The sequence below is a fragment of the Capricornis sumatraensis genome, chromosome 14 (genome assembly GCF_032405125.1).
Source record: "Capricornis sumatraensis isolate serow.1 chromosome 14, serow.2, whole genome shotgun sequence".
Lineage (NCBI taxonomy): Eukaryota > Metazoa > Chordata > Mammalia > Artiodactyla > Bovidae > Capricornis > Capricornis sumatraensis.
This window is the reverse complement of record NC_091082.1, coordinates 34,058,267-34,130,355: the sequence shown is the minus strand read 5'-3', so window position 1 is coordinate 34,130,355 and position 72,089 is coordinate 34,058,267. Positions and strand designations below refer to the sequence as shown.

Genomic DNA, 72,089 nt, shown 5'->3' with positions numbered 1-72,089 from the left:
TGACAGGTTGTTTGTTTTCTGTAGTATTTGGAATAGAATGGTTATTGTCTGAAAGTTCTGTGTCTTGCTAGTCTGCCTTTTTCCTCATCCCTTGGCTCGAGAGACAGGTTTTTCTTGTTTTTGTTTCTTTTCCTTGTCTGCACCTGTTACTGGCTTCCTCTGCTCCTGGTCTGGGATTGGTGGGCCAAAAAGACCCCCAGGAAGCTTCTCACCATGTCATTCCTCAGACCCTACAGCCATTTACTCGTCTACTTCTTCTCTCCACTTTTCAGATTCTTCTCGTGTTCGTTTTACGTAAATTGTCTGGAGTTCCTAGTTGTCCTTAGCAGGAGGAAGTGCAAAACGGATGTATATGACATCTTCCCAGAAACGGAAGTGCGCGCGCACACACACTCACACACACACACACACACACACACATACACGCATACACACAGAGATGCAAACTGCAGTTATTTTAATATTGGCTGTGAGACCATAATTTTCACTTATCCCCTACTTTATCTTCATTTGTCTCATTTTTCCCTCCTTCCCCTGCCTCACTCTCTTCTTTCTTCTACACTCTCCCTTTTTTTCTTTCTTTTTTAAAGTTTAAGACTGCAGGAGAGTTGATCATATTTAGCAGAACTACTAGGCAATGATTTTAAACCCATCAGTCTTTCTATCCTACTTCATTCACCGTTACGTCTCAGATCTGTGGGGCCAGGCTGGGCTTGCTGAGCGCAGCAGGAATCCACCTACGGCTCAGGGTCCACAGAGATCCTGTGCTCCCTCTAGGCATCCGCCTCCTACAATTGCATCTTCCTGGTGCTCAATTTCTATGACTAATTTTCCTTCTTGTCTGCTGGTGTGCTGTACTTTATGCCTTCCACATTTCATTCTTTGATGTTCTGATTGATTTCTTACACTTCCTCCTCATCTGTGTGGATGCTCTGCCTGTTATCAGATCTTGATTGCAAAGTCTTGATGATAAAAGTTTTCCACCACAAGCTTAGCACCTTACAAACTACTTGATTGCCTGCCCCCTTTCTCTGAACTGGGCTTCCCTGATATCTCAGTTGGTAAAGAATCTGCTTGCAATGCAGGAGACCCTGGTTCCATTCCTGGGTCAGGAAGATCTGCTGGAGAAGGGATAGGCTACCCACTTCAGTATTCTTGGGCTTCCCTGGTGGCTCAGCTGGTAAAGAATCTGCCTGCAATGTGGTAGACCTGGGTTCTATCCCTAGGTTGGGAAGATCCCCTGGAGAAAGGAAAAGCTACCACCTCCAGTATTCTGGCCTGGAGAATTCCATGGACTGTATATAGTCCATGGGGTCGCAAAGAGTCAGACACGACTGAGCGACTTTCACTTTTCTCTGAACTGGCTTTAACCTACTCAGTCCTGCTCAAAGTGATGCCTTAAGTGACCTCATGCTTAAACACGCCACATCTAACCCTACTGTGCCTGCTGAGTTTATGAAGGGGAAACCAAGTGGCCAATGGTCTTTATTTTTCTAATAGTCTCAGGAAACAAATTTATGCAGGGTATAGATCTGCATAAAAGAAGTAGTAGCTACTTTGCCCTAGCTAAAGGGTAAAGCCACATTGGTATGCACTGTGTAAAAACAGAGGCAGGCTTTAAGCCATTATTTGCACTTTCTCCTTGCAGAGCTATTTATCTGGGAATGTTAAAGTTCTCTGTGTGTGGAGAACGCTCAGTTAGTATTGAGTAAATGGACTCTGGTTAATGTGGGTAGCTCAGGGAGATTTCTGGTAGTGGGTGGCATGTGTTCTGGAACGGCTTTGCATCAGTCTGTAACAACTATCCCCTAATATGAAGGAAAAGCCTAGCAACAGGAAGCCTCTGTCTGTAAGAGAACCCTAGAAGAGATGGTGAAAACCTCAATCTCAGGTCTTTGGAGGAAATTCCCATTTCTAGAAGGGACTGTGGAGGGCAATGTCATTCAAGGATTATCCTTAAGTTAGCAAGACTTTCACCCCAGTCCGAGTAGGCAAAAATATAAGACAAATATTTGAAAAAGTGGAAAAAAAAAAAAAAAAGCCATGAACAAGAAGACAAAATCATCCAGAGAAAGAGGCTGGGCTCAATCTAAATCAGATTTATAGAAAGGTCCCGGTCTGGACATGTCTTCTCCCACACAGCTATGGTGGCCGCTGGAACAGCAGCTGCTGGTTTTGTTTGTGAGCTTAACTCACAGGATGCCACTTGTCAAGGTCACACTGTGAGCTCTTGGAGAAACACACTCAGGCTGCAGACTTCTCTTGACTTCATTCCATGTGGTCATACAGCTTATCTACCAAGGATCTGAGGAAGCAAACTGTGTTTGTATGGGTGAGAGTGTGTATATTTGGTAATGGATGTCCTTGGGCCAAATGTGCTCAGAATACGCTGACCCACTCCTGCTCAGAGACCTGTTTACATATGAATGTCTGTCTGCCTCATGGTGAGTCTTGTATCACAAATCAGACCACAAATCCTTGCAAACTGGACAGCCTCTCAGACTTCAACTCTGTCTAGTACCCAGCTTCATGCCAGGCTCAACATGAGTGCGAAGTCCCTTCAGTTGTGTCCGACTCTTCGCAACCCCATGGACTGTAAGCCCGCCAGGCTCCTCTGTCCGCAGGATTCTCCAGGCAAGAATACTGGAGTGGGTTGCCCTGCCCTTCTCCAGGGGATCTTCCCAAACCAGAGATGGAACCTGCATCTCTTGCGTCTTCTGCATTGGCAGGCAAGTTCTTTACCACTAGTCCTAATGGGGAAGTCCTGGATAAATGCTATACAAACGTGAAAGCATCTGACAGCGATCTGGAGTGTGCAGTAGTCTGCTGCCTCTGCTGTAACAAAAGGCCGGAGACAGAGTGGCTTAAACATAAGATACGTATTTCTCATAGTTCTGGAGGTGGGAAGTCCAAGCCCAGGGTGCCCGCCAATGCAGCCCCTGGAGAGAGCCCTCTTCTTGGCTTTCCGATGGTTGCCTTCTCACTGTGTCCTCGTGTGGCAGAGAATCAGCAAGCTCTCTCTCCTCCTCTCCTCTAAAACCTCTAAACTTACCATGAGGCCCTCACCCTCATGACCTCATCTAATCTGCTATCTCCCCACTTACCACCAGACACCATCGCAGTAGCAGCTCAGGCGTCAGCATGTGAATTTGAGGACACAATGCAGTCTACGACATAATAATTCCTAAGGTCAACTTCAGACCAGAGAAGCCACCGGGGGAGAGGGATCATGAAGCTCTGAAATGCTTCAGCAGAGAAGTGGACTTTCAAGGAAGCGGAAACCTAAGAAACAGCTGCAGAGTAAAGCTGGGGTAGGAAATGCTTCATCTCATTGAGAGAATGGCCACCCATCCCTCAAATAGGTTCTGTACTCCAGGATTTGGGGGAGTGTGCTCCTTACCTTGGAGGCACAACTTAGGGTGCAATTTTGAGGCATTTCTTTGCGATTTCCTGATGCAGATCAGTGAGAGGTGACTGGGATCTGTGGAAGGGGGATGTCCCCTTTCTAGAAGACCTAGTTCAGTCATTTCTGGTACCCCTTCTTTGGGACCAGGTTGCCTAATCATCCATTCACTCCTGCGCAGGGCGGTACAGGCTGTTAAATTTTAAAGATACCTTCACTACAAAGTAGTCTTCCTTCGGGGAGAAGAGTAAGGTACAAAGCAGTTTATAGTGGCCTTCCACTATAAAGTGAGGGACAGGCTGGGAGGAACAATGTGGAGGCCCACACAGACCTCCATGTAGGGGAGGAAAACCAGCTTCATTAGGTTAAAAGGGAAGCAGGGCTGAAATACACATGGATTTCATGGGCTTCTCTCTCTCTCTCCCTCCCTCCCTCCTTCCCCTTGTGTGTATATCCCTTTCTCACATACAAGTATACACACACACACACACACATGCACTCAGACAAGTGCACACCCCAGGGCTTCTTGACTCCTCCCGGGGGCCACCTGTTTACTGCGTTATCATTAACCTGCCTCTCCAGCTTATCACCCTTCTGCACCCTCTCTCCTCTCTGGCACTTTAGCTTCTCCAGGGCCCTGCCTGCCCTTCATTTAATTTCACAGCCTGTCACGGTGCAGTGATTTCAAGGCAGAGGGAGGACGGAGTAATTTATAAAGCCTCTCCCTTCTCACCAGTCCCTCGCCCTCTGCTGCGATCCCCTCCCCTGGCTTGCAGGCTCCCAGGGACCCAGCCATGCAAGTGAGTCTGTCTTTCCTGGTCCACTAAACCATCAGAGCCCCTGAGTATAATTTTATTTCTCCTCTAGACAAGAAGCAAAGTCTTAATGAAAAATCCACCTGCCTGGGTGAGAGTCTGGTAGCCACGCTGGGGGCGGGGAGGGGGAGGAGTCGCCGTTCCTGAGGGGGCAGGGAGGGTTGGCCTTTCTGCTTTCTTGTCTGCAGGGGCCGGTTTTTTTACACGTGGCCATTCTGAGAACAATAGAACACTTTCTGAGAGTGATCTCGGAGGGAGAACAGCGAGCAGTCCTGAAGAGAGATGGTAGTTTCCTGCCCAGGAATTGAACCTGGGTAGCCTGGATGGAAACCAGGACTCCTAGCCACCAGACCACCAGAGGCTAGAGGCTAGAAGCAAAGTGGCCCTGGCTCTTTCCCCCATTTGAAAGCAGGAATGTTTCAAGGAGGCCAACCTGTAAAAAAATAGGAACCAAGTTTATTACTAGAGACACAGCATAACACGTGGGAGAGCACAGTTTGTGTTCTGAAGGCAGAAGTTGCAGAGAAATACACACGCAGACTAAGGGCATGGGTGTCCTCTCTGATGAGGAGGTGTAAAGGAGCAATAAACAGGTGATTCAAATCTCTTGTACAGGAAGTTCTTCCGGGTCTTTGTTTACCTTTGGCCAATTACCTTGTATCTTTTTTTTCACACCTGACTGGCCCTAGAACCCTCCCCAACATGCATGAACAATTTTTTGCTAAGATGGATCCCACCTGAGGCCTGTGGGTACATGTCTACACTTATTATGGGGTGGGTCTCCCTCTCTCTTCTTGACTCCCAAGGGACCTTCCTACACTTGTGCAAACAGAGAAGCTTTCCTTGACCCCAGGAGTGGGCACCTTATCTCCTTCCTCCAGCAAAGCTCAACTTCTGCCTCCAGCTTTGATCTTGGAGTATCTGGGTGGGGCGAGGGAAACCAAGCTTCAATTTTATTCCGCTTGACAAACATCAGCTGTCCAGCCCAGGGGCCTGTCTATCTCCTACCTCAGGAGAGGAACTGGAACTGGAATCTTGGTTGCTTTGTACATTTTGACTTGGTCGGTATCCAGCTCTGTTAGTCTATGTTTTTCTTCTTTTTTTCTTGGCTTTCCTTGAGAACAATCAGGATATCTTCAGAACTGACCATCAGCCTTCTCTTTTCCTTTCCAGTTTCTTCTTCCTTAAATCTCCAAAACACAGTGGTTGACATCATTGGCGGTTTGGAGGTCAAGTTGAGTTCAAGTCCCAGTTCTGCTACTTGTTAGCCATGTGATCTTGGGCAAGTGATGTCACCAGTCCCATCCTTTGTAAAGCAAGCGTCATGACAGTGCCTGCCATAGGGATCGAGGCACTGATCACGAAGAGCTGAACCTGGTGCCCTGAGTGTTAGCAGATTCCATTATAACTTTGGAAAATAAGATCTAAACAGCAGAGAGTTGTCTATATACGTGAGAGCTCTCTGGCCCACTTGAGGACAACTCAGACCCACAATGTACATTGCAGGAATGTCTGCAGCCAGCGCTGGTTCATAAACGCCTTGGACCTGGCCTTCAGACGCCAGGGGCTGCACAGTGGGTGGGCAGGGGGAGCAAAGCCAATGAGCAGACCATCTGAGCTTTGAAATCTGTCTCACCCTTGTGATCACAAGCAACTTCCTCATTTCTCTGAGCCTCTGTTTCCTCATCCTCAAGATGAGGATTCTAAATTCCAGCTAAGAATATTTTGGTGAGGTTTACTGGACATGGAACAATAGACTGGTTCCAAATAGGAAAAGGAGTATGTCAAGACTGTATATTATCATCCTGCTTATTTAACTTACATGCAGAGTACATCATGAGAAACACTGGGCTGGAGGAAGCACAAGCTGGAATCAAGATTGTGGGAGAAATATCAATAACCTCAGATATGCAGATGACACCACTCTTATGGCAGAAAGTGAAGAAGTACTAAAGAGCCTCTTTATGAAACTGAAAGAAGAGAGTGAAAAAGTTGGCTTAAAGCTCAACATTCAGAAAACGAAGATCATGGCATCTGGTCCCATCACTTCATGGGAAATAGATGGGGAAACAGTGGAAACAGTGGCTGACTTTATTTTTCTGGGCTCCAAAATCACTGCGGATGGTGATTGCAGCCATGAAATTAAAAAACGCTTACTCTTTGGAAGGAAAGTTATGACCAACCTAGATAGCATATTGAAAAGCAGAGACATTACTTTGCCAACAAAGGTCCATCTAGTCAAGGCTATAGTTTTTCCATTGGTCATGTATGAATGTGAGAGTTGGACTGTGAAGAAAGCTGAGTACCGAAGAATTAATGCTTTTGAACTGTGGTGTTGGAGAAGACTCTTGAGAGTCCCTTGGACTGCAAGGAGATCCAACCAGTCCATCCTAAAGGAGATCAGTGCTGGGTGTCCATTGGAAGGATTGATGTTGAAACTGAAACTCCAATACTTTGGCCACCAGATGCAAAGAGCTGACTCATTTAAAAAGACCCGGATGCTGGGAAAGATTGAGGGCAGGAGGAGAAGGGGATGACAAAGGATGAGATGGCTGGATGGCATCATTGACTCGATGGACATGGGTTTTGGTGGACTCTGGGATTTGGTGATGGACAGGGAGGCCTGGCGTGCTGCGGTCCATGGTGTCGCTGAGCGATCGAACTGAACTGAACAGACCATATATCTAAAATGTGTAGCTTCCACCTGGCTTGGGGTGAATGCTGAGACTTAAAATTACCTACACTGTGACACCCACATGGTTACTTTGTGATAAACATCACTTGCAGTGGTGGCCAAATGTCTGTGGGGAAGGATGGGAAAGTGTTGCAAAATCAAGTAGCTCATGGCAGCTCCAAGATGATTTCAAGTATGTGATCTCACTCCTGAAACTATGTAATCTCCTCTGAGGCAGGGCAGGAGTGGTCAGTCCCTCTGAGGAGTGGGGAATGGGGGCCAGGGCTGATGAGATGGGACTCAGGCCACATTACCCGAGAGGCAGAGACAGTCCTCACACCCACCCACCCCCCTCCACCACTGAGTGAACCACTCAGGTTCACTGCCAACCCACACTGCAGCCCATCCCCAGGGCTCCCAAGAAATGCCAATGTCCTCTGCCCACCTGGAAGAGTCGCTGCCTCTCAGGAGGTGGAAGGAGTCAAAAGGAATAGTATTCAGCCAGGGAACAAATTTAGTGTTTTTTAAAAAAGAAATCATAGAATAAAATGGAATATGAAATTTCAGAATGTATTGCACATTATAAGAGGATATATTGTTTGGTGAAACTTTGTTTCATTTGTGCCTGTGTACTGAATATCCATGTAAAATGTATTCTTCAGAGGGGTCTCTGTCTAGAAAAATTTAAAAAGCACTTTTTGGATATCGAAACGTATACTAGTTGCTGACTGCTGTATTCAGAGCAAATATACTCTCCAACCATTGCAATTATCCTCCAGTGGGGACTCATGGAATCAGTCCCCACCTTCCCGCCCCTCCCCTCCTCTGCCACTTTTTCAATCTGCTACAATAGCAAACAAATTCTTTCCACCTCACTTTCATCACATGGCAACCTCCTTCCAGCTCTGAAAGCACAGGGGTCAACCCACACTTTACCAGGTGATGGCCCCTAGCCTGCAGCCTCGCCTGCCACATCTTCTCCGAGTCCTCAGTGTCTGTGCTCCCACCAGTCTTGTTCTTGGAGGCAACTTTCATCTGTGTAGGGCGGAAGTGCCTTCTTGGCTTCCACAACTCTCTATCCTCCAGGCCCTGCCCATGTTTCACTTCCGCCTGAAGCTCTCCTTGCCCACGGGCTATGGCACTTCGCCTTCCTATAAACGCACAGCATTTCTTATGCAATAAGCCCAGGGGGCCCCGGTCATGGGTTGTCTGGGTCACTTACTGAATTACTGCATTAAAATCCATACTCCCTCAGCACAGTGCTTTTACGATTCACCTCTCTGTTCCATGCAACAGTAGCATGTTCCTTTCTTTAACCAGTGAGTACTCTTCCATGGTACACACTGCAGTTTATCCATGTGCAATGAATTTGCCAAACTGCAAAATCTGAAGAAAGCATCCCCATAAGATGCCCTCAGTTCAGGCACCAACCACAAGTCTGGGTTTCCCTGGTGCTACCCTCCCTTCAGTTAAGCTGACTACATATTTGGAGAGTCTCCACAACCACACTCAGGTTCAATAATTTGTTAGAACAATTCACAGAACTCAGGGAAAGTTCCATATTTAGAATTACAATTTCATTATAGCAAAATGATATAAATTAGAAGCAACCAGTGTTCTACCACATAGGGCCGAGTATGGGAAGGCTGCAAACGTGAAGTTTCCATGTCCTCAGGGATGTTACACCTGCTGGTATCAGTGTGTAGCAAAATGCAGAGTATTATTACTAATCCAGGAAGGTAACCCATGCTTTGGTACCCAGAGCTTTTTGTTGGTGCTTGATAACATACTGCCGCATAGCTGATCTTTAGTTTCCAGTCCATTAAAGGTCAGAACTGATACAGAGTGTCCCAAAGACTCATCCATCATAAAGCACTTTGTTAAGTTGATGGGTGGTCAAGCTCCTAAGCAAACAAAGTCAGTCCTATGAAGCGGGATATCCAGGGGTCTAAAGATCACCTCCCAGTTGCTGAAGGCAAAAGCCAGAACTTTCTTTGGATAACTCTTCACTGCACATCATTCACCTTGTTGATGTTTAGTCACTAAGTTCTGTCTGAGACTTTGGGACCCCATGGACTGTAGTCCACCAGGCTTCTCTGTACACGGGATGTCCCAGGCAAGAATACTGGAGTGAGTTGCCCTTTCCTCCTCCAGGAGATCTTCCCGCCCCAGGGATCAAACCTGCTTCACCCGCACTGGAGGCAGGTTCTTTACTGCTATAGACAGACATTTGGAGTGTCGTCAGTTTGGGGCCATTAACAATAATGATACACGAAACAACATAACTGAATCATAAAAATGTTAGGCTAAATGAAAGGAGCACATACTTATGATTTCATTTACAGGAAACTATACAAAGGGCAAACCTAATTTATGGTGGTGGTAGGATAGGCTACAGCTGTACAGTCTGCAGGGCTTAGTGCATTTTATTGTGTACAAATTATACCTCAATCAAGTTGATACTTGATACCACTCCCATTTACTTTGCCGTTGCTATCACTTTGCTAAGCATTTTATGACATTACAACTTTTATGGCCAGATAACACTGTAAGGTCAGAGAAGGCAATGGCAGCCCACTCCAGTACTCTTGCCTGGAAAATCCCATGGACGGAGGAGCCTGGTAGGCTGCAGTCCATGGGGTCGCTAAGAGTCAGACACAACTAAGCAACTTCACTTTCACTTTTCACTTTCATGCATTGGAGAAGGAAATGGCAGCCCACTCCAGTGTTCTTGCCTGGAGAATCCCAGGGACGGGGGAGCCTGGTGGGCTGCCATCTATGGGGTTGCACAGAGTCGGACACGAGTGAAGTGACATAGCAGCAGCAGTAGCAACACTGTAAGGTGGGATTATGAACCTTACTTTTAAGATGGAGAAACTGAGACTTAGAGCAGTAAAGTCACTCACCCAAGTTCTCATCTGATGAGTGACAGGATCTGAATTTCAACCCAGGCCTGTCAGTCACCAAAATCAATGAACCACTGTCTGCCAGCACCGCCGCTCTCTGCTCAGCGCATCCCTAGGCTGTGTTTGGGCTGTCATTTGCGTTTTCCTGGTCTTTCTGTTCCCTGTAAGTCCTCAAGAGTAGAGCTGGCACCAGCACTGAAGGGAAGGATCCACTGTGGGGCACACTTGTGCATCTCTTTTCAGACTTCTTCATATGCAGATATCTTCAGATCTAGGTATGTCCAATTTTGTGTTTTTTAAAATAAGATTGTGATCTTCTATACAACCGTATCATGATTTTTTTCACTTAATAATGTTTAATGAGTTATTATTTCCTCAGTGTTTAGCGAGTGTTCTTCAGTTGGTTCTTCCAGAGCGAAGAGAGAGGAAGTTTCTGTTTTCTCCAGTGTCAAAGGCACACTCTTTACTGCGGATGATAATGCTGCAGGAGCAGCCGCACGAGGTCTCATTGCAGTTTAGATGGTTGTATCCTATACACGCCTAGGGGCTCAGATGGTAAACAGTCTGCCTCTAAGGCAGGAGACCCAGGTTCGATCCCTGGCTTGGGAAGATCCCCTGGAGAAGGGAATGGCAACCCACTCTAGTATTCCATGGAGAAAGGAGCCTGGCGAACCATAGTCCACGGGATCCCAAAAAGTTGGACATGACTAACACTTTCTTTCACTTCACCCTAACATGCAGACACTAATGAAGATCAACAACTTAGAGAAAAAAATCTTTTTATCAAATTCAAGTGTTTTATTTTCTTAAGGACAATTTTAAAGGGTAAAATATGAAATGGTTCACATTAGTTTTATGCACAGTACATGCTAATTTCTATCTGTATATCTATCATCTATCTATCCATCTACCTACCTTTCTATCATCATCATCAACTTAATATCCCCAAGAAAGTCTTTAAGGCTGCACGTATCCTAGGATGTAGATGTGCAAAAACTAACCAAATTCATGTGAAACTTTTCAGAAAAAGACTAAGAATTTACAAGTTCCTGGGAAGGAGCTTGGGGGAGGTATTCTCAAGGAAAGTAGGTAGCATCTGAGTTCATTGAGAATGGAAACATCTTGAGCACATGCGCAGATATGGTCAAAGGCTCACAGAGAAAGGATTTGCACTCTAAGCACAGGTGCAAGTTGCTATTTTGCACCATACAGTCCCACAGGTAGATGGGGGTCTCACTGTGATGCTGTTGGCCTAAGAAAGACGGAAAATCTGCCACTGCAAACAGATCACAGAGTTGCATGAAATTTCACAGTTGTTTTCCTTTTCCTTCAGGCAACAGTTTATAATATAGTCTGTGTGACGAAAAACGGAATAAATGAGTGACTTCCCAATTCTCTTTGGACTCAGACATCAGTGAGTGGATTTGAGTTTAACCTCGACCACAAAGGTAAACTGTGCAACAGGATCCTGGCCACTCTCAGAGTTTGCGGGCAACAGGGTGACCCACGGGTAGGAGCACAGGGCTACCCACCTTTTCCTCCACCCCTTTTCCCCCGCCCTGCTCCCGGGTGTAGCAGGTGCTGCGAATGCTCAGCCGGAATTCCCTCTGGTTCCCACTGTGGGTGAGACTGTGCTTCCAACAGCTGGCTGGTTCCCCTGACTCTTCCCTCAGGCAGTTTCTGAGACCTCATTTACCCTCCAGGGCTCTTCTGCACCACTTGCCTGAGACTTTGCCTCAACCTGTTTGCCTTAGTCAGCACGGGCTGATGTAACAAAAACAGCAGAGACTGGGTGGTTCAAGCAACAGTTCTTTCTCCCTGTTCTGGAGGCGGGAAGCTCAAGGTCAAGGTGCTAGCGTGGTAGGTTCTGGTGAGAACTTGCTTTTGGGCTTGTAGGTGGCTACTTCCTTGCTGTGCCCTCTTATGATGGAGAGAGAGAGGGATAAACAAGCTCTTGAGTCTCTTCCTGTGTGCAGTTGCTCAGTCGTGTCCTACTCTTTGTAGCCCACTGGGCTCCTCTGTCCGTGGGACCCTTCAGGCAAGAATACTGGAGTGGGTTGCCATGCTCTCCTTCAGGGGATTTTCCTGGCCCAGGGTTCAAACCCACACCTCCTTTGTCTCCTGTGTTGCAGTTAGATTCTTTACCCACTGAGCCACCTGGGAAGCCCCTGGTCTTCCTAAAAGGGCACTAATACCATTACCAGGGTCCTGCCCTTATGATCTTTTCTAATCCTAGTTAACTGCTAAAGACCTCCCCCCACCCCACCACCAATAACCATCACAGTGGGGGTTAGGACCTTGACATAGGAATTTCGAGGGGGATTGGAGGATATAGTTAGGACACAGCAGTGCTTTTGTAGGACACAGCCGTTCTTGCCCCACCGCTTGCCCATTTCTCCAGGGAACATTTTTCCTAATAAACCACTTTCACCCAGGTGGTCAGAGCTGGCTTCTGGAGAACCTGGCCTAAGGCATTCTGCTTGTGGAAAGTGAACTGGAACAGGTACCTAAAGGCTTCACAGCGCTGAAGCCAGGGGCCGCAGGATGACGGACGTGAAGGCCCTGTTGCTCAGCCTTCTTAAGAACACTCGGCGTTGTTATTCTGCTTTTGTTCTTGCTTTGCTTTTGTTTCTCCAGCAGATAGAGAATCAAACAGCAATGAAGTTGGCTTAGGGACGTCCCTTGGTGGTCCACTGGCTAAGATTCCGTGTTCCCAATGCAGGGGCCCCAGGTTCCATTCCTGGTCAAGAAACTAGATCTCGCATGCCTCAACTAAAGATTCCATGTGCTGCAACTAAGACCCAGCACAGCCAAATAAACAAACACCTTTTTCAAAGCTGGGCTAGCGCAAGACCCAGAAAGAACTTGCTAGGCCTTGGAACAGCCCACCCTTGGGAGGATTGAATCTGCAGTGTAATCACGCTTACCAAGGCTGCTGGATCATTCTGGACCAGGTGAAGAGGGAGAGAGAAAGCAGCTAAACTCCTTGCCTTCAGGATCTTTTTTAGATAAGTTGCATCCAGGAGGAAAATGTGGGTCAAAGCCCCCCCACCCCCACCCCAACCAGGTAACTCATTCCCTTTCCATGGAGAGGGGAAATGTTAGGACTAGAGGGCTTCCCTGGTGGCTCAGAGGTTAAAGCCTCTGCCTCCAATGCGGGAGACCCGGGTTTGATCCCTGGAGAAGGAAATGGCAACCCATTCCAGTATTCTTGCCTGGAGAATCCCATGGACTGAGGAGCCTGGTGGGCTACAGTCCACGGGGTCACAAAGAGTCAGACACGACTGAGTGACTTTACTTACTTACTTACTTGGAGGCTATGAACATTTAAGGAGTGGATCTTCCTTCTTAAAGAAAACATTAGGATCGGAGAAGAAATATTTTTCTTTGAGCCAGTATGAAATGGCATCTCATTGTTTTTAGTTCCATTTCTCAATTATGACTGGGGTTGAACCAGCCAAATTTTTATGAATTTATTGGCCACTGAAGCTTTCTTTCCTTGGAATTGCATCTTCCTATTCTTGTGCATTTTCCCGTGGTGCTGTCTGTCTTTATCTTATAGGTTTGTAGGCATTTATTTATATGTTTTGAATTCTAAACTTTGTTGGCAATACACATTGCTGCTGTATTCTCCCAGTCTTCGAGTGGCATTTTCACTTATTTATGATGAAGTAGAAGTACCTAAAAGCTGAAGTTTTTGTTTCAATATGCTTTAACCCTTTATCAATTCCTCCTTTTAAAGTTTGTGGGGTTTTTTTGTATCTTGTTAAAGAAATCCCTTGCTTCCTTTTACTGTCTAGTAGTAACAAGAGTTTCAGACTGTGTATGTGCAAGCCTACTTTGGCCACATCCCAAGGATGGGAGGTGAAAGCCTGTAGCTCTCCGGACCAACCTGGTGAAGAGGAAAGGCATGGAGACGAAGAAGAAAGAAAGCTGGAGGATTATCAGCCTCCCCCCACTGAGCTAGTCCTGAACAGCACACTTTTCTAGAGTTCCACCAGGCTCAGGTCCCCAGGGTAATGGAGCTCCTCTGGCCATAGCAACTAATATGCCTAAAAAGACCTCTGTCCTTGGACAGTGGGAGGCCCCCAAGTCCGAAAACCCAAGGGTCGTGTGGAGGATGGTGCAGACCACTCACAGGTCTGGGCATGATGAAAGCATCTCTGAATCTTTGTTCAGGGTGGATCTTAACTTTTGAGGACAGAGCTGGTCCCACCCACACTGGGAATTGTCTGCCCATGGTCCACCTCAGAGAGAACTGGGGAAGGGGACCGCTGAGTCTTGACAGGCCCTGTGTCCATCCAGGTAAGAAGGGGTCCCAGGGTCCCTGAGTGGGCTAGTGAATCCAGAGCTGATGAGCCAGGACGGCTGCAAGGCTGAGCCAGCTCTTGGAACGAGATGGACAGGGAGCACGGTGCTCAGTTTACCTCCAGAGGGCCATTTCCTCCAGATCGTCACCTCTGCTCACACACCTCCTCAGGTGCCTCGAGTGAACTCTTTCCTCTCTCCTCTGCAGTTTCTGTGTCCTGAAGTCACCATCTCCCCCTCGCCACCACCAGGTGAGCTTAACCAGTACTTGAGCTGACTCGAAACTTCAGGCTCCAAGAGGTGTCCCATATTATCCTCTCCACCCAGCACGACCAGCAGCCCCTCTAAGGACATTTCTCCAGTGCTTTATAGCCCTTCCTAACAGCCTTGTCCTCTGTACTTCCACTGTCGCAGCTAAACAGGTTTTCTGTTTCCAGCCTCTCTTCTTCACCAGACTCTAATGTATATCACAGTCCGCATGGCTTTTTGTTGCAGTTAGCAGATTGTTGTTGTCATTCCTCCCCAGGGAGTCAACAAGTTTACCCCTCACTTGCTCCCAGCCCCCACCTGGCTGAGACCCCGCTTCCCTGGAGTCCTTAGCCCAACTAATCTGAGACCCACAGAGGATATTAATGTTCTGTGAATTCTGATGCATTTCCCAAAAGCTATAGGAGTTGAATGGAAATTTTCCTAATGTGATAAAAAGGAATTTTGAAAACATTTTACTATAATTAAAGCATGTTTGTGTAACGTGTACTTGTGTCGGTTACTTACCTGGCTGTGCTCTGCCTTGCTCATCTTCTTTCTCCCATCTTCATCCTGTAGTATGTCACGGCAACAAGTAGGTGGTTGCAGTTTTACACACATGCACACACATGTGTGTGCGCACACATATACATGCACACACACTCTCTCCGAGCTATTGCATTTGCCAAAAATAAATGAATGTTTGGATGAGTGGATGACCAAACAAATGAATAAGTGAGTAAATAAATGAATTAGGGCAGAGGAGAGGGGTATTGACAGCAGATACGTATATACCCCAACTGTTCAGAAAGTCAAGGAAACAGGCCATGGGAGCCAGAAAAATGTATCATTTCAGTGCAGAAGTAGAGTGGCTGAAAAAAACAAACAAAAAAGAAGAAAGCAAAAGAATGGGGGCAGCAAAAGGTGAAAAAGAAAGGACAAGATAAAGAAAGAGGGAAAGAAAAGAGTAGATTATATAGTGAATTCCAAGACAGGCTGTACATGAATAGGTATTAAGGTATTAATGTTGACTTAGATTCAAGTATTTCCTATTCCCCCTACATTCCAGGCACTGAGCAAAACACACATCCACACACGTGGACTCACTGAATACTCACACCAGCCCTGGGAGGAAGCACTATTCTATTCACTCTACAGATAATTAAATCAGATCTGTGAGAAATGGAGACTTGCCTGATCTCATAGTCTTGTGCCTGAAGAGGGTGTTTCAGAGCTTCAAGGGATGTTAAGGGGGCACAAAGACACGCTCTTCATCTCTTCCCTCTGGGAGTTTCAGGCTAATTCAGGCAACAAAGATGACAGCCGTGAATTGAAAAGACAGACTAGACAGAAAATAGAATCAGGGTTGAAAGGGGGTGACTCAGACACTACATGCCACATGAATTCAGAGAAAGATGGACCCATGAGGGATTGACCACTCAAGACAACATTCATGGCAAAGGTAAGGGATACCTTAAGGAGTAGATGGTGGAAGAAAGGGGTCCCAGGTGAGAAGAACTAACTAGATGAAGGCAAGGATGAGCCTGGTGGTCAGGATACAACAGAGATGTTATCCCAACTGGGATGGAAAGGGCCTGGGTGAGTGGAAATAAACTGGGTTAAAAAATAGGGGTGGACTCCAAAGGATCATGACAGCCAGACAGAGGGTTTCCAGGGAAACCTGGATGTCAGTCACCCACATAACTTTCCCAACTTCCCATTAAAATATTGAAGATGCAACATTAGTACTCACTAAAAATTAGGTGCAACAGTCCATCTGTCCCCAGTTACTAACTACAACATTTATAAAACTGGATTGAGAAGCCCAATCAAAGGCAGATGTGAGGATGTCGGAATCAGTACAGAGAGAGGGCCCCTCATCTTTTCCCCTGCTGCCTGACCTTGAGTCCAAGATACAAAATCTATATGAACCAGAAAACCGGGCAATCAGACCACAGAGCAGCTACTTTCAGAAGTAGGCAAAGAATTCTGTTCCTTCTTCCCCTGTCCACCATTAGCCCTTTTCTCTTTACTATTTTTAATTTTTTAATAAAATATTTATATTTTGGCTATATGTCTTAGTTGCAGCATACAAGATCTTTAGCTGCACATGAAAATGCTTAGTTGAGGCATGTGGAATCTAGTTCCCTGACCAGGGATCAAACCTGAACTCCCTGCATTGGAAGCTCAGAGTCTTAGCCACTGGACCACCAGGGAAGTCCCAGCCCTTTGCTCTTTATGTATCTGTTTATAGATTTCCACTTCCTAATCTAATGGAGCAGGCAGTGAAAAAGGTAAGGAAAAAGGGGAATGCCTGTCAAGAAGAGCCCCCGTGGCAGTCACCCCTGAAGACTACTCCATTGCGCACAGTCTGAGGTCAGGTAAGAGGAGCTGAGAGGAGGCATTTTGGTCCAGTGGGATGGAGGAGAACACAGCACCACTGACATACGCATTGGCCTGAGAGCTCTGCCCCTTGACTTATTGCCCAGAGGTGAATCTGGAAAGGAAATCTGACAAAAAGGTAAGTAACAAATAGATGCTACGATGAGTCACACACTCTTCTGTGGACATACACAATGTCTGGGTAGGTCCTTGCTACTTTGAGGAGGAAATAAAGCAGAAGCCAAGACAGGACCCATGGAAATGGACCAAGGACCATGGGAAAGCATCCATCACCCTGAAGACTTAGAGAATGCCGAGACCTGTGGACATGGTTTCCCGCACACTCCACAAGCAAAATTGAGAAATAGTACTTGGCGTTCTCTAAGGGATAAGAAAAGATATGGCCTTCATAAAGCAGTGCAAAGAGAAAAAGATTTGAGAGGAAAAGATGGTAGATATTATTATATGAAGAGGAAGATAAGGAAATATTACAGAGAAATTAAATAACATGTGGTGGAGGAATTAAAATTCATGTTTCTTCCAAACATCACCCCACGTATCACTTGCTAATCTCAAAAGGGAAATATATTAGATTGTTCTTACCTTAACAACATGATCAAACTTAGCATCATGAATGATAGGTTATTGGGCCATATAAAGAGTATAATGTTGCTATGAATTTCCTCGACAAAAATGTGTAGGCAGACTCAATCACACCTGCAAAGCAAGTTTCCACTTTGCAGCAAATACCAAAATTGAGGAACAATCTAAATTCACCAAGAGAAAATAATCAGACAGTCCAGAATGTAGGAGAAGGTACAAGTTAATATCGAGGAAAAGTATGCTCCGAGAAGGGGAAACTCTTCTGAATTAAGAGGCTAAAGAGGCAAAACAACAAAAAGCAATGTATTAACTCTGGTTACATACTGATCTGGGAGAAAGGGGGCTAGTGGGGGACATTTGAAGAAGTTTGAATACGCACCAGATATTAGATATTAGAGAATTATTGCAAGTTTTAAAAATATGATAAAGTATTCAGATTATAGAGGAGAATGTCCTTACTTTTTTAAAAATTTATTTAATTGATGAGATGGTTAGACAGCATCACCAACTCAATGGACAGGAGCAAACTCCGGGGTATAGTGAAGGATGGGGAAGCCTCGTGTGCTGCAGTCCCAGGGTGCCCAAAGAGTCGGACACCACTTAACAACTGAACAACAACAAAGAGTTGATTTACAATGTTGTTTTAGTTTCTGCTGTACAGCGCAATGATTTGGTTATACACGCAGATATTCTTTTCATATTCTTTTCCACTGTGGCTTATCACAGGATATTGAATATAGCCCCTGTGTCATACAGTAGGACCTTGCTGTTTATCCATCCTATGCATAATGGTTTGCATCTTCTAAACTCCCAGTCCCTCCCTCCCCCATCTTCCCTCCCCCATATTCCCTCCCCCTTGCCAGCCACGTCTGTTCTCTATGTCTGTGAGCCTGTTTCTGTTTCATAGATAACTTCACACTTAGATTCCACACACAGGCGATATCATATGTTACTTGTCTTTCTCACTTCACGTAGTATGATGATCTCCATGTCCATTCACGTTGTAGAATGTCCTCACTTTTAAAAGATGCATGCCAAAGTACTCAAAGAGGATATGTTATATTATTTGCTATTTATATTCAAATGGATCAGCATTTTAAATATACATAGATTACAAATAAACAAAATATAAACGATGATTGAAGCTATGTGATGATCTTTAAATTATTCTTCAATTTTTTCATTTGGTAATTTTTCATTAAAAGTTAGAAGTTGTAAAAAGTTGCAGGGAAGTCACAACATGTTAATAAAGAGCAGAACTCACTCTGATCTGCTCAATCAGTCATGTGACCACAATCTTGAGAAGCACTCCCAGAAAGCAGAAGAAAAGACACAGGCATGAAGACTATGAGAAAGACGATGACAAGTATATAGACGAGGCTGGTGGTGGTGGTGGAGGGGGCCTCTCCAAGTGGCTCAGTGGTAAAAAGAACCTGCCTGCCAAGCAGGAGGCACAGGTTCAATCCCTGGGTCCGGAAGATCCCCTGGAGAAGGAAATGGCAACCCACGCCAGTATTCTTGCCTGGAAAATCCCATGGACAGAAGAGCCTGGCAGGCTACAGTCCGTGGGGTGGCAGTCAGACATGGCTGAGTGGCTGAACAGAAACAGCAGACAGAGAACGCGAGAGCACCTGACGGGGTGTGAGTGAGAAAATAAGAAAGATAATCTTATTTTCCGAGGAGCAGAAATGAAAGAGAATGGGGATTCAACATAAGAATAATAAATGTTCCCGAAGAAGACATTAGAACAACCAGAAGAAATAATCAAAGACATAATTTATAAACAAGTTACAGAATTAATAAGTTGCCTGAAAGTACAAAAGCATAGTCTGGATTCCAGGTACAATTAATTATCTGACCCATTTCTAGAAATCTTTTGGAAATAGTTTTTACTTATACGGCATGCAAGACACTAATATAACTATCCAGAAAATGGAAAGTTTTTATTTGCATTATAAGCAAAGGAATGGATTTTATGTTGTAGACTTCTTCAGTTCAGTTCAGTAGCTCAGTCGTGTCCGACTCTTTGAGACCCCATGAATCACAGCATGCCAGGCCTCCCTGTCCATCACCAACTCCCGGACTTCACTCAGACTCACGCCCATCGAGTCCGTGATGCCATCCAGCCATCTTGTCCTCGGTCGTCCCCTTCTCCTCCTGCCCCCAATCCCTCCCAGCATCAGAGTCTTTTCCAGTGAGTCAACTCTTCTCATGAGGTGGCCAAAGTACTGGAGTTTCAGCTTTAGCATCATTCCTTCCAAAGAAATCCCCAGGACTTATCTCCTTCAGAATGGACTGGTTGGATCTCCTTGCAGTCCAAGGGACTCTCAAGAGTCTTCTCCAACACCACAGTTCAAAAGCATCAATTCTTCGGGGCTCAAGCTTCTTTACAGTCCAACTCTCACATCCATACACGACTACTGTAAAAACCATAGCCTTGACTAGACGGACTTTTGTTGGCAAAGTAATGTCTCTGCTTTTGAATATACTATCTAGGTTGGTCATAACTTTTCTTTCAAGGAGTAAGCATCTTTTAATCTCATGGCTGCAGTCACCATCTGCAGTGATTTTGGAGCCCCAAAAAATAAAGTCTGACACTGTTTCCACTGTTTCCCCATCTATTTCCCATGAAGTGTTGGGAACAGATGCCATGATCTTCATTTTCTGAATGTTGAGCTTTAAGCCAACTTTTTCACTCTCCTCTTTTACTTTCATCAAGAGGCTTTTTAGTTCCTCTTCACTTTCTGCCATAAGGGTGGTGTCATCTGCATATCTGAGGTTATTGATATTTCTCCTGGCAATCTTGATTCCAGCTTGTGTTTCTCCCGGTCCAGCGTTTCTCATGATGTACTCTGCGTATAAGTTAAATAAGCAGGGTGACAATATACAGCCTAGACTTCTTAGCAAAGCTAAATATTTTTTAAGTTATATTCAGAGCATTTTGAGTGAAGAAAGTAAGATATTACAGAAAACCCCAAAAGAACCTATTGGCCAACTCAATAAAGATTTGAAAATTTTACTCTCATCCAAACTGTTTGCGATACATGGAAGTAGCAGAAAAATAGTCATATGCTCATGGAAAACACAACTTCTGTGAAAAAAATTACACAAACTTATGTTCCACTTGACTGAAAGCTAAATTTCAGAACACGGCTGGTAAAATCACATATAAACGTATTTATGTGTTCCTTCTCACTGAATTTGAATCCCAATCTTAGTCTGATTCTGCGTCTCCCTAGGGCAAGGCTTGACCATGCAGAATCCCCTCATCTCCTTCCCGCCTTCTGCTTCCACAGCTTTTCTAGCACCAGAAGGTGTGGTTTGAGCCATATGTATCACTCCATTCTTGGGACTGTATCTCCTGCCAGGCTTGATAGGAACAAAACAATAACTGCTGGTGTTCTGTTCCAGAAGTTATGAACTGCTATAAATGATTAACATGGTAGAAGACTGTGCCAGGAGAAACGCTAAACAAAGAATCTCTTTTTGCCTTCCATTAAAAAATTTTAAATATGGCCACATAATAATAAGGAGCTGCAATAGTGATTTTTCCGCATTGTGAGTGGTACAAGATTTTTGGTTGTATTTTTGATGTTTAAAAAGTAACACAACACTGAGAAGCAAATATAAGGTCATCAGTCTCTATTCACATCATCTGTTGTCATCTAAGAATGTTCTTGTGTTAATTACTCTTTAAAGAAATATATGTAGCGGGATCTTGGCTGTGTCACTTATACACACACAAAAGGCATATATATAAAGAGAGATTGGAAGAACATGAACGAGAAAGTAAGACAAAAGTGAATCCTATTTCCCAAGCTGCAGAAACACTCCCTATGGAAATATTTGCTGATGTTAGAAGTTTCGCTTAGTGAGCCTTAGGGCGGATGGAGTTGTGTACACGCATATGCACCCATGTACACAGGTGGGCACATTACATCTGCTTACATTTTCCAACCATGAGACTTCTGCTTTGCTGAGTATGGGATACAAAATGATGTGGTAATTGAATTGTTCCAAAACACAGAAAGAACTGGAGGAGACTAGGAGAATACATCTCATTATGTGCAAAAAAAAAAAAAAAAAGGCATTTCTTTTTCAAGTACTAACAACTCTGTGAGGTAGGTGCTATTCCCCACTATACAGATGAGGAAACTGAGGTTCAGGAAAATTAAGTGACTCATCCAAGGTCCGAGAGCTAGTAAGCAGCAGAACTTGGAGCTCAAACCAAACAATTTTAAAGACTTCCCTGGTGGTCCAGTGGCTAAGATTCCATGCTCCAAAGCAGGAGGCCTGGGTTCGATGCCTGGTCGGGGAATTAGATCCCACATGCTGCAACTAAGAGGAAGATCAGCCTAATAAATAAATAAATAAAACCAAGCAAGTCTGGCAGCAGGACCCGTGTTCATTGCTTTGCATTCTTCCTTACCGCCTGGGAAAGAGACCGGTAGGAGAAAAAGGAACTTAAACAAGCTTCTGCTGGACAAAACGTGATGTGAATTCTCTTCCTTGTGTTTCAACATAGTGTTTTACAAAGTAGTCCTCCATAATGTGTGATAAAGTTGACCTTGGGTTTTGAGATACAATGAAATACCAAGTATGGTGTGGGTGTGGGTGCGGGTGTGTGTGGGTGTGTATGAAAAGACTAAGAATGTAGAAGAGGGACTTCCCTGACAGTCCAGTGGTTAAGTCATCATGCTTCCAATGCAGGGGGATTCCCTAGTCAGGGAACGAAGATCTCACATGCCGAGCAGCCCAGCTAAAAAAATAAAAAGAAAGTAGAAGAATCTGGGTAATTCTTTTCTTTATATTTTCATTTCTGTAACATTTCACTGTAAATGAGTACACTTTTATAGTCAGGAAAGAGAGATTATTTCTTAAAAATCAATTTATGTAATTTTATATTTGCCATATGAGGTTGCATTTAAAATATTCATAGCAAATATGCTTGGAAAGAAACTCACTTAAATGTTAGCAATGGTTACAACTCGGTGGAAGAACTATGAGTAATCTCTTTTCCTTCCTTCCTTTCTACAATAACCATCCTTCCATTCTTTCTACAATAACCAGGTGTCAATTTTGACATGGAAAAAATTGTTCTAAGTAAAATCGAGAATGATACTTTAGATGCAATAAGCAGTGGAGGAGGACATGAAGACAGAAGGTTTAAGGACAGTTTGCCTGACTGTATCTGGAGTTGACTGGCTCAAGGCCATGGAGATACAGAGGGTCCTGCTAGTCCAGTCTTGCCAACCTTCCAGCCACGATGAAATCGATCCTCTCAGCTGACTGATGCACCTACAGATGCTTACTGAATGCCAGCCACGATCCAATCATGGGCCTAGGAATGATCAGGAAAAGCCTCAGATGGGTGACACGATGGACGAGGAGTTCAGATGATAAATTAAGTGTATGGGGAGCTCCTACAGTAAACAAGCAAACCGAAGAATACACAGCTAGTTGCAGATAGCCAAGGAGCGGTGTGGAGGAAATAAACAAGATACTGATCAAAAACTAAGGGGGAGACAGTGAGGAAGGATCTCTGCTTTAGACTAGGGGAGCAGGGAAGGACTCAAAGGTGTCATGGTTGGGCTTTGACCTGAAGGGTGGGAAGGAGCTGCCCTGGGAAGGTGTTCCAGGCAGAGGTACTGCAGGGACAAAGGCTGGAAGGACAGCAGGAAGGACAGCCGTGGGCAAGGCAGAGGGGCAGCAGCTGAGCTAGAAGGAAGCAGGCCGGTCACTCTGGGCCTCCCCGGCCATACAGATGAGTTTCACTGGACTCCAAGTACAAGCAGAAGCTACTGGAAGGTTTTAATGACCCATGAATTATGTCTCAAAAGGTCACTCTCACTACTCATGGAGAGTGAACAGGAGCAGATGGACTGCCAAGAGGGGTCACCAGGTCAGGGCCACCCCTGGTGGAAGATGCTGGGCTTGACATGGTACTGTGGCAAACATGACTCCGCTGGCGGTCTTCCAAGAGTCCGCTCACCTGTGCTTCCCATCTGAGGCTTTTCCTGATCCTTCCCGGGTAGGCTCATGATCCCCTCGCCTCCCCTACAGATGTCTTTGGCTGCAACTGTAGCCCATGACTGACTTGCCGTGTGCATGTCCATCTCATTCTTATAGAAGGTCAGCCTCATTCACCCCTAACTGGTGCCACACACAGCAACTGGCAGGTAGCAATTGAACACCTACAAACCACCAGCCTTCTGCTCGACAATGTACAGGACATGTCTAATTTTAGTCTTGACAATAGCCTAATAAGGGAGGTATTATTGTTCTTACTTTACAGATTAGAAACTGAGGTTCAGAGAGACTGAGAAATGCATTCAAGGTCGCATAACTGGGAAATAGGACAGCAGGGCTTTGAACGCTGGGCTAGGAGGCTCCCTAGCCCACACCGCTATTGAGTAGAGGTTCACTAAATATGTGTTGAATGAATGGACGAAGAGATGAGATCCTGGACGAGGGCAGGTGTTGATGAGACTAAAGAACTGGTTGCAAGAGAAATCTCAAAAGAGAGTGAAAAATCTGAGTGAACATCGGTGCCTATTAACTGAGGGAGGAAGCAATCATTCGAGACAGCCTCAGCATGGTGCGGCCAGGTGACTGGAAGCACAGAGGGACAGTCAGTTCATGGAAGTGGCCAGGAGTAGAGAGCTGTCCTAAGAGAGAAGATGGTATTTCTGGTCTAACTCGAGGACCTGTTCAAACAGATCAGAGGTGACTCGGATGCGTCACAGAAACCAAAGGGGAAGACAGCTTGGAGCAGATGGCTCTCAATGAGATCAAACTGCTTCTTCGAGTTCAAATGAATTAAAAACAAAACTTGCCACCTTTTGAGGAACCAAAATTGCAATACCACCTAAGAAAATTTTGCAGCTTGATATGGAGAAGAGAATCAAACTGGGTCAAATAAGGTCATGAAGTTCATGTCCACCCACACACATCCTCCACCCCAGATGCTCAGCAGCCACAAGGGAGGAAGGCAGAACACAGCCATGAAGCTTCTGGTCACGGTGGGCAGAGTTCTCCCCAGACCCAGATAACAGAAGACTCCTGAGTCTCCTGGCAGCTCACCCAAAAGGAGAGGCTCCCTCCAACCCACAGCAGGAACACAGAGCTCCAGCTGTGCCTGCCATTGTCCTGTAGGGAGCCACATTTTAACCTTATGACTGCTCTTTGGGGATTAGGAGAAATGTGTGATATAGGGTCTCCCCAGGCCCTCCTCGAGATTTTCAGAGATGTGTTCTTTAAAAAAAAAAAAAATTTGTATTGGAATATAGTTGCTTTACAATGTTGTGTTAGTTTCTGCTGTACAGCAAAGTGAATCAGCTACACGTATACATATATCCCCTCCCTTTTGGATTTCCTTCCCTTTTAGGCACCACAGAGCACCGAGTAGTTTCCTGGGCTATACAGTAGGTTCTCATTAGTTATCTGCTTTATACATAGTATCAAGTGTATACATCAGAGACCTGTTCTTTGATAGAAATGCAGCAAGGAGTTTACAGACAATAAAGTTGGAGAAAAAGAAAATAATTCATGCTCTTGGCATAAACAGAAGAGGATGGAAACTCACTTTCTTGTATCTCACTTTCTTATAATTGGTGTTGCCAGGCAGCAGAAAGGAACATTGCTAGAAGTGCCTGCTCCCTTGCCAATACATGCCTCCCTCTGGCCCACGCCCCTCTCTCTCACTCCCCTTTGCCAACCAACCAGGAAATCTGCAACAGGCACAATGCAGCAAAGAGGTCTTAGCAGCCCTGCAGCTATGCCTGAATCTGAGATCTCAGATATGCAAGCGTGCATCCCAGGAGATGAACTGCTCACTGTAACTGCTTGGCATTCGCTAACTAACAAGGTAAAAGGATTCCACCTTGGCTGGGACTCGGGAGGAAGAAGAGGTAGGGAGAGGAGAAACAAGAGGATCCAGGAAGAGACAGTCAGACTCTACCTAGGATCAAGGGAGGAGGAGTTTGACTGCTTAAGGGCAGTGCTCAGCTGCTCAGTCGTGTCTGACTCTTTGTGGTCCCATGGACTGTAGCCCACCAGGCTACTCTGTCCATAGAATTCTCCAGGCAAGAATACTGGAGTGGGTTGCCATGACCTCCTCCAGAGGATCTTCCCAACTCAGGGATCGAACCCACATTTCTTTCGTCTGCTGCTTTTGCAGTTGGGTTCCTCCATTTCTAGCACCACCTGGGAAGCCCTGCTTAAGGACCAGGGTCCCCAACCTCCAGGATCTAATGCCTGATGATCTGAGGTGGAGCTGATGTAATAATAATAGAAATAAAGTGTGCAATAAACGTAATGTGCTTGAATCATCCTGAATCATCCTCCTTTCCCCCAGTCCATAGAAGAATTGTCTTCCACAAAACTGGTCCCTAGTGTCAAAAACGTTGGGGACCGCTGATCTAAAGGAGAGAGGTGAGTCCTCACAAGTGTCTTGGAAATGAAAAAGCTTTGCATGGTGAAAGGAGAAAAGAAGTGAAGTGGAGAAAGGAGGAGGAGAAGGAAGCAATTAAGATCCAGTGAGGGACATTTCCAAAAGAACAGAAAGCTCAAATCCAGCACTAGACCAGAGGGATAATGTCAACTCACCTTAGCAGAATGTGACAAACTGCTATTTCTTTTCCTAAGCTAGAGTACTGGCCAAAGGACTCTTCTGAAGTTCAGTTGCAGAGCTGCGGTTACACAGCCTCTGTTGTATTCCTGAGCCCTCCAACTGTTTCAGGCCCTCAAATAATTGGCCATCCTGAAGAGCTATAAAATAACCCCACCCAGGGGCTTTCAGAAGCTTTTTACAGCTCAGATCTCCGAAACCATCAGTAGACAGGGCCATCGCAGCAGCCCCTCCGTAGGTTCCTTTTCAGTGGTACATGGACAACTGGCTCTAGAGAGGGGACAACCATGTCACCCATAAGGGTCTCTCCAGGGCTTGCAAATTATCTGCCATGGCAATGGCCCCATAGAACTCCACAGCCGGAAACTGCCACAGAGAAAGCCAGCTTCCTGCATTCCCAAAGCCTGGTTCCCTTCAGGCATAACAAGATGACATGGGTTTTCGCCATTCATTACTTCACCCCTTTGGCCAACATTTACTGAGCATCCACCATGTGTCATGGCTGGAGAAAGGGGCCAGGGACATAAAGGTGAAGATAAAGAAACTACAAAGAGAGCTGCCTTCTTGATGCTCACAGCCTAGCTGAGTGATGAACGAGGAAATTGGATTCAAGGGGAAAACTGTGACACTGATGACAAGATGGCAAATGATGGCAGCATAGGGTGGAAGAAAGCTTCTATTTGAGCCGAATTTGTCAGGTAGCAGAGTGAGGGAGAGTTTGTTGAATCTAAGCAAGGGACCGCAGGGGCATGGAACTTATTTTAAAGGCTTCCCTCAGAGACCAGCTTGATGCTGAAGTCCTCAGTGATCGGCTGTGTTTGCTTTCTATCATTGCATAACTAATTAACACCAACTCAGTGGCTTAAAATAACACCCATGTACTACCTTACAGTTTCTGTGGGTCAGAAGTTCAAGCATGGTAGAGTCCAGTCTTATGGATTCATGATCCAGGGACATGGCTGGGTTCTCCACGTGGAGTCTAACAAGCCTGAAATCAAGGCATCAGCTGGGCTATGTTCCTTTCTGGAGCTTGGGGTTGTGGCTATAGGATGGGAACCCTGGTTTTCTTTCTTGCTGAACGTCCAGGGACCACTCTCAGCTCCTAGAGGCTGCCCTTAGGCCCTAGCCATGTGGTCCCCTCCATAAGGCTATTCACAACAGACTGTTTGCTACTTCAAGGGCATTAGGTGAATCACTCAACAGGCTGCTAAGATGGAGACATCTATAACAAAACCTAATCAGGAAGGAGTCACAGGTCTCAGCCATACTCGAGAAGAGAGGAGTACAGAGGTGGGTGCCCCAGGGTCTGAGAGTCTTGGAGACCACCGCAGAGCTCTTCCTGTGCTAAGTCGCTCAGTCGTGTCCAACTCTCTTTTGACCCCATGGACTGTAGCCCGCCAGGCTCCTCGGTCCATGGGATTTCTCAGGCAACAGTACTAGAGTGGGTTGCCATTCCTTCTCCAGGGGATCTTCCCAACCCGGGGATGGAACCTGTGTCTCCTGCATTGTCAGGCAGATTCTTCACCACTGCACCACAAGGGAAGTCCAGAATTCTGCCTAAACATTCACAAGTTGTCAGTCCAATGGGAAGATGTTGCTCCTTTTGGTATGTGATTTCTAGAACAGTTGACCATTTCCATGCTTGACATTCATACAACTTTCTTGGTTCCTTGCTTTCTCGATTTTCCTCCTATTTTTTCTTTTCACTTTCTTTGTTTCTTGCTGTCTCTCTTTTACAGTTATTTAATGTGAAAGACAACATACATACATAAAAGTCTATGAAGCATAGCAGCCCTTTGCAGGGAAGTATCTGCTTGTATCTTTTGTCCATTTTTCTTTTGTCTCCTTACTGATTTTCATGACGTCTTTATATGATCTGAATATTTGCCCTTTGGCAGTTATATGTGTTGCAAACATCTCCAGTTTTGCTTCCTATTTTTTCAGTCTTTTCATAATGTCTTTGATGAACAGAGGTCTTATTTTAATGCAGTTAAATTTGTCAATCTTTTATGAACTTATTCTCTTTCTTGGACCTTGACTTTGCCTGTCCTCTAGACAGTTTTTCACCTATGATTTCAACTATCACCTCTATCCTGATGCCTCTCACTTCTGTCTCCAGAAAGAAGTTTCTTCTATTCTTCGTATATAAGTCTTGAACTGCCTGCTGGATGACCCCACCTACACATCCCATAGACAGCTCAACACCAAGTTACCCCAAGCTGAACTTGCCCCTCCAAGTTCACCTATGAACACACTACCACCCTAACCCCATATTTCCTAGCTCTGTGACTGGCACAGCCCTGGTGGTGGTGGTGGTTTAGTCGCTAAGTCGTGTCTGACTTTTGCAACCTCATGAATTGTAGCCTGCCAGGCTCCTCTGTCCATGGGATTCTCCAGGAAAGAATACCTAACCAATCACAAAGCTAGGATCTTGTGAAATTACCCTGACATCTCTTTCTTTCACAGGAAACATGTTTTGCTGACTGTATAATCTAAATTTTTCTCTAATCTGTCTTCTTTACATCTCCAGGGCCAGAACGTTGGTCTGCAAGACCAGGAACCTTGTCTAGCTTTTGCATTACCATCTTATCAGTATAGGATAATGGTTAAGAGCATGGATTCTAAAGCCCAGTTACCTGAGTTCAGATCCTAGCTTTGTCATTTACTAGCTGTGTAAGCAAGTGTAAGTTATATGACCTCTTCTCTCTCAGTTTCAAAATGGGAATGATAATTGTCCTGATTCATAGGATTGTGGTGAGGATAAAATCAGTTAGTGCCTGTGCAGTGCTCTGAATAGAGCAAGGCGTTAGCACCCAATAAACACTGGTTATTATTAATAATATCATATCCTACCACCAACATAGTGCTTGGTTCATAAATGCAAAAACATTACTGGCTGAAGCGGATGAATGTCACTGCTTTAATTTACACGCTTATTATCTTTGCTTGGACAATAGCAATAGCCACCTGGCTGGGGTTATTTCTGAGAGACACTCCCCCATCCCTTACTCCATCCATTCTACACACTGATGTTAGGGTTATAAGTCTAACAGACAAATATGAAAGTATGGTGTCACTCCATTGCTTAACACCATCCAGTGATCCCCAGTCTCCACAGGTAGCCAGGCAAAATCCAAACTCTTTAGCAGAGCCTACGTGATGGACTCCTGTGATCTGGCCCCTACCCCCTCACTCCAGTTACACCATCCAGTGACACTTCCACAAAGAAGCCACCTTCCTTCTCCCCTCTGTTCTTCTGCAGGCTGTTCCCCCAGCCTGGAATGACCTCTCCCTGCTCTATCTGGCTGACAAAATTGTCATTATCTTCAGTTGCAGCAATGACATCAGGTCCTGGATGCAGGCATTTTAGGCAGAGGAGGAGAAGGGGACGACAGAGGATGAGATGGCTGGATGGCATCACTGACTCGATGGACACGAGTCTGAGTAAACTCCGGGAGCTGGTGATGGACAGGGAGGCCTGGTGTGCTGCAATTCATGGGGTCACAAAGAGTCAGACACAACTGAGCGACTGAACTGAACTGAACTGAACTGAACTGAACTGAACTGAACTGAAGGTACACATGTTACTGTAGCATTTATCAAATTATACTATAACCATTTGTTTACTCATCCACCCTACCCACTGGGCTGTGAGTTCCTTGATGCTGAAAGCCAGATCTTATTCAGATTTGTATTCCTGGCCAGAAGAACAGGGTCTGTAGTAGAAGCTTAATATATGGTTGCTGAATGGATGGTTAGTTTAAGAAGTACCTATTAAACCTTGGAATTTGTATTTCCCTAAATCTTGTTTTGGTTGTTACCTTTTTAATAGAAATAGTCACTAATGCTTAGGTTTACAAGTTTATTGAGTTCAAATTTTGTCCTTTAAAATGAATAATGCCAATATCATTCATTCATCCGTTAACCACCAATAAATGTTTATCTGGAGACATTTGTCAAATACTGGATTTGAAGTGTATGTATCAGACAAGCCTCTTCTCCTTATAAGGTTTACAAATTATTGACTATTAAGTATTAAAGGGATAGCATGGAAAACTATATTCACTATCTTGTGACAAATCATAATAGAAAAGAATATATATAAAAAGGATGTATGTGTGTGTGTGTGTGTCTGTGTCTGTGTGTGTGCTGTGCTGTGCTTAGTCACTCAGTTGTCCCCAGCTCTTTGCAACCCCATGGACTGTAGCCCGCCAGGCTCCTCTGTCCATGAGGATTCTCTAAGCAAGAATGCTGAGTGGGTTGCCATGCCCTCCTCCAGAGGATCTTCCTGACCCAGGGATTCAACCCAGGTCTCCCACATTGCAAGCAGATTCTTTACCCTCTGAACCAGCAGGGAAGCCCAAGAATACTGGGTGGGTAGCCTACCCCTTCTCCAGGGGATCTTCCCAGACCCAGGAATCGAACTGGGGTCTCCTGCATTGTAGGTGGATTCTTTAACACCTGAGCTACCAGGGAAGCCCATATATTTGTGTACATATATGTACACATATATATATGTATGAAACTGGATCACTTTGCTGTACAGCAGTAATTAACACAACATTGTAAATCAGTAAAATGTCAATAAATTTTTTAAAAAATTATTAAGGGGAGAATGTACCAGTAAACACAATAAACACAATGGGTATATAAAATTACAAATTGGGGGGGAGAGTTGTGAAGAAAAAGAACAGGAGACGAGGAAAGAGAATTACAGGCGGAGCATCCTTTAGGTAGAGGGGATGGGAACTTCTCCTTGAAGAGGGGCCATTTGAGGGGAGACCGAAGGATGGACAGGAGTGAGTTGTGCAAAGTCGTGGGGAAGGGACCTCACAGGCAGAAAGAGCAGTGTATGTAAGGAGCCTAAGCAAGAGAAAGGCAATTGGTGAGGCTGGAGTCTGGGAGGTGATGGTTAGGGAAGTGAGCCTGCAGAAGCTGCCAGGGCCTTGGTCTGCAAACTGGATACTAATCTCAGTGAATAGGGAACTAACTGAAAGGTAATCGGGGGAGTGACAAGAACCTCTAAGAGGGCTGTGCCTGTGAGCACCCTGTGTACCATTCTGGATTTTAATGGACAAAAAAGCAAGTAAGAGCCCTCAGTCCTGATTAAATCAGCAAAGACTTTGATCACCTTCCCAATCCCCTGGCATACTGAAGAGAGATGGCCTTCAAAGGGCACATGTGAGAAGGTCCTAAGCTGTCCTGGCCATTCAGGTGAAAGTTGTCATCTCCCTCAAATGACTGCATCTGTCGAAAGACACAGTCAGGCAGTCAGGAGGTAAGGGTCCTTTCAGGCCTGACATGAGTCCCCTGAAGCCAGGTGGATGGAAACAGTATCCAAGCTGGGTGCCAGCCTGGGGAGAGGGCTTCATTGTCCCTGGGGAGACCTCACAGCCTGGAACATTCTCCCTCCTCCCCTATCTATCCCCAGCACCCTTGCTCCTGCGATTTGCAAGGCCCCCCGCTGGCCTTGCAGGTCCACCAGGACAAAGCAGGGTAAATGTGCTGTGAACCAAGCTCTTCCACGTGCTCTCGGTTCCACGAACAAAAAAAAAAAAAAAGAAAGACTGATCTGTTTCCGATCAGGTTTGGCGGCTGGGGCTCCCAGCTCTCAGCCCTCACTGGATGCTCTTGCAGACCGCACCTCCCACCCATTCCTGGCAGCCCTAGTGTCAGCGCGCCTCCTTCTCCGCAGCCCCACTGGGGGTTAGGGTTGAGCAGGAAGGCGGCTCCATCGCTCTGCACAGCGGCCCTTCAGACCTACTTGAGACAACCTGTCACTCACACTTAAGGCTGCCAGTCAAGGACGGGAGCCGGGAAGACTCTACATAGAGATCCTTGCGCTGAAATTAAGTGCCAGGGTTTTACACGGATCTTTCACACCTTGCCGATCCTATCACCCAGTTCCCCGGTGAGTGGGAGTCAGCTGTTCTGATTACACCCGAGCTCCCCTCGTTAGTGGGGATTTGGGACTCAACAACCCGCGCAGTTTGTGCACCCACCCTCACGCTCCCCCCACCCCAGTCCTGCTCAAGACAGGGACACGTCTGTCCCCCAAGCTGGGTTTCCTCCCAGAGAGCCACTCCACCACTTTCTGATCAGCACCTCTCCTTAACCGTTTGGTTGCACGGGCCTCTGGCGAGCCGGTTCTAGCCCCAGAGGAGGTGGGGGTAAAGAAGAGAGAAGGATCACTGCTCTCAGGACAGAAACGGTCTGTCTTCTGGGTTCTTCAGACAACCCCAGGCTTCCTTCCTCAAATCACGCCAGCCCCTAGCTGGCACTCGCTGGCTGAACTATATCAAAATGTTCCGCTTTTAGCCGGAGGTTTGGCTCCATGGAAGGAGCACTGCAGCCGGAGTCAGAGGGCATGGTCTTGCCAGCTTCTGACTGTGTCTCCGAACCGCTTCTCCAGTTCCTCGGGCATGAGCTCCTCCCCTGTGCGATGGGAAGAGAAAGGGAAGCGAAAGCTGCCCTGGAGGATCTCGAGGGACATTCTGGGAGTCTACAGAGGTGGCAGCTCTGCGGGTCTCCCAGCCCTGGACGCCCGCAGCCCTTATAGACGGCCCCTCTCCCTGGATCCAGGGCGCCGCACGCACCCAGCATCCGCGTCCCTCCCTCCCGACCCCCCAAGTCCTTGGCTCCGCTATATTCTTTCTCGTCGAACGGACACTTTCGCCTGTCCCCGCAGCCGCACGGTCTGCGGCGCACATCCGAGGAGCCTCAAGATTCGAGCAGGAGGGCCGCTCGCCAGAGAGAAAGAACAAAGAGGTTACCTGGGCTGAGGGGGCGGGGCCGGACCGGGGGCGGGGCCTGAGCCGGCCTGGCGGGCGGGGCCTGTCCGGGGGCGGGGCCGGCGAGGTCTTCCGGGGCCCCCGCGTGGGGCTCAGCTTCTGCGACTGCGAGGAGCGAGCCGAAGTGCGCGAGGCGCGGGCAGACTTCCCCGGAGGTGAGAGCTCTGCAGCAGACGAGGGCAGGTCAGGGCTGCTGGCCCCCGGCAGGGACGGGGCGGGGAGCCAGCCACCTGTGACCCCCGGGCACCTCTTCCACTGACAGAGGTGTCCTGGGTTGTTCACAGCTCTCCTCCTGCGCCCCAGGTGCCCATTCCCTGGACCCATTCCCTGGACCTCGCTCTTGGCTTCTCGAGGGGCATCCCTGGGGGAAGGGAGAAAGGGGGAGCACATGGATACCTTGCCAGCGGGACTCTGGAAACTTTGGCTGTGAGGAAGTCACTTGCACCTCCACCTTGGAACAGTGCTATCAGACTTTCTCCTTTTCACTTTCGTCCCCACCCTGAGAAGGGCAGGTGGCTTCACTATCTTCCTTAGAAAAGGGAAATAGCCACCTTCAGAAGGACCACCGGAAATCCCAGAAAGTTACTGAGCTGCTCAACAAAAGGCCTTGAACCCCCACATCTCTACCCCCATAACACCAGGTAGAGCAGCCTGGCAAAGACTCTGAGGTAAATAGTTTAAAATGAAAAATCTGCTTGTGAAGATAAGAGCATAGTGGCAACACTCCTGGGAAACCACAGATGGAATGATATTTTTTTAAGGGATGAGGACGGAGTTAGTGGATTGTCATGGGGTGAGGGGTGTTGTCCCAGGAAGTCCACTGAGGCCGTGTTGGGTGGGGATTGATGGCGGGGCCTTTCCCTTGCAGTGGGCTAGCTGTGTAGTCACCTGGTGTTTCGAACACCTGGCCAGCACCTGGACCCAGAAGCAAGCAGGTAATCCCAGTGTCCTTCAGACAGGTGCCCTTGCTGGGCAATGACCCAGCGCATATGATGTCGTCAGGCGCGTCTGGGATGCTGCCCTCTTGCTCAGTGCCTGGAAGAGGCTGACAGTGACCACACACTGACGTTGGAGAGCTGCCCCGGGGAGCAGCCAGGCCCTGGCCAAGTGTGTGTCATTCGATCACTTCTCCCTGCATTTACTCGGCCAGGCTGGGTATTGACCAATCTGTCCTAGGACTCCTGGACTCTCAGACTCACTTCATCCTTGTGCTTGTGGACAGAAGGCAGTGGCCAGCAGCTTCCCGTTGTGCCCAGCATCCCACATCCCTCCCTCCTGACCTGGGGAGGGCACAGCCCATCAGAAAGGAAACCTTGGAAGAGGAACCTGGGAGAAGGTCTGTGGTGCTCAATGCTGATCCCGGAGTTGTGGGATTGTGAGGACATTCCAGAGGGTTCCCAGAGGAGGGAACCAGGCCAACACTAGTTACTGAGTGTATTTTAACAATCCCTTTGACCACACCCCTGCATATCAGCCTTCTGGTGCTCCTGTTCTAAATGACTGCGCAGAATCATCCATTCCCTCGGGTATTAGAGCTCTGAGTAGATCGAGAGTCTGTGGTTTGAATGCAGAGCCATCCCTGCCAGCTTTGGGGGTTTGTTTCTAAGGAGGCAAGGCTTCCGAGGAAGTTGTATCCCAGAGCTTTCTTTGTTTATTTCCCTGTCTCCGGAAGTTTGGGTTGCTGAGTGCTGAAATCAAAATAGGCCTGTTTGTCTATTCCTGCTCACAGACTCAGAGAGCAAGAAAACACTGAAATGTGAAATGACTGAATCTACTATGTTTGTTTCCCTTTTTGTTTTGTGGGAAAGAATGCAGAAAGCAGATGGAAATCTTCAGCCAGGTCTCAAGCTTTGGGAATTCCCAGTTCTGTTTTTGCAGTGCCTTCCCTGATATGGGGGCTATGACTTACAGTGTGCTCAGCTCTATGGGACCAGCTCAGGTTGGTTGAGGGAATGTTCCTGCCCTTTAGAAGCTTCAAGGTTCAGAGGAGGAGAGAAACCAGCACCTGTGTAACAGAGCAGTCAAGTGAAATTGTGTGGCATGGTCTGCTGGTTCAAAGAAGATAGCCCGTGTGGTCTGGAAAAGGCAGAGAGGCTCCGGGAGCTGCTTAGTCTTCAGCTGCATTTAGAAACAATGGTCAGGCACCAGGCAAGGCAAAGGGGGAAAAGCCCCTGAAGCTCAGAATAGGCAAAGGCATTCTCTCTCCCCTCCGCCATGCAGTCCACTTTCTCTGCCTTTCTTCCCAGCTCCACCTCCTGCCAGTGTCAAGCGCCCTCTGCCACACTGACCTCTCATGCCATTCTGGCCAGGCCTCTTATGTATGCCTCTCTCTCCTTGCACTTGCTGTCCTGTGCCCAGGATTCTCTCTTTTGGGAAATCCTGTTTTTTGTTTGGGAGGGGGGAACATATTTTTGGCTCTTTTCTTTGGCCATAGCATGGCACGTGGGATCTTATTTCCCCAAACAGGGATCAAACTCTCATCCTTTGCATTGGATGCTCAGAGTCTTAACCACTGAACCACTAGGCTAGTCCCTCTTCTCCATTCGTATGTTCTTTTCATGTATACAAACACACACACATACACACACACAAACATTTCCCAGTAGGGAAGTCCCCAGAATCCTCCGGTTTTTAGGAAGCATAAATAGCATCTCAAATAGCACCTTTCCCAAGGAAGACTTCCTTGGCTGGCTGCTCCCCTAGACTTCAGGCAGAGTTGGAGGGCTCCTCCTTCCCCTCCACTGCCCCATGACCAAACATCTACTGAATCCTATGCACTCTGTGTTGCCCAGTTGGCTTGAGGGGTTTTGCCCCACCAGCTGAGGCCGGGCTGTGTCTTACTCATCTAGCAGTCCACTTAGTGTCTGGCACATAGCAGACAGCACTCAGTAAATGATTCCTGATTGAAATTCAGCCATATGTGGGCACCAGGAAGCACCTCACTTACTTGTGGGTTAAGTGCTATACTGGGAATTTAAAGACTGGATTAGCTTGGTGGAGGAATTTGGGTTTAATTCGGTGGCAGTACTTAAAGCCCTTAGCAGCCCTGGGAAGATCCCCTGGAGAAGGGAATGACAGCTCACTCCAGTATTCTTGCCTGGAGAATCCTCATGGACAGAGGAGCCTGGTGGGCTACAGTACATCCAATCACAAGAGTCGGACATGACTTAGTGACTAAACCACCACCACCACTGCCTCAGAATGGACTGCAACATCCTTCTTGATCTGGCCCCAGGGTGTCCTCTCCAGCCACCACCCCCCCCCCACCAGTTCACGCCTTGAACTTACACTTCCATCTTATGAACCAGTTGGATCACAGCAGACTCAGGCCCCGGCTCCCTTGACTCTGTTGTTTGACAGCCTCTGCCAGGAAGGCCCACTGCTGTTGAGAGCTTACCCTTCCCCATCCATAGCACTCAGCGTCTGGATCCCCTGAGTGTAGAGGTCCCTCAGGCTGGGTTTGCATGTCCTCCTCTGGGCCTCGCTGCCTGCCAGCACATTCTCTCACACCATCATGCCCTCTTGTGGCTGCCTCCTGCTCCTGACCCAGGTCACTTGGGCTGGGTTTGTCCTTGATGAAGCCCTCTCAGCTAACAACTTTCTTGGGAGAAAGTGCCCAATAAACAGGCATTGGATAGAAAGATGAACCATCCATCCAATGCCTGTTTATGCCATTTCCATTGGTTGGAATTGTAAAAGAAAGGACAACACGAGAGATGTTTGAAAGGAAAAAAGTAAGACCTGGTGATGAGCAATCTGAAGAAGGAAAAGAGAAGATTGGCATATAATCCTGCAAGGCAGCGGGGAATTGGACTCAGGAAAGGTCCACTTCATGACTCTGAGTGCCATGCAAAAATGTTTCCATTTTCTGGAGGATTTTCCGAAATATTGTTAAGTCACCTTGGGGTATTCTTGCATCTAAAGTTACTGCAGGATGCCCAAGTAGGGATGTCCTTTAATCAGCAGAAATGTGCACTATTGAGTGCAGATGTGATCAGGGTTAGAGGGAGGTGAAGGGAGCTCAGAGAGGACGGTCCAGCTTGTGAAAGCAAATGCAATCACTGCAAGAAGAAACTAAGCTGAGGTCTTGGGGAGAACCTATATTCTGGGGGCGGGGGGGGGGGGAGGGGGTGTGGGAGAGAGGAACTGGTGGAAAACAGAAAGAGAGAAGAAAATCAAAGAAGCCAAGGCGGGGAGATAGTTCAAGAAGAGATGCGTGGCCAAAGCTGTCTGTGCCAAAAAGAACTGCGATTCAAACAAAACAGATGAGAAGGAGATGAGCTTTGAGAGTGGCACTCCCATAGGAAAGCCAGATCTCATGGGGTCTAAAGAGGCTGATTAATGGGCAGTGGAAACATTGGGCGGAGTCTTCAGACCTCACATCTGTGGAATTTGGCCACCGCAAAAGGATAGATTTTTTTCTCAGCAGGAAGTGGGGAGGGATCATGTCAAGAAAGGATAGTTTTGTTTGTTTTGTAAGAGATCTAACCACAGTTCCATGCAGGAGGGAAGAGCCCATGTATGCTAAGGAATATGGATGAATTGCCCTGCTCACATTGGTTGTGTTCCATTTAACCTTGCTCCCCAACAGTTGCCCTAGGGAACTCTCATTTGGGGTAAGCTCCCAAGCCATGGTACTACCAAATCCAAGGAGATGATGTTGCAACCTGGAAGCAGTTCGTCCTCACCTCCCTGACCCGTGGTAAACTCATCTCAAGTGCCCCAAACTTGACTTTGCTTCATAATGTTGTGGGCCAGATGTTTTCTCCTTGACTGTGCACAAATTCATGATACCAGTAATAATAGCAAACACACAAACAGCATTTACTCTGAGCCAGACACTGCTGAGGCCCTGTAAGATAGGTCTTGTTCTCATTTTTCTGATGACAAAAATGAGGCCCAGGGAGCTCACCCAATGACACAGCGGTGAGGGGGGAGCAGGGTTCCAACTGGCTGGGTGTGTCTGGCTTCAGGGTCTGTATACTTAAAGTGAAAAGAAAGTGAAGTTGCTCAGTTGTGTCTGACTCTGCGACCCCATGGACTGTAGCCCACCAGGCTCCTCCATCCATGGGATTCTCTAGGCAAGAGTACTCAAACCGCTATATTAATTAGGGTGAGCAGCTCATGCTTTACTGTAGATGGATGTTTGTGATTCCAGCTTTATTGCAGAATTCTTAGTCATGGTGCTGCTGACAGCATGACTTATCCAAGGTCATCAAATCCGGTTATCTATCTGTCTATTCATTGTGGGTTAGACTAGCTTTACTAGTCATAAATAATTTAATCATCAATAAATATCTACCACGTGCAGGACACTGCCAGGGACCCAGAAATATGACCTATATGTGTCATCTCATTGAATCCTCATAACCACTCTATTCTGTAGACAGGCCAACTGAGCCAGCATTTGAAGGCGGCCATAATGAAGGCCATAATAAATCCACCTGCAATATGGGAGACCTGGGTTCGATCCCTGGGTTGGGAAGATCCCCTAAAGAAGGGAAAGGCTAGCTACTCCAGTATTTTGGCCTGGAGAATTCCATGGACTATATAGTCCATGGGGTTGCAAAGAGTCGGACATGACTGAGTGACTTTCACTTTCAAGCACTTTACAATATCATGTTGGTTTCTGCCATCCTTCAACAGGAACCTGGGTGTGGACCCTTTCGGGCTTCCCTAGTGGCTCAGATGATAAAGCATCTGCCTGCAGTGGAGGACACCTGGGTTCGATCCTTGGGTCAGGAAGATCCCCTGGAGAAGGAAATGGCATTTCCTTCTCCAGCATCCCTGCCTGGAAAACCCCATGGTCGGAGGAGCCTGATAGGTTACAGTCCATGGGGTCACAAAGAGTCGAACATGCCTAAGCGACATCACTTTCACTTTTCATAATGAAGGCAAGATGGAAAACCACTTTCAGCCCTAAGTTTCCGTGTTCTGAGGTTCATGGTCAGAGACTTAACTGGTTCTAGAGTATTCCAAGGCTAACTTTATTTTCTTTCTCAACACACACAAGGTTTGCGAGTATGAATCAGTAAAGTGCTCAGTTGTGCAAGAAATACTGCCCCGCCTTTTATTTTGTAGAGATCAACTTAATATTAGTTTGCAGCCTTTGTCTCACCAGGCTGACAAGAATAGAAAACACCCTGGGTGGTGTCACAATATCCGGATCTTAAGCAGTGCTGAGAGCTCAGGGTGGGGTTGCAGGGGATCCTGCTCACCAGTCTGATTCACTCAGGTTACCGCTGAGAAGGCTGCTGACCCCGCCTCCCTGGTGGTCTCTGCTACTTTGGGACTGGCCAGCCAGACTCTAGGGGCTTGCCAAAGTCCTGTCTTCCTGGGACCCCCAGACCTCTCTTCCTTTCCTGTTTCTTCCAGACCTCCCTGCTTTGCCCCTCCAACTTCACTCCACTCAAGACCTCCTGGAAAAGCCTCTGTGTCCTGGACCTAAGTCCCCGTTTCGGAAATGAAAGCCAGAAGATTCCGCAAGTTACTCCTGAGGACAGTCCTGTTACATCCCTACCCTGGGGCAGTGATGTCAGGAGACTGTAGAAGATGGAAGTGGGCAGGGGATGGAAATACATGGAGGGGAGAAAGTTTTCTACTTTTAAAAAATGATCTAGCCACAGGAGCAGTCCCCTCTGAGAGTAAATTTCTAGGTGGGAAAAGTTGCTGTTTGAGGCCGGGATATTCGTGTGTGCCTGCTAAGTGTCCAACACGACTGTGCCTTCAGTCGTGTCCAACTCTTTGAGACCCCATAGAGTGTAGCCCAACAGGCTCCTCTGTCCATGGGGTTCTCCAGGCAAGAATACTGGAGTGGGTTGCCATGCCTCCTCCAGGAGATCTTCCCAACCCAGGGATCGAACCCACAGCTCATATGTCTTATCTTCTGCTTTGATAGGTGGGCTCTTTACTGCTATATCCTGGGAAGCCCCCAGATATATGTAAATCCATTTTCTTTATCCATTTTATTGGTAGATCCCTTGTGGCCCAGCTGGTAAAGATTCCACCTGCAATGTGGGAGACCTGGGTTAGATCCCTGGGTTGGGAAGATCCCCTGGAGGCAGGAAAGGCCAGCCACTCCTGTATTCTGGCCTGAAGAATTCCATGGACTGTATAGTCTATGGGGTTGCAAAGAGTTGGACACGACTGAGTGACTTTCACAAGACCATTATTTTCCATAGATATTTTCAAGATTGTCTATAATAGATTCAAAAATTTGCCAAAAAGTAGGGGCGGTGATGTGTCCTGGTCTGTGATTATTGTCATGGCACTCAGCAAATCTCATTAGATAATTTGAAGGTTTCCAGGCTATGAAAATGCTTCTAGTTCAAACTGCCCATCAAACACATACCAAAACAGGACAAGGAAAGTTAAACTTGTCAAGGATACCCAGGTGATGGCCAAAGCAGAGCTAGAAACCAGCTTTCCCCTCTCCTAGCCCAGAGCTCTTGCCCAGTGATCCCAGCCCAGTGATCTCATGCATCTTTTAAAAAATCACTGGGCAGAGGAGCCCAGTTTCTTGCTGACTCCACCCTCATTCAGCGGGGAACACAGCCCACCTTGGGCAGCTGGTCCAGGCTGCTTCCACACTCCACGGACCTCCCTGAGGTCCCTGGATGCCGGGCTCATGGCAAGAATGTGTCCTTATAACAGGGGTGTGTTTCCCAGCCCTGCCTGTCCTGCTCCCCGTCTTGGGGCACCACCAGTGAAATCACCCTTCCTCCTCTGCACCCGGCAGGCCCAGAGATGGGGGACCCCTCTGCCTGGCCCAGCTCCCTCCCTCTCCCTTCCCTTATCTCTGCCCAGGCTTGATTCAGCTGCAGAGCAGGCTTGATTCTACCAGCCCGGGAGGTTTCTCATGTTGCTTTTGTTAACCCAGCACAATTTGCAGATCCCTCCCCGGACAGTTCTGAAGTGTTTTTTACTCTCTCCTCACATTTCCATCCTCTGTGTCTAAGGGATCATAGTTTAATAAGGTTTCTCTTCACCATGCCTCTCCCCAACTGCTTCCAATTTACATCACAATCCAAATGATTTTTGCTGCGCTTAGAGGATTGTCTGTGTCTTTACTTTCAGGGGATCCAGTATCAGACTTCCCAGCTCGCTCTCTGCTCAGGCTCCTGACCTTGCAGCTGCCTATCTTTCTTGGCAGTTTATTTTGTCCATGAACACTCAGAGTTTAGCTAAGTTGCTTTCAGGGAGACTGTCAGTCTTATATGTTAATTTTCTAATTGAGAATGTTGTGCTGCCTGAGAAAGGCAACTAAGTCAATAACTGTTAAGTGTCAGACTCTTTGCAACCCTGTCGACTGTAGCCCACCAGGCTCCTCTGTCCGTGGAATTCTCCAGGCAACAATGAGTGGGTTGCCATTCGCTTCTACAGGGGATCTTCCTGACCCAAGGGTTGAAGCCAAGTCTCCTGTATTGAAGGCAGACTCTACCGTCTGAGCCACCAGGGAAGTCAATGCCTTGGTGAGCTGTCTTTCCCCAAGGATTTTTAGGTGTATCATGCTAGTTGTTAGGTTTTAATAACTGCTCAGATGGAATCATTTCTTGCAGTCAGGTGCTTTAAAACTGGGTGCTAAAGAGTTTATAATGAGCAGACAGAAGAGAAGCCGTTTCGTACCTGAACCATTTTGGTTTTCATCCTGTCTCAGTGCCTCTGGATGGTTTGTGGGGACCACCACCTGGAGATAGTGAAGACTATAAGGAAAGCTTTTGCATTAATTTCCCATGAGTGCAGAAAAGAGAAACACCAAATCACGCCAGTGTACTAAGAAATTCTGTTTCCTTCTCTTCCTGTTTCCCTTGAGTGGCTTCCAAAAGGAATACATTTTTGGTGAGGTGCAGTTGGATAAATGATGTCTGTCTACTAAAGAAGCAAGAGATATTAGAGGATTATGCATCAATAACTGGTTCTCTGTGCGGGCACTAGAGTCTCCTCAGAAGCCGCTGAATATGCTTCCCCGGGGAAGGAGAAACTGTTATTGTTGCCATTGTATAGATGATTAAGTTGGTGCTCAGAGAGGTTAAGCACTTCCTCGAGGTCACACATCCATTAAATTGTGGAGCTAGGATTTGAATCCAGCTACACAATGGCACCCCACTCCAGTACTCTTGCCTGGAAAATCCCATGGATGGGGGAGCTTGGTAGGCTGCAGTCCATGGGGTCGCTAAGGGTCGGACACGACTGAGCGACTTCACTTTCACTTTTTACTTTCATGCATTGGAGAAGGAAATGGCAACCCACTCTAGTGTTCTTGCCTGGAGAATCCCAGGGACAGGGGAGCCTGGTGGGCTGCCGTCTATGGGGTCGCACAGAGTCGGACACGACTGAAGTGACTTAGCAGCTTAGCAGCAACACACTTAGTTGTCATTTTGACCTTTCCCCGCAAATCAAAACTGTGTACACTGCCCAACAGATTCAGAATCTCAAAGGATGTGGGGGTGGGAGTGAGGGTGGATAATTCCTTCTAACATCCGTGCTAAGAAAGAAAATACATCACACTCCTATTTTGAAATTCAGTCGCAGCCTCCTCTCCCTATGCTCCAGGAATGGCCAGCCTGCCAGGAGCGTATGCAGGCTCTCTAAGCTTCGGCAAGCATTAGGAACTTCTCCGCAGGGCTCAGTTCCGAGCCATTGTGGCCTCCACATTCCTCAGCCCAGACTTTCCGGAGGCCCTCGGAGAGCTCCTGCCTCGGTCTCCGCCCTTTGTGCGCCCCCTGCTGGTCTCCAGGAGAGGCGCCTGTGCTGGAGCCTGAGAAACGCTACCCAAGCTCTCCTGTTTCCTCGTTGTTGTTGCTTAGTTGCTAAGTCGTTTCCTCAGCTCCAAGTAAAATGATGTGACCTGCCCAGCTCCCTTCCCTCTGAAACGTCAAATAACCCTCCTCGAGCAACCATCCGATGCTTCAGTCTTCAGGACTGAGAAGGATTGGGAGTGAATGTATGGTCCCCATTTCTCCAAAGTGATCACGCAGCATCCGGTTCATACATTGTTCCTGGGGGGTTTGAGGCGGCCTCAGTAGTGAGCAGGGAGGCCCATAATAGAGCTGTCAAGTCCTTAGGGCTCATGGTCACTGAACTAGCATTATCAGTATTACCTGGAGGCTTGTTAGAAATGCAGAATCTCAGGTCCTCCCCCAGGCCAGCTTGAGTCAGAATCTGCATTTCCGCAAGATCTCTGGGTGATTCATATGCAAATCATCTTTGGAGGCTCTGTATCTCTTTTGCAGTGTCCACAATTTTTATTTTTTGAAGATCAAAATGACAAGTTTACAGCTGGATTCAAATCCTAGCTCTGCAATGCGATGGTTATGTGACTTTAAGCACATACTTAACCTCTGAGCCACAGTTTACTTATCTATAAAACAGTGAAAAGAACTATATGGCATCCTTAACTTTCAGGACCCATCTCATCCTAAATCTGAGACTCAATAATTGCCCAACGTCTCCTAGATCAGCCATAATTTACCTAGTTGTACTGCTTAGAAACGTCAAACTCTGATGGCAAACTGAGCTCTTTCCCTAAAAACCTGCAAGCTCTCTGCTCTCTGTGGAGTAGATGATGGACTATCCTCATCCTTTGTGTGAGCCCCTAGCAAATGACCTCAGAACTGTCTTGAAGGGGACATCTGGGTCCAGGGGAGGCATTTCCTCCCCACCGCCATGTCAGTAGAGAGGGAGTGGATTGTGAAAGCGTGGAGTTCCCTCCACAGAGTGACAAGGGAGAGAGCCTCCCCACCCGACTCCTTGACCCAGACTGGACCTGAGATTTCTCCAGGTCCCTTCAGCTCTAATGTTCCACATGCCTTAGTTTACAAAAGGCTTTTCCAATTCCACTTAATCAGGGACACACTGAATGTTTTAAATTCCCCCACAGATAAAAATCGCTGTGTGGCATAGAAAACCATCTCCGTAATATTCGCTGCTTTTCCCTCCTAACTAGCTTTCCTGTTCTCCCTTAGGAAAGCAAAAACTCTTTCTCCTAATTCACCAGAAAAACACTGACCACCATCTTCACTGCGAGGAGGTTGGCAGAGTCTTAGGAACTAAAGCCTTTAAACAATCAGGGACCTCATGTCTCTAGAATAAGAACACACCAGAAGCCCCTTATGCTGGGACTGGAGGTAAGTACTCCTGATGAAAATCAGCCTCCTTCAGAATATGAATGGGAAACAGCTCACCAGGTGCTTCAGTTGTGCTGTGTGCCTCGGGGTACTGCTTGAGCAAAACTGGGTCCTTGCCCTCAGGAGATGGGCAGGCTGGAGGAGGAATGAGGTGATGAAAATGCCATCGTGGACACGTCCACAGAACCAGGGCAGGAGATAAAGCACTTGTGGGAATATGAGAACTGTTTCATGGAAGAGTTGGCCTCTAGGGTAGCCTGTGAGGGGTGAGTTGGGGTTGGGTAAACAGGTGAGATGGGGAGAAGCACTCCAAGCTCAGGATCAGCAGAAGCAGAGAAGTTGGATGGAGGCCACACTGGGAGAAGGCGAGTTATCCCCGGAGCCCAGGCAAGACTAGAAAAGCCAGAAGGTAGATGGTCTGGAGTTTCCCCCTCTGGCCAGTGAAAGGGTTCAGGCACTGAGGGACCCCTCTAATCAGCCATTCCAGGCATAGATTAGAGTCCATGTGGAGTCTTGCCCCCTGAAGAGTTGGATCATTGTGGTCAGGAGGAACCAGAAGGTTTCTGGTCAGAGCCGTGCCTCCTACAAGCTCCCTCGTGTAGCTGAGTGAGAGATGCAGGTTTGAGGGTAAGACTTGCTGTGGGTGTGGGTAGGAGGTCAGTCGCTGCAGCAACCTGGACAGGAGGGAGCAGCAACCCAAGCAGCTGGAGATGAGGGGAATTGATGCTGGTGGTGGTGTCCTGAGATAGTGTCACAGGACTGGCCACCATCGGCACTGATGTACTTGAGGCTTCTTTCAGTGGGGGATTAAGGAAGCTGATCTGACTTTACCCACCTCTTTAGAGTTTCGTATGTACTGAAGATGGAAATAAGGGTCCACAACCAAAGACGAATAGAGCACAGTGTTTGATGAGTCAGAAAGGCTACAGCCCCAAGTGCTCTGAATGTGAAGGAAATGCTACAGATGCCTAAGAGGATATTTCAAGCTATGTCCAGATGTGGAAGAAGAAGGAGGGGCATGCTCCCTCTCAGAGGCTATTGTAAGCACAGATAACCACTCCCAGGTAGGATGGGAGAGAGCAGATGAGATGGGGCTGCTTCAAAGGGCCCCAGGTTCCCCCCACCTGGACCAGCCCATCCAAGGAACCCAGAGCGCAGACCTGCCCTCAGCACCCTGGTAGCTGGCCCTGCAGGTCATGAAGACAGAGGAGGACCCAGAGGCAGAATGTGACAAATTGATTCATTCAGCAGATCCAGTGAGCTTGAGGGCTTCCCAGGTGGCTCAGTAGTAAAGAATCTGCCTGCCAATGCAGGAGACACAGGTTCAATTCCTGAGTGGGGAAGATCTCCTGGAGGAGGAAATGGCAACCCCCTCCAGTATTCTTGCCAGGATAATCCCATGGACAGAGGGGCCTGGCGGGCTACTGCCCACGGGGTCACAGTCAGACACGACTGAGCACAGCACAAGGTGTATATTGAGCCTGGCAGCTGATGTGGACAGTCTCCTGGAAGAGATCTGGCCTCAGAACTGCAGCTCTGAGGAAGGGTGGCGGGAACCCCTGCAGGTACGCGTAGGTTCTAGACCAGCAAGTCGCATCAGACTCAGCTCATTTCCATCCTGACGGCGTTACCAGCTTCCAGCAGCCCTGGGAATGCAGCAAGGCATCTGACTGAGTCTCTCGTGATCTCCCCTGCCGCCCCACGACACATGAAAGGGAAGTTTCTTGCTGGGCTAGACGTACGAGACCAGCTTTGTATCAAGGCATCATGTGACAGAGAGATGCAAACAGACCCTAAGGAGACGCCAGGTGCCAGCAAGTCAGTAAACCGTTCTCTGAGGGCACACCAGCGCGTAGAGACCCACTGCACTGATTTTCTGCTTCCTCTTTGGAGAACAGTCATCAGTTACCAGGCTTTGCCCTGCTGTGTTAATCCATGATGCCCACGGAAGCTGCTGCCGACTGTCTCTGCTCAAGCGTGTAATGGGTCTGAGGAAAATGATGGGTGGGGAGCACACTTTCCTTTTTGTTTGCATGAATGAACTGCCAGGGCCTGCCAGTGGAGCACCTTTTGCACCCAGGTATGTACAAGCGAGCCTCCCTCTCTGGCTGCACCAGGCTGAGCGGGCTCTGCTTTGGACCCACCATGCTGTCTGCATGCCAAAGCCCACCTCCCAGTGGCTTTGCGTGGTGCTCCCACCCGGACGGGCCTTGAGCCCCCCGGCGGGCCTTGCTGGGGGACACAGAGAGTCCCTGGGTGGCTGCAGCACATGACAGGTCAAGAGCCAGGCCTTCCTGGACTTCCCTGGTGGCTCAGTAGATAAGAATCCTCCTGCCAGTGCAGGAGGCACAGATTTGACCCCTGATCCGGGCAGATCCCACATGCCGTGGGGCAGCTAAGCCCATGCCCTGCAGCTGTTGAAGCCTGAGTGCCCAACAAGAGAAGCCACTGCAGAGAGAAGCCTGTGCCCCACGACCAAGAGCAGCCCCCACTCGCCGCAACTAGAGAGCGCCTGTGTGCTGCGGTAAATAAGCAAATAATTTTTTAGAAAGAAAATAGTTTACGAAAACAAAGGGAGCCAGGCCTTTTTCTCCTAGAAATAGGAAGCAAGGTTTCAGCGGCTTCTGAGAGGGCCGAGGCCAGGCAGGATGGGCGGGGGAACCAACAGAGGTTTGCAATCACCCCTGGGGGTAGGAGAGAGGGTGACCGCACGGTTGGATTCTGCCCATTTGTGTGAGCACCCGTGTGGTTCCTCCCAACAGAACTATAGCCACCGGGTGTAGGCATGCAGCGGGCAGGCAGCCGGTGTAGACAGTTGGGAGAGAGGAGCGAGGAGGCATCCGGGTTGAAGGTGTTGGCAGAGCGTCTGAAGAGAAGATCTGTGGGGTGTAGACTGATGGGGAGGTGGAAAGGGCAGATGCATTTGAAGAGCAGAGAAGGTTTGAGAGGGATCAGGAGGCCATCAGAGAGTCAGCCTGGTGGAGGGAAGGGCCCAGGAGACCTGGAAGGGGGAGGGTCATGCTGAGAGCGTGGGCGAGAACTCAGCATTTTCAAGGGGGTCATCTCGGGAAGGAGTGACTGTGGGGTGAGGCGGACCTTCACTTGGAGCTGAAGGGGGTGAAGGGCTGAGAAGTTCACCTTTCCCCAGGAGCCCATCCCTTTGTGACTGAGGGGAAGTGACCACAGATCCGCAGATGAAGACCCAGAGGTGGGCTGCAACAGTACTCCCACACTGACCTCCTTGTGCAGCCACACCGGAGGCACTAGGTTTAGAGGAGAGTCAGAGCTGTGTGGCCTTAAGTAAGCTACTTAACTTCTCTGGGCCTTAGTTTTCTCATGTGTATAATTGAACCTTCTCAGGTAGCTCAGTGGGTGAAGAATCCATCTGCAATGCAGGAGATGCTGGTTCTATTGGATTGGGTTGGGAAGATCCCCTAGAGGAGGGCATGGCAACCCACTCCAGTATTCTCGCCCGGAGAATCCCATGGACAGAGGAGCCCGACATGCTACAGTCCATAGGGTTGCAAAGAGTCAGACGTGACTAAAGCAACTGAGCACGCAAAGACTTGGGAGGATGCAGAAAGGGAGGAAGCTCAGAGCTCTGTGGGCATGAGCGTGTAGGCAAAGGTATCCACTCTGTGGTATTGTAGTTATTAGGATATACTTCTTTCCTCCCTCCAGACTCGAGTCCAGTGGTTCTCAGATGTGAATGTGCGTCAGAACCACCCAGAGGGCTTGATAGAACAGCCTGCCAGGCCATGCCCCAGAGCTTCTGATTCAGGAGGTAGGGGAGGGGGCCAGGTAGCCCTGATGCTTCTGGTGCAAGGACACCTCTTGGGCATCACTGCTCTAGAGTCTCTACAGACCGTGAGACCTTGGCAGGCAGAGGACCCCCAAGATCCAGCAGTGACTGGCACAGAGCAGGGGTCTTGGCCTGGGAAGAGTGACTCCAGGACAAGCACAGATTCTCAATACAGCAGCTGGTCCCACGAGAAGAGGTGGTGTTGAGTGAAAAAGAGGTCACATGGGAAGAGCCTCGAAGTTATGGTGGTTTGTGCGAAAGCTGGATTTGTATCTTGGGAGCAAACGCTGAGGTTCACAGCAAAGCAGTCACCCATGCATTTTATTGGAACTGCTGTCAGAGGCAGAATGCTGGTCTGGAAGGACCATGGCCCTGGTGACACTGCTGGCTCCAGAGTGCTCATTTGCTGGCTTGTTCCGATGACGTGATGCTGTGTCCTGCATCTGGAGAGCACGTTTGCCCTGGGAAGATCACCATGTCCACTGGCCTTGAGCCTTTTCCCGAGGCCGAACTTGAACGTCTCCCCATGTGGACTCTGTCCATGATTTTTATTGTTGTGTGAACCTGGGAGAAACCCTCCCCAGCACCCATTTGGAAATGAATTAACTTTTGCTCAGACAGCGATTGGTTCTCCATGCCCAGTGCCCTGGCCTCCTGCCAGATGTGGGCCACCACCTGCCAGGAGAAACGTCCTTTCTCCAGCCTTGCGGCCAAGCTCGGAATCCCAGGTGCAGCCAAAGAGCCCATTATGAGTATTATTTGTTAAGAACCAAGTATTAAATTAGCACAGGAGCAGTCCTGGCCCAGGCCAGCAGGATTTGCCAGCCAACTGTGGTGCCCAGGGAGCAGAGATGCCCCTGGGTAGGCTTCCCTGCTTCCCGCAGAGACACCAAGGCTGGTAACTCACCCACGCTGAGGCCAGCGGCTCTGCTGGGCAGGCAATTAAGTCAAGAAAGGGAACCCGCTCTGCTGACGGCTGGGATTAAAGCTAAATGAATTCAACTCAAAGAAAAGGGCTGCGGCCCTTCTCCCTCTGGTCTCATTATCTTAATTAACAGTGTTTGGCAGGAGTATTGAGGCCTGCATTGATCGAGCTGCTCCTGTTACCCCTCAGAGCCCTGGACACAAGTGAGCCTCAGTAATAAAAACCCAATTCTCAACAGCCCTCTGAATTCCTTTCCAGCCCTCTTTCTCTAAGAAAAGCATGAGGTTTCTGACTTGGAGGGGGCCCTTTAGACCAGTGTTTCTCAGAGCGTGGCCTGAGGACCACTCTCCTCAAAGTATCTGGGATATGGTGATAAAATGCTCTTCCCCAGCTCTATGAGACCCATCCAGCTGAATCTCCAGGAGTCAGACTCTAGGAGTGGTGGTATTGCTTTTTTCTCTTTAATTTTGTTTTCTGATTGTGGTCAAATATACTTGACATTGTGCATGCTTGCTAAGTCACTTCAGTCGTGTCTGACTGTTTGCAACCCCATGGACTGTAGCCAATTAGGCTCTCTGTCCATGGATTCTCCAGGCAAGAATACTGGAGCGGGTTGCCATGCCCTCCTCCAGGGAATCCTCCTGATGCAGGGATTGAAACCACCTCTCCTGCAGCTCTTGCACTGCAGGCAGATTCTTTACCGCTGAGCCACCAGGGAAGCCCCATACTTGACATTAAGGACATTCATACTGTAGATGGTGGCTCACGCAGTAAAGAATCTGCCTGCAATGCAGGAGACCCGGATTCGATCCCTGTTTTGGGAAGATCCCCTGGAGAAGGGAATGGCAACCCACTCCAGTATTCTTGCCTGGAGAATCCTGTGGACAGAGGAGCCAGGTGGGGTACAGTCCGTGGGATCACAAAGAGTTGTACACGACTGAGCATTCATCTCCAGAAATTTCTCATCATCACAAACAGAAACTCTGAACCTACAAAACCGTAATTCCCCACCCCTCCCTCCAACACCTGGAAACGTCTATTCACTTTTTGTCTCTCTGACTGTGGCTAATCTAAGTCCCTCATATAAGTGGAATCAAACAGTATGTGTCTTTTGTGATTCACTTATTTCATGGAGAGTATCTTTAAGGTTCACACATGTTGTTGAAGCGTGTGCCAGCTTTTCCTCTGTTTTTAGTAATATTCCATTTTATGGATGTCCCACATTATCTTCTCATCTATCAGTGGACATTTGGGTCATTCCGACCTGCTGGCTGTTGTGCATAATGGTGTTATGAGTATGGTGTGCAAATACCTGTACCGGTTCTAAGGTACTATCAAACTTGCAGCCATGTGAGCCAACCTTCTGAAACTGGAATCATCAGGAGAGATTTGACAACTCAGGATGCCCTAGCCACACCCTAGACCAGCCAAATCACCCACAGATGGGACCCAGTTCCCGTATTTTATTTTAACTCCCCCAGTGGTTCCGATGTATGGCCAAGTTAGAGAACCATGGGTTTATAACAGTGATTCTAAAATTTGGGTGTGTACAAAATTCAGTTACTTGTTGAGAGTACACACCCCTGAGAGTCTCTTTTAACTGGTCTCTGGGAAGCCTGAGCTTCAGTGCTAGAAGCTCTTCAGGCGGTTCTCATATGTCACCAGAGTTGAGGACGGCTGCTCGCATTCAGTCTCCCACTGAGACAGGAACCTGCCGAGGCTGCTGGAGGTGACACTCTCTGCCCAAAGTTCTGAGCCCTTTGGCACCCGAGTCTGCACTGGTCCCCAGAGCTGATTCCTGAGCCAGCCCCACGAGTTCTCCAAACTCTACCACACAGGTGCAGAGGGTAGCTCATATATGGAACCTCCTTTTGTCCTACTCTTAATTTGAACTGTTAGCCTTGAATGAGAACCGAGTGTTCCGTTATAATGCTTGCTGTGAAATAACAACTTTGTTCCACCACGACTGACATCTTAAGGAACAGTATTGCTGTATTAGGGAAGATTACTCATACATTAGGGAACAACATGAACACATTAGTGAACGTGAAATTTGCATTTGCTTATGTGCCGTTTCTTAAGCTTTCATGGAGAAAACGACCCACCCAAACCAACCTACATTTGACGAGGGAAAAGATCTCAGGAATCTGCCAGCGACCTTCACACTCTGTGTGTGTTCTGAGCCGAGACCCATCCCCAACTGGCGTTCCACTTCCCCTGATACCAAATAGCCCCCTCCTTCCAGCACCTCACAGTAGCTCCCAAGCGGCAACCCTCAGGCCTTTTTCAAGGAAAGGGCTATTTCTTGCAGTGTGTGTGTGAATTTCTTATCCACATACGTGTATAAAACAGAGCTACCGTTTTCATTAGGGTTTTTAAGGTGCTGCCGATGAAGGCTCTGCGTGCTGTACGCCGCCCTCTTTTCCCCCAGAAGTCCTGTGGTTTTATTGTGTGATTTTGCATAGCTGAGCGATTTTTAGGAAGGACTGAGTATATTGCCTGATGGCGGAACTAACAGTGTCAGTACACGTCGATTCTCACCATCTTTTTACTAATAGTTTAGGAGCGCACTGCCAGGCCGCTCTATCTGCTGCCGCTGAGAACTCACCCCAGACACCCCTGGGTGGCGCCCTCCTCTGCGGGGTCGGAAGCTGCTGCCGGCAACCAGCTGCTCTGGGATCAAGAAGCAATGAGCCCTGTCTGGCACAGGCTTCTTCCGGGCCTTACCCCAACACACTCTCATCCCTCTTGCTCCCTTTGGCTTCAACCCTCTTAGGGTTTGGACTTTTAGGTCGCTTGATCTTTTTTCTTGGGTTCCTCAAGTCCACACCTGCTGCCCACCCTGTCTCACAGGCCTGCCTTCACTCTGGAAGCTCATCTTTCTCACATTTGGCCTGAAGCAATTCCATGGCCTGGTTCCTACCTTGAAACTAGATGATTTCTACCCATTCTGGATCCTGGTTCTCATTCCAGGACACCCCTTCCTGGGATGGTCCCTCTTCCTAGCTTCTGTCTTCCTGAATAACCCCTCCAGACTCCTGTTGGCTCACTAGGTCACCTGGCTCCTCTCCTCATGCGTCCTGCTACCTGACCTGTAGAAGTCTGCTTCCGAGATGAAGATGTAGCTATTTCACACTTTGCTGTATTTCTTAAGAAGAGAGGTCTGTAGTATGTCTTCGTAGCATGACATGAACCCAAATGATTTGCTTTAATATCTGTTTGTTCAACTGGCCTTATCTATCTTACTGTTTAATTTTAGCTTCCCTGTTATAGACTTGAAAATTCAGTGTATTGAACATGTGTTGTCTGGGACTTTCTTTCACTTGTTGTTACCATGAATTCAAGGTCAAGCTGCCTAGTACAGTGTCGACATTTGGAGGCCAGCCCTGAGTGATCCGTAAAAAGACAGAATTGAAACTAGACATCTTAACTCTGTTTTTCTGAACTGGTATTCTCACTCCCATGTCTCTGCAAGGATTTTTCTGCCAGGTTACATAAGACGAGAATTCATTCTGATGTTTAAATAAAACAACAGCCGCAAAACTGTCAGCAGCTTGGGGGCCAAGATAGTTCTTTCCTGCAAATATCAGTTCAGTATCAGAACACATTTATCTTGCAGTCACTTAAAATCCTCATTGGTGAAATCAAAGTCTCCATTCTCTTTTCTTCTAAAACAGAGGTTAACAAACTATGGTATTTGGACGGCAAAGCCTAAAATATTCACCATTTGGCCCTTTACAGAAAAAGTTTCCCAAGCCCTGTTCTAGAATGTAAAACCTGGTGGTTGTTATATGTAAACCAAAGGTTTTTCCCATGAGATCGAAAGGGGTAGCCTTCAGGAGAACAGTGAACCCTCTGAACTCAGGTACAAAATTTGGTTTATGTTGCAAATGTGCATTTTTGGAGAGTGGAATGTCAGGCTTGTCTATTGTGTTCACCACTAAAACAGTGCCAGACACAGATGCTCAGCAAAAATTAATTGAGTAAGTTATTGAGGAGGGGGGTGTGGCAGAGACAGGCAAGAACCAGATGAAGGAAGTCTTTGCAGGATTTTATTCCCAGAGCTGTGGGAGGAGGAGGAAGGGGGTCTGTGCGGCGGCGTGGTATCTTCTGGGTTATGTTTCTGAAAGAACACCCTGGCTGCTGTTTGGGAAACGGAGGGTAAGACTGGAAATAAGAGAGATCAGTGAGAAGTCTCAAGAGATGGGAGCTTGAACAGAGTAGGCTTGGGAGGTAAAACTGACACGACTTGCTAACATGGGGGTGACATTTCAGAGAACAAAGGTGACTCTGCTGTTGTTACCCTGAGCCCATGGGTGGAAATGGCAGAGAAATTAAGAGTCTTGATAAACATGCTCATCAAGTTTTTTCCTATGATTCTTAAGTGCCTGGTTTTGGGTTTATTCTTAATAGTAGGTTATATTTAATTACTACCAACTGGAAATTGTTTAATTTCAAATGTGAAATGGCAATAGTTTTTTTTCACCTGATGGTATACACAAGTATACCATGCCCTCCCCACTCTTCTCTTTTAATTTAATGGATTTATTTATTTTCGGCTGCCTTGGATCTTTGTTGCTGCATGTGGTTTCAGCCGTTGTGGCACACGGGCTTAGTTGCCCCACAGCATGTGGGATCTTCCTGGACCAGGGATGAAACCCATCTCCTGCTCTGGCAGGCGGGTTCCTAACCACTGGACCACCAGGGAAGTCTTGCTGCCCTACTGCTGATGTGGCCTGCTTTTGATACTTTGGGTCAACTCAGGAGTTGATGTCTCCTTCTGATCAGCTGTAAACTGTGTGTCAGAGCCTCCAAGGTGCTGTGGAAACCCTACCGCAAATCACCCCCAACACAACGAACCCTCTTCAGAGCCTGCAGGTGATCCAGGGCCGGCGCCTGCTCTGGTGCCATGGCCTCTTCATGCTGTCTCCCCGGATATGGAAACTGAACCAGGGATGTTTTCATAAACCAGTGCCCTCTTTTGTTTCTTTACTCTCCCCCTCACTCTGCCCTCTGAGCCATGTAGCTCTTTCCTTACCTTCCAACAGAGGCCTTCTGATACTACACGTAGTGCAAGCTGAGTACCTGGCAGGCACCAGGTGGAGGTGCCATGCCTATGGGTAGGAGTGAAGCTCCCTGAGGGGCCCTCGTGCACCCTCTGTACCCTCACAGCTCCCAGCACAGCACTGAGAACATAACCGGACACCTTCATTCGGTGCCTTTTGCCGCTGTGTACAAGCAAATGCTCAACCCAGACAGACAGTGAATTTACCTGTTGGACTAGGTAAGGGGTCTGGTTTTTGTTTAGTTGTACGCTCAAATGGTCACACAAGTGCCAGGCATGCAGTTGGTGCTTAGTACATCCTTATTAAACTGAAAAATGGTGTACTCAATTTTTACATGGTGAGCTGTACTGTGTAGGAAGTGAGGATGGATAAATAGAGAGGACTTAGTATCTTTGGCAGATTAGAGGGGAAAGAAAAATCAGTGGATTTATTTTCCACTCCTCAGCAGAGGCTGCCTTGGGATAGGAATGGGGTCCCTGGCTGGGGTGAAGTTCAAATATATCTCTTCCTAATGCTTTCTCCAACTTCCATCAGCAAATCTTGAATGAATGAATTCACAACCTTATGAATGAATGCCGAGTTATCACAAAGATTGAATAAAGTATTTCTGAAGTACTTACAACCACGCTTGCTATGTAGAAAAATGCAACATAATAGATAAAAAGAGAGAAAGGTTCTGTCTACACCACACAATAGGCATGGCCACGGACCCAGAGGAACACAGGGTCTAAGAAGCAACCACATCACAGAGGGGTCCCCCAGGCCCTAAGCACCCTCAAGGCTGTTGCTCAGTGCCTTGAGCTTAGATGTCTGTGTCTTCACTCTCCCTTCTTCTCCACAGGATCATGGGAGACTGCCTTGACCTTCTCTTAGGAGTCGTACTCCTGACCAGTCCTGCACTTGGAATTTCTTCCTGCTTCTTCGATGGTTGGAGAGCCCTCTATCTTTCCTGCAACCTCACCCAAGTGCCCCAGGTCCCCAACACCACCAAGAGCCTCCTGCTCAGCTTCAACTATATCAGGACAGTCAGAACCACATCCTTCCCCTTCCTGGAGCAGTTGCAGCTGCTGGAGCTGGGAACTCAGTTTACTTCCTTGACCATTTACAGAGAAGCCTTCCGAAACCTGCCCAATCTCAGGATCCTGGACCTGGGTGGAAGTCAGATAGACTTCTTGCATCCAGATGCTTTTCAGGGACTGCCCCACCTCACTGAACTTCGACTGTTTTTCTGTGGTCTCTCTGATGCTGTATTAAAAGATGGTTATTTCAGAAATTTGGCATCTTTGACTCGCTTGGACCTATCCAAAAATCAAATTCAGAGTCTTTATCTTCATCCCTCTTTCCGGGAACTGAATTCCTTGAAGTCCATTGATTTTTCCCTCAACCAAATACCTATTGTATGTGAGCAGGAGTTCAAACCCCTCCAAGGGAAAACACTCTCCTTCTTAAGCCTTGCTGATAACCACTTGTACAGCAGGGTCTCAGTGGACTGGAAGAAGTGTCTGAACCCATTCAGAAACATGGTCCTGGAAACCCTAGATGTTTCTGGCAATGGCTGGGGGGTGGACATCATGAGAAACTTCAGCAATGCCATCAATGGGAGCCAGATTTTCTCTTTGGTTCTTACCCATCACATTATGGGTTCTTCGTTTGGCTTCTCCAACCTGAAGGATCCTGACCAGCACACCTTTGCTGGGCTAGCCAGGAGCTCGATGATACAGCTGGACATTTCACATGGGTATATCTTCTCCCTGAACTCCGGAGTCTTTGAAATGCTCCAGGAGCTGAAGGTCCTAAACCTTGCCTACAACAAGATAAACAGTATTTCGAGGAATGCATTTTATGGACTCGACAACCTCCAAGTTCTCAATATATCATATAACCTCCTTGGGGAATTATATAATTATGATTTCGATGGACTACCTAAGGTAGCCTATATTGACCTGCAGAAGAATCACATTGGGATCATTCAGGACAAAACATTCAAATTCCTGGGGAAATTAAATACCCTGGACCTCCGGGATAATGCTCTTAAAACAATTTATTTTCTTCCAAGCATTCCTAATATCTTCTTGAGTGGCAATAAGCTGGTGACTTTGCCAAACATCCCACTTACAGCCAATTTGATCCAATTATCAGAGAATAGGCTAGAAAATCTGAATGATCTCTACTTCCTTCTCCAGGTACCTCATCTCCAGATTCTCATTTTAAATCAAAATCGCTTTTCCTTTTGTCAGCAAAACCATGCCCCTTCAGAGAATCCCAGCCTAGAAAAGCTTTTCCTTGGAGAAAATATGTTGCAACTTGCCTGGGAAACCGAGTCGTGCTGGGATATTTTTAAGGGGCTTTCTCATCTCCAGCTCCTCTATCTGAATAAAAACTACCTGAATTTCCTTCCACCAGGAGTATTTCATCATCTGACTGCACTGAGGGGACTCAGCCTCAAAGACAACAGGCTGACTGTTCTTTCTCCTGGCGACTTACCTGCTAACTTAGAGATCCTGGATATATCTGGAAACCAGCTCCTCTCTCCTGATCCTGATTTATTTGCATCACTGAGTGCCATGGACATAACTCATAACAAATTCATCTGTGATTGTGAACTTAGTGCTTTTATCCATTGGGTCAATCAAACCAATATCACAATATCTGGGTCTCCAGCAGACATGTACTGCATGTACCCAAACTCTCTGGCTGGGGTTTCCATTTACAGTCTTTCCACAGAAGGTTGCGAAGAAGAAGAATTTTTAGAGTCCCTAAAGTTTTCCCTTTTCATCTTGTTCACTGTCACCTTGACTCTGTTCCTCGTGACCATCCTCACGGTTACAAAGTTCCGGGGGTTTTGTTTCATCTGTTATAAGAAAGCCCAGAGTCTGCTGTTGAAGGACCCCATCAAGGGAAGAGAATCAGATACATACAAATATGATGCCTATTTGTGCTTCAGTAGCAAAGACTTTGAATGGGTGCAGAATGCTTTGCTCAAACACCTGGATGTCCAGTACAGCAGCCAGAACAGATTTAACCTGTGCTTTGAAGAAAGAGACTTTATGCCCGGGGAAAACCACATCGCCAACATCCAGGATGCCGTGTGGAGCAGCAGGAAGATTGTCTGTCTCGTGAGCAGACACTTCCTTAGAGACGGGTGGTGCCTCGAAGCCTTCAGTTACGCCCAGAGCAGGTGCTTAGCTGACCTCAACAGCGCCCTCATCATGGTGGTGGTGGGGTCCCTGTCCCAGTTCCATCTGATGAAGCATCAGTCCATCAGAGGGTTCGTCCAGAAACGGCAGTACTTGAGGTGGCCTGAGGATCTCCAGGATGTTGACTGGTTTCTCAATAAACTCTCTCAATGCATTCTAAAGAAAGAAAAGGAAAGGAAGAAAGACAGTGCTATTCAGCTGCAAAGTGTAACCACCATCTCCTAGGCAAACGAGCAGTTTCCACTTGCTGCAAGCCACAGATAACCCTGTCCCTTTTATGTCCACCAGTTCCCATTTGCCTGCCTTTGTCTTCAGTTGCTCAGTCATGTCCCACTCTTTGCGACCCCATGGACTGTAGCCCACCGGGCGCCTCTGTTCACGGGATTTCCTAGGCAAGAATACTGGAGTGGCTTGCCATTTCCTCCTCCAGGGGATCTTCGTGACCCAGGGATCGAACCTGAGTCTCTTGTGTCTCTTGTATTAGCAGGCAGAGTCTTTACCACTGAGCCATCTAGGAAGCCCTTGAGTTGCCATTTGGGGGTCCTTTATGGAGTTGTTGTTTTCCTACAATGAAAAGAAGATAAATCTCTTTGATTTTCATAGCAACACAATGTTTTGTCTTGCCAATGTCCAAATGGAAAGTAATAGATCTAGAAAATTGCAACTGCCCCCAGCAGTTCTTACTCTGCATTGATTTCCTTTCAGAACCAGTAACACTGATCTCTCCCATTGCATCGGCAACAGGATATATCCTCTGCGTGGCAAGGGCACCTTGGGAGAAGTTACAGATGGCCAACACCCTTTCTCTAGCATTCATTTCCAGAAAGGGGCTGGTCAGTGATTCTGAGGGCCTGGCACAACAACACTAAATAGAAAACAAACAGAAAAAGAGGCATGGTTCCTGCTACTACCATGAGGACAATGCCATTGCTCAGTACAGGTCATGCCCAGTCTCAGGGATCAGAGGGGCCCCAAAGAAGCCAGGATGAGAATGACTAGATCTCCTGGGGCCATATTGCCTCACTTCTTCTCACCTCTTGGATCTAACCCTAGCGAGCCATGGACGTTCTTTTTGGCTTGCAACCTTTATTTCAACCTGGCTTTCAAGAAACTTTGGGATTTAGCACCAGCCTATTTCAGCTTTATTTTCCTCCATACTTCATATATCAACTGCTCAGGCTGTTGCAGAAAGGAATTGGACCTGGACCCAGAACTTGGTTTGACTTCTGATTCTGCTGCTCATGAGCCGTGTGGCCTTGAGCACATTACACACCTTCGCTGGGCTTGTTTTCTCGTATGTAGGTGTGACCCTCTCTAACTCACAGAGCTGACACAACAGTTAAATCCACCAAGAATGTCAGGGTGTCTCAGATCTTATCTTTAGCCACCCTAATGGCCATGAGAGGATTCCCACACCAAGGAGGCCCTTTGGGAGGCAGTTGTGATTTCTTAGAATTTTTATTATTTTTTTATCTTAAGAAAAATCTATGTGTATTTTGTCTTTTTTCAGATTGATTTAAATAATAAATGTCTTACTGCAAAAGTGTTCAGTTCAGTTCAGTCACTCAGTCATGTCCACCTCTTTGCCACCCCATGAATCACAGCACGCCAGGCCTCCCTGTCCATCACCAACTCCCGGAGTTCACTCAGACTCACGCCCATCGAGTCAGTGATGCCATCCAGCCATCTCATCCTCTGTCATCCCCTTCTCCTCCTGCCCCCAATCCCTCCCAGCATCAGTCTTTTCCAATGAGTCAACTCTTCGCAAGAGGTGGCCAAAGTATTGGAGTGTCAGCTTCAATATCGGTCCTTCCAATGAACACCCAGGACTGATCTCCTTTAGGATGGACTGACTGGACCTCCTTACAGTCCAAGGGACTCTCAAGAGTCTTCTCCAACACCACAGTTCAAAAGCATCAATTCTTCGGCACTCAGCTTTCTTCACAGTCCAACTCTCACATCCATACATGACCACTGGAAAAACCATAGCATTGACTAGATGGACCTTTGTTGGCAAAGTAATGTCTCTGCTTTTGAATATACTATCTAGGTTGGTCATAACTTTCCTTCCAAAGAGTAAGCATCTTTTAATTTCATGGCTGCAATCACCATCTACAGTGATTTTGGAGCCAAGAACAATAAAGTCAGCCACTGTTTCCACTGTTTCCCCATCTATTTGCCATGAAGTGATGGGACCAGATGCCATGATCTTCGTTTTCTGAATGTTGAGCTTTAAGTCAACTTTTTCACTCTCTTCTTTCACTTTCATCAAGAGGCTTTTTAGTTCCTCTTCACTTTCTGCCATAAGGGTGGTGTCATCTGCATATCTGAGGTTATTGATATTTCTCCCAGCAATCTTGATTCCAGCTTGTGCTTCTTCTAGCCCAGCGTTTCTCGTGATGTACTCTGCATAGAACTTAAATAAGCAGGGTGACAATATACAGCCTTGACGTACTCCTTTTCCTATTTGGAACCAATCTGTTGTTCCATGTCCAGTTCTAACTGTTGCTTCCTGACCTGCATATAGGTTTCTCAAGAGGCAGGTCAGGTGGTCTGGTATTCCCATCTCTTTCAGAATTTTCCACAGTTTGTTGTGATCCACACAGTCAAAGGCTTTGGCATAGTCAATAAAGCAGAAACAGATGTTTTTCTGGAACTGTCTTGCTTTTTCGATGATCCACCAAATGTTGGCACTTTGATCTCTGGTTCCTCTGCCTAAGACAACTTAAATCAAGGAAGGTGTGCCAAAGTTACCCCTGGCTTTCCACATGGTGTCCTCCAAATCCAACCCAGCTTGGGACTTGTACATCACATGTCACTCACTTCCCCTCACTGCCTGCCCCCCATCCTAATACCAACACACACTCACACACTAGCTGTTGCCATCCCAGCTTCTTGGGGCCCCTCTGATCTATGAGAATGAGCTTGTCTTACTCCATAGCATTATTCTTATGCACACACACACACCCACTCTGCCCCTTTCTTCTGGAATGTTCTCCTATCACTGCAATCCATCCAGCCCACCAAGCCTCCTTGGATGCCTCCAACCCCAAATTCTCTTTCCCTTTTGTGCAAATTCTTAGTGCCCTATCCATTTTTTTTTTTTAAAGTTCTGACTAGTTCCTGCTTCTTCTGAGAGTTGTGAGCCTGTCTGGCCACCTACCAGTCTGGGTAAGCTACATGACAAAATGTCCTGTCTTATATGCCCAGCCCTCACTGGCCATAACAAGCCCAATATGGTTTCCAGACCACACAAGCCTTGCCCACCTACACGTGTCCATACTTCTTCCTCCCCCTGGAATTCCTTCTCCCCACCCTACCCCCCACATCTGCCTGCTGAATTTCCTAGCACCGCCATTCATTTCTTGTGACCCCAGAGATTTCTGACACAAACACATAACATTGCGTAGTGCCTGTGGATATGCAGAGGCAACTAAACTGTGAGCCCTGAGAGCAGGGACCTTGTCTTGTCATCTCTGCATCCTGAGCTCTGTATGCTGCCTGACCCCGTTGTATAGCTGCTAAGTTGTGTCCCACTCTTTTGTGACCCCATGGACTGTAGCCCGCCAGGCTCTTTTGTCCATGGGATTTTCCAGGCAAGAATATTGGAGTGGGTTGCCATTTCCTTCTCCAGGGGATCTTCCCCACCCAGAGATCGAGCCTGTGTTTCCTGCATTGGCAGCCGGATTCTTGACTGCTGAGCCACCAGGGAGGCCCAAGAGTATGTGGTTAATAAATGCCTGGTGAATGGATGAAGCACATTGTAAGGTCTCCCTGGTGTTAAAGCTGCTTCTATTAAATGTGCTGCTGGTGAATTTGAGATTCTTTCTTCGTTGCAAAAGAATTTGGAGGTGAAGCAGAGAGGTTAAGAAAGTAAAGTGAAAGCTTATTTAAGCAAGAGTACACTCTCAGAAGGAGAACAGGCAGACAGGGGAGGAGCTGCCACACCAGGCCTCTTTGGCAAGATGGTTATGAGGGGCATACAAATGAAGGGGTGGAATAGTCACTGGGGAAGGAAGTCATCTTTCCTGATTTTCAGCCCAGCTCTATTTTCCCGAAGGGAGGGGGGATTTCTGTCCCCTTTTAGCTTAGATTAGAAGTGTCATGGCCGTTGGTGTGTGTGTGTGTGTGCGCGCATGCGCACAATCAGTCACTTAGTCATGTCTGACTCTTTGGGACCCCATGGACTGTAGCCCACCAGGCTCCTCTGTCTGTGGGATTTTCCAGGCAAGAATACTGGAGTGGGTTGCCATTTCCTCTTCCAGGGGATCTTCCCGACCCAGGGGTTATTGCAGGCAGATCCTTGAGCCACTAGGGAAGCCCTGGTGCGGGATGAGTACTTCTTACCTGTAAGCTAGTCTTATCATGAGGAGAGCACAGTGAGCAAAAGGTTACATTTGGATGCAGGAGATTCTCACCTTTCCCCGCCTTTCTTTGTGTGTTGTTGTTCAGTCACTGACTCATGCCCCACCCTTTCTGACCCCATGGACTGCAGCACGCCAGGCTTTCTTGCCCTTCTGGAGTTTGCTACAATTCATGTCCATTGAGTTGGTGATGCTCTTTAACCATCTCATCCTCTGTCATCCCCTTCTCCTTTTGCCTCCAGTCTTTCCCAGCATCAGAGTCTTTTCCAATGAGTTGGCTCTTTTCATGAGGTGGCCAAAGTATTGGAGCTTCAGCTTCAGTATCAGTCCTTCCAATGAAAATTCAGGACTGGTTTCCTTTAGGATGGACTGGTTGGATCTCCTTGCAGTCCAAGGGCCTCTCAAGAATCTTCTCCAGCACCACGGTTCAAAAGCATCAATTCTTTGGCACTCAGTCTTCTTTGTGATCCAATTCTCACATCCATCCATGACTACTGGAAAAACCATAGCTTTGACTATATGGACCTTTTTTGGCTAAGTAATGTCTCTGCTTTTTAATACACTCTCTGTGGCTCCTTATCTGTTATTTGGACCTTTATCACCCAGAAAGTAGTTTCCTGTTAGTCTGGAGGTGTCCTGCTTTCCTTTATCTGCCTGAGGACGTCCACTGTTTACAAGATGCGTGCTTTCCTGCCACCTGGCCCCTGCCCCCACTTCTCTCCTCATACTGGGCTACCCGCCTGCTGTAACAGATCCTCCTGGGAGGGACAGGGCAAGGGCCAGGAGAGCGGGACATCCACGTGGATGCTGAAGGGATAGGAGACCACAGGCTCTATGAAACCTATTGAACTGCATTTCAGATGACAGGGCGTGGGTGGCGCTCCTCCACTATCAGCCAGGAACTGGGCTCGGTTGGAAGGATGAAGGGATGAGGAAGGAAAAGAGTGAGAAGTTTCTCATAAACCTCATACTAAGAAATGCAGCAAAACAAAAACTAAAAATAAAGTGTTGCTGCAAGTAACAGTTATAACCACAACTCCAGAAGAGGGCAGCAAGGCCACTTTGTCTCGGTGAGAACTTTCCTGCCGCACCAGCAGGAAGTAGCTCGATACCTGGTACCCTCTTGCTCTGGGCGACCTGCACTTTGACTCTCTTTTCCAAGTGAAACCCAGGACAGGTGAAATGACAAGTATGCAGGTATTTATAGGGACAGTAAGTTGAAACACAACATTTTACTTCTGAAAGGAGTCTATCCCACAGCCTTTTCTAATTCTCTTATTTAAAAAACACAAAGGAAACATATTGAAAAAACGCCTTTTGAGATTTCCGTACAGAGTTGTTGCAGGGTCTGTTCACATCATATACCCCAGCCACTGTCATCTCCTCTTCCACCACCAGGCTTAGCAGTTGGAATTCTCTTTGAGGCCATTTTTCCAAGTCTCACTCCACAAGAAGTTGCAGCATATACGGTAAGAGAAGGCACTAGCAGCACCACGTTGAGATGCGGCACGGTGGTGAAGAATCCACCTGACAATGCAGGAGACATGAGTTCCCTCCTTGGGTCGGGAAGATTCCCCTGCAGGAGGAAATGGCAACCCACTCCAGTATTCTTGCCTGGGAAATCCCATGGACAGAGGAGCCTGGCGGGCTGCAGTCCATGAGGTCACAAAAGAGTAGGACATGACTGACACACACACACGTTGAGATGTGGGTACTGGGTGGTCCTAGCAATCCAGAGTCAGGCCTCAGTCAGTTGGTATATTCCATACCACATGGTCCTTTGGAGTCACTCCTATATAAGGGGAACTATTCAGTGTAAGAATGGCGAGAGCTTGCTGTCGTTGAAATTGAGATGAATCTGGAAACTTTACAATATCGATTGGGGCTCCTGACTACTTCGAAGAGAATCGCACTCATCATCTCAAACACATACAACTGACTCTGAAAATTTCTTGTTGGCTCCATGAATCTGCAGTGAATAGTATTTAGATGGTCTTGATATAGTGTAAAGTACGTGTAGTTGGGAGTTTGAAATGACAAAATAACTGTACTGGGAGGGTAGAAGAATGTGGAGCACAAGGATAAGATAGATAAATGCTCACCTCCCATGATATAAAATCAATACAAAGTGTCTAGAATGTTATACCAAGAAACAGCACTCAAAGTATGAATTTGGAAATATAAAAATGCCAGAGGGAAAAACTAGACAAGTTCATGGTGATTGCCTGAGGGAGTTTGGCCTGATTCTTTCATTGGGACTATCTAGAAAAGCTGGCAAAACCATTTTTTAAACCTATTGAAAAGGCACTGGAGAAATATAAGGCAGAAAGAAGGATGAAGATGCAGGAGAAAGATGTGGGTCGATTGATATCAAGAGACTAATTAATTAATGTGATTGAGACCTATTCTTCAAACAGAGAATCAGTGAGCAAATAGGCACATGAGAGTATGGAAGAATACATCAATCTGTTAAGCACTCATAGCCAAAATATGAAAGCTTTTCTGAAAATCAGTGAGAAAAAGACAACACAAAAAAAAATGGACAAGAGACTTCAGACTTTCGCCAAAAGATATCCAGTGTCCAAAAGCAAATGAAAAGATATTCAATGTCCCTTAGCCATCATGGAAGTACAGATTAAAACCGCACTGCAATATCACTACACACACCCCAGAATGGCTAAATTAATATGACTGTCAGTATCAAATACGGGCAAAGAGGTGGAGCAGTTTAAACTCTCCTCTGTTATTGGTGAGAGAAGTTAAATTGATGTATTTTTTAAAATTTGGAATATAGTTGCTTTACAACGTTTTAGTTTCTGCTGTACAGCAAAGTGAATCAGCTATATTTACACATATATCCCCCCCCTTTTTTTATTTCCTTTCCCTGGTGGCTCAGACAATAAAGAATCTGCCTGCAATGCAGGACATCCGGATTCGATCCCTGGGTCAGAAAGATCCCCTGGAGAATAGCTACCCACTGCAGTATTCTTGCCTGGAGAATCCCATGGACAGGCTCCTCTGAAGTTCATGGGCTCACAAAGAGTCTGACCTGACTTTCACTTTCCCATTTGGATCAGCACAGAGCATTGAATAGAGTTCCCTGTGCTATACAGTCAGTTCTCATCAGTTAATTGGATTTTAAAAACATTTACACCCACTGTATACTTAATGCTCTGTGATGACCTAAATGGGAAGGAAATCCAAAAAAAGAGGGGATATATGTATACATAGAGCTGACTCACTTTGCTGTACAGCAGAAACTAACACAACATTGTTAAGAAGCTATACTCCAATAAAAAGGATAAAAATAAATTTAAAAATACAAACAAAATTACAAATGCACGCCATTATATATGCATAACTGAATCACTTTGCTTACAGCAGAAACTAACACAACATTGGAAATCAACTGTACTTAATAAAACAATTAAAAAAAAATCAGTCCCCTGATAACTACCAAAGTTCAGTCCATGTGAATGTGGCCTATGACACTATGATTCTACCCATAGCTGGAAATCCATGTGCACCAGAAGACAAAAATGTTATGCGAGCATTCTTTGCAGTAGCTGATATTGGAAGCAACCCACATGTCCATTAGCCATAACACGGATAAATAAATCATGGTTATTGAAAAGTCCACAGAAAGGGCAATTAACTGATTATAGCTACATGCAGAAACATGAATGAATGACTCTCACAAAAATGTAAAGTCAAAGATGTGGGGCATAACTATATGGCATACTGAGGGACTCCATTTTTTAGAAATGTCAGTCTTGTATGAGGATAGTGAGAATAATGATATCCTTTGGGGAGAAGGGAAGGGAGCGTTGGAGGGGGACGACCCAGTGCTGGTTATGTTCCGTTTCTCAGCATGGGTGATGATATGGGTGTGGCCACTTTGTGACAATCCTTTTTATCTGCAGCAACTAATTTGTTCACTTTTCTGGATGGTGTTACTCCTTAATAAAAACCCCCAAATACCATATCTTTGTTAGAGTTTCACCTCTAAGTTTGTAAACCCAACCAGAGGAAAAACACAGTTGACTGGGCTCTGGGAGCTTAGGGAGACGGAAGGAGGATGGAGTAGGAGGGGGACTGCAAACCTTTTATTATGAGTCTTTGGCATTACTTCATGTTCAATTCTATGCAAACATTTCAACAATAATACTTTGGTACAGACAGAATAAACAGTCAACAAATGCATATATAAAATGCAGATAATAATTTCTGCCTTTGGCAGCAAATAGAGAAAATAGAATTAGCCAGAATTTCAAAATTAAACCACCATCAAAGAAAAGCAACATTCTTTCAACTGTTGAAGATACATAATATTCACATGTATATCACATATACCTCACGTAAACATCACAATATATATGGTGTTTTGCTCAATTTTATTTTTCTTATTATTAAAGAAATTTTCATCTATTTTCCTGAGCAAGGAACAATTTTCTTTCTCCATGGCCACAATAACTTCCATTTAGATAGACCCATTAAGAAATGAAACGTTTGTATTTTCCAGACAATTCCATGGAAGGAACTCGCTAAGGCTCTGTGGTCCCCTCAGGGCCCCACGGGTCCAGGCAAGTATGACAAAGTAGCTTTATTCCTGAAAGTTGGAGACCGACAGGCTGCAGATTGTGTTTCTCTTCCCAGTACAGACCCTGCACCTCTGCAGGCCTGTGTTTTCCCGTCTCCTCCCTGGGAAGGTCACCTCACTGAGACGTGATAAAAATCAATGACATCATGTCTCATCGGGGGCCCAGACCCTTCAGGAAACAGGTGCTTTGGTGGAGGGGGGGCTGGGGCAGCCCCGACCTGGGTTTGCCGCTCAAGCAGCCCTCGGGGCCTAACGCTGGAGGTCACTTTCATGGTTTTTCCAGCGACCTTGGCCATTTATGGGCTCCCAGCTCTTTCTCCAGCTGTAGCTGTGTTGTCGGGCCAGCTTCTTTCGGGTCTGCTGGTCGTGCCAAGCCTGGAGGGATTTGCAAAAATAAGTCACCAGTGTTTCACTGGTCCATGTGAAAACAAGAGAGCTTTTTTGGAGAGGGGACCACTGCTGCTTCTGGGAAAGACTTTCAGTGTTAGGGCTCAGCAAAGGAGGGAAAGCTGGTATGGAGGTTCCTGACTGCAGCCGCCAGAGGAGCTTGGGGCAGGAGTTCCCCAGCTAGTACCCCTCCTAGTGATAGTAATCGGAGTCACTCAGCTTGGAATCGCAAGACTGACTTACAGTCCTGGCTGGGCATCCTTTCACACTTGGAGCTTCAGAATTTGGTTTGCTGTGTTTCTTCCCCCAGGATTAAAAGGTATATAGAAACAAGTTGCACAGTTCCTGCACAAAATAAATGCACACCAACACTCAGTGGTTGATACAGACAAGGTTACGTTGTGTAAAGTGACCATCTAGGTGTCTCTGGTTCCTTGAATCTACTTATCTTTCCTCTGCTCTGACACCCCATTCCTTGTCCTTGGGGTGAAACTGACATCTTTGGAGGTCTAGGCAATGGTTCTGGAAATCTGAGACTGGCTTGTTTCCAGTTACTTGCTGCTATGAATAAAGCAACCATGGGCCATTCTTTTACAGATGTATTTTGTGGATGAGTTATTATTTCTCTTGGGTAAATATTAAGTGTGAAGTTGCTGGGTCATAGGGTAGGTGCATGTTACTTTGAAAAAAAGTACCAAACTGGTTTCCAAAATGGAAACATTTTACACTTCTGTTTTTACAGAACATTTTACCAACATTTCTCGCAAGATAACCTTGTCTGTATCAAAGTGTAACATTTTCCACTCCTGCCAGCTATGTGCGAGGCTCCAGTTGTTCCAAATCCTCACCAGCACTTAGTATGGTCAGTTTTTTGTGTGATAGCCTTTCTAGCAGGTGTGAAGTGGTATTTCATAGTGGGTTTGTTTGCATCTTCCTAATGACTCACATATTGCAAACGCTTTTATGTGCTTGTTACCTACATACGCATGTTCTTTTATGAACTATTCAAGTCTTGCCTCCATCTTAAATGGGCTGTTTATCTTTTCGTCATTGATCTGCAGATATATTTTATCCATTCCAGGTACAGATTTTTGTTGGACATGTATATTACTAATATTTTCTCATAATTTGCAGCTTGCCCCTCTATTTTGTTAACAGTAGCTTTAATAATCAAAACCTTTTAATTTTGATAGTCCAACCTATCCATTTATTTTATGGTTGGTGTTCCTGTGTCCTAGCTGATAAATATTAAGAAAGAAGTTGCCTATGTCAAGGCCACAGGGATATTTCTCTATGTTTTCTTCTGGGAGCTTTCTAGTTTTAGTATTTATATTTTAATCTGTGATTCCTATACTAGTCTGGGGCAGGAGGGAGTGCTAAATGCACTGCCTTATGGAGCTATTCTAGCTGAGATTGCATGAAGGCAGAAGACAGCACTCGCTGGGCACCCCTTACAGCCTGTGGGTGGGGTGGTGGAGGTGGAGGGCAGGAGCCAGCTTTTTTTTTTTTAATATTTATTATTTGGCTGCTTCAGATCCTTGTGGCCAGGCTTCTTGTTATGGTCAGGAGGCTCAGTCGCCATGTGGCATGTGAGACCCTGGTTCCCCGACCAAAGATTGAACCCACGTTCCCCTGCACTGGAAGGCGGACTCCCAACACCTGGGCCACCAGGGAAGTCCCAGAAGCTGGCTCTTGAGCATGAGGGGGCCTCCTATCCCCATGGCCAGTCACTGAAAGGAAATCATCACAGAAAATAAAAGAAATTTGAGTTATGGAGTGTTCTTGGCCGAACTTCTTCCCTGAAAAACTCTTAACCCCCAGTACCTCAGAAAGTGACTTATGGGAAATAGGGCCCCCAACCCAGTGTGACTAGAGTCTTTACAACAGGGAGAAATTTCAACACAGATACACCCACAAAGGCACTCTGTGGAGATGAAGGCAGAGGTCGGAGTGATGCTCCCAGAAGTCAAGAATGGCCAAAGATGGCCAGCAAAGCACCAGAAGCGGGGGGACGCCTGGAACAGATGGTCCCTCCCGGCTCTGAGAGGGAGTCAACCCCACTGACACTTTGATCTGGGTCCTCGACCCTCCAGTGAGTCAATAAAAGTGTATTGCTTAAGTCACTCAGATGGTAGTAATTTGTCACAGCAGCCCTCCGGAGACTATCATGTGGAGGATCGATTCTTACAGGGAGCAGTGGAGGGTAAGATGTTCTTGTCTGGGCTGATGCGGAACAAGAGCCTGGTTGTGCACTGGAAAAGAACTAGAATCTTCCCTTGATGTCTTAGCATCCGATTCCATGCCCTTTCACTTGAGCCTCACTCTTGCTCGCTCGTCTGCTCTGTAATGTTTAAATGTGTTTATCTTTGCATTAAGGGAGCTGATGCTATTTTTTTCAGTCTCAAAACTTTCTGCATATGTAATGATTGACCCCTGCATATATTGTCTTTAGGTAACAGTGGCGTTTCAACCGTGTTATCAGCCCAGCTTCTTGGACTCCAGGGAAGCCTCATGCTGGGTCAGCATTCACAATTAGATGCACTGCTCCTTTACACAGTTACACCCTGTGTGAGCGCTAAGATCTGGGGGCTGATGAAGGAAAAAGGCAATGACCATGAGGTGGCAGTGCACACAACGAGCTTTTTTTAGATGGCGTTTGAACAGGTCACCTGGGAGGGAGAGTCCTCCAGGGACAGAGGCTGAGGCCACCACCCAGAAGAGGGGAGGTCAAGGGCACTCCCAGAGAAGACATTTGAGAGCGGATCCCATGTCTGGGTGAGGTTACTCAACAGCGCAGTGCAGAGCCTTTAGCTCAAAGAGCTCTGAAAGGCAACCAGAGTGTGAGGTCTTTTAGCCTCAGCATTTGTCTTTACCTATGGCCAGCAGGAGCTGAGTGCTCTTTCATGACTTATGGGTTGTGCAAAGCAGGTAGGCACAAAGTGGGTAAAAAAATACTTATTTGGACTATATCTAGAGCCACTGCAGAAGGGGTGTGTGTGTGTGTGTGTGTGTGTGTGTGTATTCATACATATACCTGAATCACTTTGCAGTACAGCAGAAATTAACGCAGTGTAAATCAACCATGAAAGTGAAAGTGAAGTCGCTCAGTCATGTCCCACTCTTTGCGACCCCATGGACTATAGCCTACCAGGTTCTTCTGTCCATGGGATTTTCCAGACAAGAATATTGGAGTGGGTTGCCATTTCCTTCTCCAGGAGATCTTCCCAACCCAGGGATTGAACCTGGGTCTCGCACATTGTAGGCAGATGCTGTACCATCTGAGCCATCAACTAAATTTGAATAAAATAAAATTTTTAAAAAAGCCAGTGGATGTGTAAAAATTTGATTTTGGTATGGGTGACTGTGGAGTTAAGGGGTCTTTATCTCTATACAGAAGTCAACAACTTAGGCGCCAATACACAGGGCCCATTTTTTAATCCATTTATACAACATAACCCCAAAGAAAATAGATGGAATGCAAGACTTGTTTGCCTGGGGCTCCTTAGCTTGTTACATAGTCTCTACCACCATGGATGTTAATGAGGACGAGCCCTAGTGGTTGCCCAGTAAAGTTTACAATCCACTGCCCAAGCCAACACAAACCCTTCACTGTCATGAAAACATGTAGAAGAAAAAGCAGTGATGACATCTAAGCACCCCCACAACCATGAGAATAGGTTTACCATCACCAGGGTCACCATCTCCATGAGAAGTTCTTAGGCTCCTGCCAAGGGTCAGGATAGACCCAGAGTTTCAGGGTGTCAACAATGTATGAGTCAAAACCTCAGCTGACAAAGGACTTGCTTCATTGGCAGACTTTTCAATATTTCCATGAAGCAGATGACAATGTATTTGGCCAACAGACATCTGGTTCAATGGATTTCCAAGTTGGTTATAAAAATAATAGGGAAATAATGCATCATATCTAAGATGTCACTGATTATAAGATACTACTTTATTTCATGCACCACTAACACAACTCTTAAAACTACCATTTAAATCGTGGCAATTGATCATATTATGCATCCTGATTGCTCAATAGTAAATATGAAAAAAACATATTTTGGAGTTGCTAAGATGCAGTGATACAAATTACTCCCTTGTGGATGAGCCCACACTCATCCTCCTTTTCATTTTTTCAATTTTTATTAAAATACAGTTGATATTTGGTGTCGAGTAAGTTTCAAGTGTACATCATTGCAACTCAGTTTGGTATGCATGTGTGTATATGTATATATGTATATATATGGCTTCACTGGTGGTTCAAGTGGTAAAGAATCTGCCTGCAAAGCGAGAGACCTGGATTCAACTCCTGGGTCAGGAAGATCCCCTGGAGATGAGCATGGCAACCCCCTCCAATATTCTTGCCTGGAGAATCCCCATGGACAGAGGAGCCTGGTGGGCTACAGTCCATGGAGTCCCAAAGAGTTGGACATGACTGGGCAACTAATACTTTTCCCCTTTCATATATAAATATATATATATATATAAAGGAACTTCCATGACACACTCCCAACCCAGAGTTCAGACTGCCCTGAAAACAAACACATGTCACTGAAGGGTTTTAGAGGAGAAAAGACACGACTAGTTTAGTATTTTGAAGAAATAATCCTGCTGTGGTGAGGAGGAGGGGTTGGAAAGATACAACCCAAGGACACAGGATTTTAGTTCATAGACTTTTAAAAATTAAAAAATAAAAATTATGGGAACTCAGGCAAAAAAGAATGAAGGCAGAGGAAATAAGGCCCCAGCAAGTGGGACCTCAGAAGCCTGATCTGAGCTGGAGGTTGGTGGCTGGGATTGTGGAGTGAAGCAGGAGGAGCAGCCCCACGTGGCCATGTGAAAAGCCCAACAAAAACCACTTTAGGCCTCAGTTTTCTCGTCTGTGAAACTGAGATAATGTTAGTTCTGAACTCCCAGGCGCTTGCCCCAGAACCTGGTGATTACACATCAGCATTCATGACGTGTCTGCTGTTGTTGTTTCAATACCCAGGGGCCAGTGAGAAGCAGGCATGTGGAGGCACATGGCTTGGACTTCGAGCTGACGCTGTCTCCAGAAGTGCTGGGCCCCCTTCTCTGAAGGCCCAGAGGAACCATTGAAGGGATGGGAATTACCCAGAAGGGAGGGATTCGAACTTGACTAGAGGAGAAGAGGAGGCAAGGATGACGCCCAAGATTCTGAAGCCATTCTCTGATCACAGAATGAAGATTGGGCTGTGGACAAGATACCTGAGAATCAGAGGGTATGACACTGGAGGGCTCTAAGGGGATTCTGGAGCTTCAGGAAGAGGCCTAACGTACTGATACTGCTTTGGGCATCATCAGTAATGAGGGAGAAGCTGAGGCAAAGAGTAGAAGCATATGGATAGTGAGCAACCCCAAGGACAAGGACAGAGCTCTGGTTGACATTGATATCTGAGGGGCAAGTGGAAGAAGAGATGCTGGCGAGGGGTCTAAGGAGGGGTGGGTGGAGAAAAGGGAGTAGACCCGGGGAAAGCAGCAGGTGAGAAGCCAGGGGCCTGGTCCTGAAAATGGAGACACATCAGGCAACTGTGTGGTAGATGGATGGATGTGGAGGTAGGTGGATAGATGGATGAGTGGATAGATGGATGTGTAGGTAGGTGGGAGGATGAATGGAAGGGTGAATTAGATACATATATAGCTGGGTGGATGGATGAATGAATAGACGGTTGGCTGGATGGATGGCTGGGTAGGTCAGTAGATGGATGGATGGATGGATGAATGGGTTGGTGGGTGGTCATTATCAAATGCTATATGAAAATCCCATAATAAATGATAAAGACCTACTGTATAGCATAGGGAATGATATTCAGTGTCTAGTATTAATAACCTGTAATGGAAAAG

The 72,089-nt window shown here is 46.9% G+C and overlaps 1 protein-coding gene across 1 annotated transcript; it reads left to right on the top strand.

The window, feature by feature from the left end:
- The first annotated feature begins 39,340 nt into the window (after positions 1-39,340).
- Positions 39,341-57,098, top strand: TLR5 (toll like receptor 5). The gene is made up of 3 exons (XM_068986283.1): positions 39,341-39,413; positions 43,722-43,883; positions 54,518-57,098. Exon 3 carries the CDS (start codon positions 54,522-54,524, stop codon positions 57,096-57,098), a length of 2,577 nt encoding a protein of 858 aa, XP_068842384.1. The 5' UTR covers positions 39,341-39,413; positions 43,722-43,883; positions 54,518-54,521.
- Positions 57,099-72,089: the final 14,991 nt, after the last annotated feature.

Excerpts from the sequence above, each read along its gene's own strand:
- TLR5 (XM_068986283.1), top strand. The coding sequence starts at position 54,522 with ATGGGAGACTGCCTTGACCTTCTCTTAGGAGTCGTACTCCTGACCAGT.